The sequence below is a fragment of the Cucurbita pepo genome, chromosome LG08 (assembly GCF_002806865.2).
Source record: "Cucurbita pepo subsp. pepo cultivar mu-cu-16 chromosome LG08, ASM280686v2, whole genome shotgun sequence".
NCBI classification, from domain to species: domain Eukaryota; kingdom Viridiplantae; phylum Streptophyta; class Magnoliopsida; order Cucurbitales; family Cucurbitaceae; genus Cucurbita; species Cucurbita pepo.
Window position 1 is genome coordinate 4,719,127 of NC_036645.1, and position 71,409 is coordinate 4,790,535.

Here is a 71,409-nt window from a genome sequence, read left to right on the forward strand (position 1 = left end):
ACAAAGAGAATTTAAAACATAATATGCAATATCACACTTGAGTAAAAGAGGGGTACACATGAATAAACGGAGGTCACATCTAAATGAGAGCAATTCAGAAAATAATTTAAAACATAATATGCAATATATGTGACACCCGAGTAAAAGAGGGTTACATGAATAAATTGAGGTCACGTCCAAATGAGAGCAATCCGAAGAATAGGATGACTAAGAAAGACTTAGAAAATTGAAGGTCACTACCTACAAACAATGTGCACCTTCCTTTTCCAGTAGCTCAATAACTCTATGGTAAGGGTTCCTTACTTGGAGAAATTCTATGTTGGGTTTTCTTAGGATGCATGTGAGTAAGGACAAAACATGTTGAAAGGATTTGTGTTGGTCTGTGGGGATAGTCTTTACTCTTAGAAGCGATGAGTAAGTAACGTGACCATGTCGAGACCATCAGGTACCAAATTTAGATTTCAAATCCCGATCCAAATCAAAGGCATGAAGCGTTATAATGTCTTTATATTATATCAAATAGAGTTGATACATAAGTAGGGAACAAACATAAAAACATAAAATCAAAATGGAGAAATTAGGCCCTTAGATTAGATTCTATTTTTGAGCTCGCCCAAAAACCTTGGTCCTTGATTTTAAGTTCTTAACCTTGGATTTGACATAAAGGTATTAGCTCTCACGTTCTAGGTTCTTAGTTGTGAGAACTTCGATTTTGATTCATTGATTCATGTTCTAGTCCTTATTCTTGGTCCTTAGTTTTTGTCCTTACTACTGGTTCTTTTTCCTTGCTTTGTTTCCTAAGAAATAATCATGAACTTGACTATTTGTGTCTAATACTTCATATGTTCCAAGTGACACAGTCTGAACCTACGTTTAAGGCTTCATGTGTTGTAAGCGATGTAGTTTGAACCTACATTTAGGACTTCATGTGTTTCATGAGATGCAGTCTAAAACCTACACCCAATACTTTTTTACATTTCAAGTAGTGTCGTTTTGCAACTTGCGTCCAAGATTTCATACGTTCCAAGCAAAGTAGTCTAACAATTTATGTCCAAAGCTTTATAAGTTCCAAGCGGAATAGTCTGAATATTTATATCCAAGGCTTCTTATGTTCTAAGTGACGTAGTCAGAAACTTGCATCCAAGGCTTCTTACGTGGATTTTGATTTTTACCTAAGGGTCTTAGCTTTGAGGTTCTGAATTCTTAATTTTGATAACTTGGATCTTGATCCATGTTCTAGTTCTTATCATTGGTTTGTAGTTCTTATTCATATTTTTTGCTTTGTTCCCTAAGATGTTCCCTCTAGCATTTAAGGCACAAGACATGAACCTGAAACCCTAGGTCCAAGGCTTCATGCATTCTAAGTGACATAGTTAGAACCTACATCCAAAACTTCATGCATTCTAAGTGACGTAGTCTGAACCTACATCTAGGGCTTCATGCATTCTATGCGATGTTGTAAGGAACTACTGAAGGCTTCTTACGTTCCAAGCGGTGTAATCTGAAACTTGCGTCCAAAGCTTCATATATTCCAAGCAACCTAGTCTAAAAATATATGCCCAAAGCGTAATACGTTACAAGTGGCATAGTTTGAAACATACGTCCAAGACTTCATATGCTCTAAGAGGTGTAGTCTTAAACCTGCCTCTATGGCTTCTTGTGTGGATCTTGATTTTGACCTAAGGGTTTTAGCTCTAAGGTTCTAGGTTTTTAGTGATGAGAAATTGGATCTTGATCCATGTTCTAGTCCTTATCCTTTGTTCTTAGTTTTTGGAATTTATGTCCAGGGGTTCATGCATTTTCAAGAGACATAGTTTGAACCTACATCCAGGGTCTCATGCATTTTCTGTGATGTCGTGTGAAACTTATGCCTAAGGCTTTTTACATTCCAAGCGATGTAGTCTAAAATTTGCATCCAAGTTTTCATATGTTTCAAGCAAATCAGTCTGAAAACCTATGCCCATGGCCTCATATGTTGAAGCGCCCTAGTCTGGATACCTACGCCCAAGACTTCTTACATGGATCTTAATTTTGAATTAAGGATCTTAGCTACGAGGTTCTAGGTTCTTAGTTATGAGAACTTGAATCTTGATCCATATTCTAGTCCTTATCTTTAATTCTTAGTTTTTGTCCTTAGTTCTTATTCTTGTTTCTCGTTCTGATCCCTAAGACGCTCCCCCTAGGATATATGGTACAAGATATGAACTTGATAACCTATGTCCAAGGCTTCATGCGTTCTAAGTGACAGTCTAAACCAACGTCTAAGGCTTCAAAAATTTTAATACTGACCATATTATGCATGAGAAGATATAAAGTTTGGTCGTCATTGGATAAGATTACGAAGCAAAATCAAGCAACAATGTAAAAAGACCATAATACTTATATGATGATTTACCTTCTATTCACGACCCAAATGACCCCCAATTGACATAATCTTTATATGAGACTTAAATTCATGAATCTTAAAGGACTAGTACAACTTCATGACCCGTGGAACATGTTTGAGGCCCAAACCATAATTTAGGTGGAAAATGACCCTAATATCCCTAATGCCCAAGATCATGAATTTGAAGATTTTAGTAATTCCACTAATCATGTTACTTCATGACTATGAATACCGAGGATTATGATTATGCTTATGTTTACTTTAGGTTCATGCATGAATCATAAATAGGGTGTACCACAGGTTTCATGTATACCTAGGGTTATTCATGTTACCATGCACCAAGACATACCCAGGACCATGTACCAAGTTAAGTTACTGCCTTACACACCACATGCCCTAAAGCTATGACCTATAAGTTTGCTATGTGCTACTCTACTACACCCTAATTGGCCAATGACTTTCTACCACTCCCATGCTTTACAAGGACCATGTCTTCTTCTCTAGATGAGATGTCGGGCATCATATTAGGGAATGCTCCAGTCACGTTTCTTATAGAATGTCAAGTCCATGTTCTGCACCAATCATAACTTTATCAATCTTTCATGAAGAGTAATCTTGGATCACGTTAAATATAGCTACTGGATTGACCAAGTATCATGAATCCTAGCCAAGATTATATGTCAGATCCCTAGTTGTTTAGAAAGTATAGAACCTTAGCTCATGCCATTATGGTTAAGAAGCTATAAATAGGCTACTTACTCGGCTTTTATACTCACTCCATAAAAACTATGTTTTTGAAGTAACTAAAAAACTTGTGAGGATAGGAACAAATTTTGGAGCAAGAGACATATATAAACCAACCTCACCCTCCAACACTCTTTTTGTTTTAAATATTTTGAGTCCATTCATTGTTTTGTGTTGAAACTATGTACATGTATTTTATGCTTTAATATGTTTGCTTCATGTCACACAAAATTTCACCACATTTTCAAGTCATACTTCGAAAATCCTTGAAAATCAGGTTGGGAGAGATTGACATCAGAGAAAAAGTTTATCTATGGCTAAGCTTCAGAGAAGTTCCACTACGTGTAGGTAAGTAAGCATATAAAACTCTAAGTTTACGTAAGTCGAAGGTTTTAAGTTAATAGCTATATGATTCTACCGAAGGTTTTAAATTAATAGCTATATGATTCTAGAACAACGACTTAGGACAAGATTTAAGACAACCTTAAGATTTCCGAAGAATAAGTGAGTAATCCAAAGAATTCTTTTAGGATTTATAACATGTCACCCAAGAAAATAGTAGCTACTCAACAAGGAAGCCAAAGGTTTTCTTTTGAAAACTACACGAAGGGGTGCCGAAAGTAGATATGGCCTAGCCATAAGTCCAAAATACTAAAACATAGACGCAACCATGTATGCAACTTTGGAGACATAAGCAAGTTAAGTAGTAGAAGCCATCACTGCAACCCATGGCACACAGGCACCCATGGACTCTCAAGGGACAACAGAAAAGTCCCAATAACTCAAGACTTCCAAAAGTTTGATCCACCTGTTGGAACAAACTTAAATGCTGAAGGTTAAGTTTTTCTTTTAAATAAAGTTAAGTAATTTGTTAGGTTAGGAAAACTAATTTGTAGAAGTGAGAAAGAAAAAGGCCTATAGTTGTTTTAGGGAACGGGTTATGAGAGTTTCTTTCACCCTATTATTAGTAATAGAGAAGGTATAAATAACTCCTTGCTTTAATGTAAAGTCAGAGTAAAAGGGCAGAGAGCAAGAGAAAATAAAAACAAAAAGTAGAGTGTAATAGAAAAAGGTTTTTTTGTATTCTTTGTCTCGTTGTCTCTCCCTTCTCGACATCTCCTTCATAAGAACACGAGTAGTACTTTCAAAACGGTATCGGAGTGTTCGATTGTTAGTGTATGTGAGAGTTACTTCACAAATTAGTAAGTTTTATTTTAACAAATTGGTATCAGAGCCGATGGTGAATGTGATGGGTCAAATGTCACTACCGCGATTAACGAAGACGAACTACAAGAATTGGAGCATCCAAATGAAAGCTCTTCTCAATTCTCAAGACGCATGGGAGGTGGTCGAAGAAGGTTTCGAAAAACCAAAGGATACCACTGGTTATACGGCGGCACGAAACAAGGCGTTAAAAGAATTCGATCAAAGGAAAAGGCGGCATTATACATGCTGTTCCGGGCCATTGACGAGTCGGGCTTTGAGAAGATTGCTAGGGCAACTACTTCAAAAGAAGTGTGGGACACTTTAGAAAAGGTGTTCAAAGGAACCGACCGAGTCAAGCAAGTTCATCTCCAAACTCTTCGTGGCGAGTTGGAGAGCATGAAGATGAAGGAGTCAGAAAATGTGTCTGACTACATTACACATACAAACTGTGGTAAACCAACTAAATCGATACGGAGAAATGTTACCCGAGACACACGTTGTGGAGAAGATCTTGAGGTCGTTGGCCCACAATTTCGAGAATATTGTATGTGCGATAGAAGAGTCAAAGGACCTAGCGACGTTCACAATCGATGAGCTCGCCGATTCTCTCGAGGTACACGAGCAACGTAAGAAGAAGAAGGAGGAGACACTCGATCATGTTGGTGTTAATATAACACATGCGGAAGCAATTTGGATCTTAGGCACTTTTAGAACATCAATTATTGTAAATGACTAGCATGTTCATAAGTATTAAAACTTAATGAGTTTAAATACTAACCTTTTGTAGTTCAAACTCCTTTTGCCTCACGAACCGATTTCGAACCACCACTAGTGTCTTCTCCACTATTCTCCGGCCTTAGAACGGGATTGTGGAATCCGGTGAGTGACTAAACTTGGGAGGGATTTTGTATACGTGAAAGAGAGTGCTTGTGAGAGGTTTTTCATCAAGATGAAGAATCCCTTCCAAGTATCATGATCACTCTATTTAAAGAGTCAAGTTTGCATGTTCATGCAAACTTGAGATCACCAAATCTTGACACTTAAAATTCCACTCAAATGTTTGAGATTATGTGGCAAGCATGCATGTTTGAGTTAACCAAATTTTGACACTCAAAATTCCACTCAAACTTGTGGGGTTTATTTGGCAAACATGCAAGTTTGGTTAAACCAAATTTTGACACCTCAAAATTCCACTAACATGATTTTTCCATTAGATGAAAGTCAACATTTTGACTTTCTTCATTTTAATTAGATGAAAGTCAACATTTTGACTTTCTTCATTTTAATTCAACAATTAATTTGAATAATGAATTTCAAATTAAAGTAACATTAAATAATTAATTAAACTATTTAATTAATATTTAATATTAATTCAAATGCCAATCCCAGTCAATTCCGACACATAATTGATTAAGATATTTAAATCTTATTTAAATATCTCAGATTCTCTCTTTTCGTTTAATTCGTAAATAAAATAAAATTGCGGTTAAATATATCGTATATATGTAACGCATATTCCCTAATTTGAATTCGAACACTTCGAACTCACTCGTCACACTGTTCTATGGTTTAGTCCGATATGAGCTAGCAGAGGGACCTAATGGACCTATAGATCATGGGCTCCAACGATTCAAGATTAACCGATTAAACTCATTAACCTGGTTAACCAACATTCGTTAACTACTAGGACACTCCACTATAGCCTAGTAGTTGCACTCCCCTCACTATAGATATATTTCTGTCCATCTGATATAACCATGATTAGTAAGTCGATCCTTCACAGGTTGTTCGTAACTAGAGCTGGGTCAATTTACCGTTTTACCCCTGAAGTTACTTCTTGTTCCTTATGTCTCACTGATCCTCTAATAAACAATTGGTTTGTGGTCCAACCAGTAAACCGAATCCCTCTCAGGCCAATGAGAGGGTGGGGCCCCTTGTTCAAGACCTGGAGTCAGTGCTTAAGGGAACTACCTTTCTTCTATCCCTAAAAGTGGGTAGGAGTGAATTCCGTCTTGCACCCCACGTCCCCAGCCATTCACCCAGTCTTACCCCTGAAATGGGAGGCCTGTTGAGTCGGCGAACTAGAGCCACTCTCACCCATGCAAATCTAAGGATAATTCCGAATAAACAGGAGTTCATGGTTAGCTCAGGATTAAAACCGAGTTACCTAGGTTATCGAATGAAAAGAAAATCAGTCTCAACAGTAAACGACTTTATAAAGTGAGAGTGGTTTTCTTCATGGTCCGATCTTATGCAATACTCATTGCATAGGACGCCCCCACTCACATGTCTCCACATGCACAATTTAGTGATCGCATTGTTTATATCATATACAAAAGTGGGCCGCATCCATAGTGTCCCCAGAATAAGGTACTCAGCCTTATCCTTATACTATAGATCATTTTGACTATATACTTGAACTTGATCCACTCTTATGTCTCTACATATAGTTCAAGTAGTCATACTATAGCCAGAGTGTTCTTAGTTTATTGGATTTAGATTAATGATCGTAAAGTTCACTTTATTCAATAACAATTTTTTCTGAATAAACAACAATAATAACTTTATTGAAAATAGAATATATCTTTGTTTACAAACTATGAGTTTTAGGACATAAAAACCCAACAGATCAAGCACTTCAAACCAAGGCATCAATAAAAGATGAGAAGGTACTCTACTCTCAAAATATTCAAGGTAGAGATCATGGAAGACGCGGGAATGGTCGAGGTGGTCAAGACAGCAATAATGAAGGACATTATAAGGAGAAGAGACAGTTGAGCCAAGCAAATTGGCATGGATGAGGACACAGTCAAGGAAGAGGCGATAGGAAGAGGCGGCCGATTGATCGCTTGTGGATGTATATAATAAAATGATGTAAAATTCACAAGAATAAGTGCAAGTATACACTATCACAAGTAGCAAGTAATAAGTAAATTATCGATCTCACAGGGAACCTATCTTTTTGGTTAATTTTATGGCGGGAAATTAAGTGAGTTTTTCCTAACATTCCAATAACCTATTTTTTGGTTAATTTTATGACTGGAAATTAGGTGAGTTTTTGGGTAACATTCAGATGGGTGGGGTGATTTTAACTACTTAAACAAAACTAAAACAGAGTGCCACTACTGTCGAAAAATAGAAAATGATGAGAAAATCAACTCTAATGTGGAAGGTTCGGCTAAGAGAGATTAAATAGATAAGTTGTTGAGTTTTGTGGTAGATTTTAGTTCATTTTAATAGATGTTCAAGCCCACTTCCAAGGGTCATGAATGGTGATTATTTCCATATTCATTGTAATTTCTATTGTTATAAGGCTCTAGGAGAAAAATTATGAGAAAAATTATTTCTAACCCTTCTATTACCCTTAAGTCTCCTAGAATTAGAGTATTAAAGAAGATTTCATTACTCCCTCTCTTCTCCCGAATAAGAGAACAATTATGTATGTAAAGTAGTTAATTAAACACACATGTAAATCATTAACAACAACTCTTTAATAAACTAAAATTATACCGTCAACATACTTAAACTATATAAAAACTCTCTCGTCTTCCCTATAAAGTTTAGCTCTCCATACTTAAACTATATAAAAACTCTCTCGTCTCCTCTATAAAGTTTAGCTCTCCATACAAACTGAATTAAACAGAAGAACTGACATATTAATCATATAAAATTGATAGAATAAGAAAAGAGAGTAAGGAAATTGAGAGTTATTAAGCTTTGTTGTCGTTCTTCAATGGAAGTTCCCTTCACTTGAGCTCTCACATCTACCTCGTTGTCCTAATCTATCCTTTTTGGTCTTCTCTTCCTTTTGCTGTCAACAGCTGCTGGAGTAGGGTTTTTCTTCTTCTTCTCTGGTTTCATAGCAGGGGTTTTTCTTCTTCTTCTCTGGTTTCATAACAGTTCACAGCAGCAGAGACACTGCTATCTAATCCGATTTTTCTCTCCCAAAGTGTGTCCCTCTCCTCTTGGTCTTCTTTTTCCTTTTATATTGAGCATGGGTTCCCTTTTAGGGCCGAAAAGGAATAAGTAGTCCACATAGGATGTTCTTCATTGGGTAGTCAATGACCCACTTGACGGGTGATGTGGATTTAAAATTTCCATGTCATCCCCCATTTGTTTCCAAATTTGCTACTCACTCATGGTTCAGTATAAATGTCTGAAATTTTACCACATAACTCAATTAAATGTACAATTAAAATCGATTTATGCCAAATCATATTTTTTTCATGTTGGACCGCAATAAACGATTTCATGCTCACTAAGTAGAACAAATGGGGTAATAAATGAAAAATGGTGAATAAGAGTGCAATTTAACTACAAAAAGACTTGATATGACTCTACTTTTAGAAAGTTATCACCGATCAACANTACCTCGTTGTCCTAATCTATCCTTTTTGGTCTTCTCTTCCTTTTGCTGTCAACAGCTGCTGGAGTAGGGTTTTTCTTCTTCTTCTCTGGTTTCATAGCAGGGGTTTTTCTTCTTCTTCTCTGGTTTCATAACAGTTCACAGCAGCAGAGACACTGCTATCTAATCCGATTTTTCTCTCCCAAAGTGTGTCNAGTTGTTGAGTTTTGTGGTAGATTTTAGTTCATTTTAATAGATGTTCAAGCCCACTTCCAAGGGTCATGAATGGTGATTATTTCCATATTCATTGTAATTTCTATTGTTATAAGGCTCTAGGAGAAAAATTATGAGAAAAATTATTTCTAACCCTTCTATTACCCTTAAGTCTCCTAGAATTAGAGTATTAAAGAAGATTTCATTACTCCCTCTCTTCTCCCGAATAAGAGAACAATTATGTATGTAAAGTAGTTAATTAAACACACATGTAAATCATTAACAACAACTCTTTAATAAACTAAAATTATACCGTCAACATACTTAAACTATATAAAAACTCTCTCGTCTTCCCTATAAAGTTTAGCTCTCCATACTTAAACTATATAAAAACTCTCTCGTCTCCTCTATAAAGTTTAGCTCTCCATACAAACTGAATTAAACAGAAGAACTGACATATTAATCATATAAAATTGATAGAATAAGAAAAGAGAGTAAGGAAATTGAGAGTTATTAAGCTTTGTTGTCGTTCTTCAATGGAAGTTCCCTTCACTTGAGCTCTCACATCTACCTCGTTGTCCTAATCTATCCTTTTTGGTCTTCTCTTCCTTTTGCTGTCAACAGCTGCTGGAGTAGGGTTTTTCTTCTTCTTCTCTGGTTTCATAGCAGGGGTTTTTCTTCTTCTTCTCTGGTTTCATAACAGTTCACAGCAGCAGAGACACTGCTATCTAATCCGATTTTTCTCTCCCAAAGTGTGTCCCTCTCCTCTTGGTCTTCTTTTTCCTTTTATATTGAGCATGGGTTCCCTTTTAGGGCCGAAAAGGAATAAGTAGTCCACATAGGATGTTCTTCATTGGGTAGTCAATGACCCACTTGACGGGNTCAAGCCCACTTCCAAGGGTCATGAATGGTGATTATTTCCATATTCATTGTAATTTCTATTGTTATAAGGCTCTAGGAGAAAAATTATGAGAAAAATTATTTCTAACCCTTCTATTACCCTTAAGTCTCCTAGAATTAGAGTATTAAAGAAGATTTCATTACTCCCTCTCTTCTCCCGAATAAGAGAACAATTATGTATGTAAAGTAGTTAATTAAACACACATGTAAATCATTAACAACAACTCTTTAATAAACTAAAATTATACCGTCAACATACTTAAACTATATAAAAACTCTCTCGTCTTCCCTATAAAGTTTAGCTCTCCATACTTAAACTATATAAAAACTCTCTCGTCTCCTCTATAAAGTTTAGCTCTCCATACAAACTGAATTAAACAGAAGAACTGACATATTAATCATATAAAATTGATAGAATAAGAAAAGAGAGTAAGGAAATTGAGAGTTATTAAGCTTTGTTGTCGTTCTTCAATGGAAGTTCCCTTCACTTGAGCTCTCACATCTACCTCGTTGTCCTAATCTATCCTTTTTGGTCTTCTCTTCCTTTTGCTGTCAACAGCTGCTGGAGTAGGGTTTTTCTTCTTCTTCTCTGGTTTCATAGCAGGGGTTTTTCTTCTTCTTCTCTGGTTTCATAACAGTTCACAGCAGCAGAGACACTGCTATCTAATCCGATTTTTCTCTCCCAAAGTGTGTCCCTCTCCTCTTGGTCTTCTTTTTCCTTTTATATTGAGCATGGGTTCCCTTTTAGGGCCGAAAAGGAATAAGTAGTCCACATAGGATGTTCTTCATTGGGTAGTCAATGACCCACTTGACGGGTGATGTGGATTTAAAATTTCCATGTCATCCCCCATTTGTTTCCAAATTTGCTACTCACTCATGGTTCNATACATGTAAATCATTAACAACAACTCTTTAATAAACTAAAATTATACCGTCAACATACTTAAACTATATAAAAACTCNTCAACAACGACACTTTGTTGTACCTTGACTCAGGGGCAAGCAACCATATGTGCGGTCACGAGTACCTATTCAAAGAGATGCAAAAGATTGAAGATGATCATGTGTCATTTGGAGATGCGTCAAAGGTGGAGGTCAAAGGTTGAGGTACGATACATTTCTTGCAAAAAGATGGTGTAATANTCTCTCGTCTTCCCTATAAAGTTTAGCTCTCCATACTTAAACTATATAAAAACTCTCTCGTCTCCTNTTGAGGTACGATACATTTCTTGCAAAAAGATGGTGTAATAGGGTCAATCCAAGATGTTTATTATGTACCAGACCTCAAGACCAACATATTGAGTATAGGGCAACTCACAGAGAAAGATTACTTGATATTCGTTAAGGATCGCANACTCTCTCGTCTCCTCTATAAAGTTTAGCTCTCCATACAAACTGAATTAAACAGAAGAACTGACATANACAAACTGAACTTAAGAAGCATACGAGAAAAGTGTTTGTGAGTTGACGTAGAAGACAAGGCATCATTGTGGCATCTCCGCATTGATCACCTACATCATGGCGGCCTAAAGANATATTAATCATATAAAATTGATAGAATAAGAAAAGAGAGTAAGGAAATTGAGAGTTATTAAGCTTTGTTGTCGTTCTTCAATGGAAGTTCCCTTCACTTGAGCTCTCACATCTNAAAGAAGGCTGAATTTTGGGCTAAACAACCTCTCGAGTTGATCTGTACAGATATATGTGGACCAATTACCCCCGAGTCTTTCAGTGGAAAGAGGTATTTCATTTTCTTGATCGATGATTACTCACGAAAAACTTGGCTTACTTTCTGAAAGAAAAATCCGAGGCATTCGAGGTGTTCAAAAGGTTCAAAGTGTTGGTGGAGAAGGCAACCGGTAGACACATCAAAGCTATACGATCCAATAGAGGTGGCAAGTATACTTCGTCAGCTTTCATGGAGTATTGCAAGGAGCAAGACATAAGGCAATTTCTAACCACACCGTACACCCCTCAACAAAATGGTGTGGTCAAGAGAAAGAACCGGACCATTCTCGACATGGTTCGATCAATGCTCAAGAGCAAAAGGATGCCAAAGGAATTTCGGGCAGAAGCCGTGCAATGCACCATCTACGTACAAAATCGATGTCCACATACGAAGTTAGATTATCAAACACCACAAGAGGCTTGGAGCGAACAAAAGCCTACAATCTCTCATCTCAAAGTGTTCGGTAGTGTGACTTATGCTCACGTACCGGATCAACGAAGAACGAAGCTCGAAGACAAAAGCAAAAGGTATATTTTTATTGGATATGATGAGAAGACAAAAGGATACAAGCTACTTGACCCGATAAGCAAGATGGTGATAGTGAGTCGTGATGTGTGAGTAAATGAAGCAAGCGAATGGGACTGGAACAATTCAACAGAAGTTAATATCGAAGTTGAATAATCATCAGTCGTTGCACCAACAAGTGCACCAACAGACTCAGAAATTTTCGATGATGAAGATGAAACACGACAACCCAAAATGCGAAGTTTGCGAGACTTGTATGATTCAACAAATGAGGTACATTTTGTATGTCTTCTGGTAGATGCTGAAAATATCAATTTTGAAGAGGTGGTGCGAGACAAGAAGTGGCAAACTGCCATAAATGAGGAGATTAAAGCGATTCATCACAATAATACATGGGAGGTGACAAAATTATCGGAAGGAAGTCAGCCCATAGGTGTGAGTGGGTATTCAAGAAAAAGATGAATGCTCAAGGCAAGATAGAGCGGTACAAAGCGCGACTTGTTGCAAGGGATACAAGCAAAAGGTGGGAATCGACTATGACGAAGTGTTTCCTCCCGTCGCTAGAATGGAGACAATCCGATTACTCATTTCCCGAGCACGTCAATTCAAATGGCCGATTTTTCAAATTGATGTCAAGTCGGCATTCTTGAATGGTGTACTTGAAGAAGAAGTCTACCTCGAACAACCACCCGGATACATGAAAATTGGAGAAGAGAAGAAGGTACTAAAATTGAAGAAGGTGCTTTACGGGTTGAAGCAAGCACCACGAGCATGGAATACTTGTATCGATATATACTTCAAGGAGAACGGGTACAAGCAATGTCCCCACGAGCAAGCACTTTACACAAATAAGAGTGGAGGTAATGTGATACTTGTCGCTCTTTATGTCGATGACCTCATCTTTTCAGGCAACAATGATGAAATGATAGAAGAGTTCAAAAGCACAATGACACGAGAATTTGAGATGACAGACTTGGTCTTGTTGAAGCTTTTCCTTGGTTTTAAGGTTAAACAAGGAGAGACGGATATCTTTATATCACAGGAGAAATATGCAAAGGAGATTTTGAAGAAGTACAAGATGAAAAATTGCAACCCGGTATCAACACCAATGGAACCAGGTACAAAACTCTCAAAGTACGATGAAGGAGAATGAGTAGATGTAAATAGGTACCAAAGCCTGGTAGGAAGCCTTCGCTATCTTACATGCACAAGGCCAAATCTTTTCTTAAGTGTCGGCATTATAGGCCAGTTCATGGAGCAGCCGATTTATTCGCATTGGAAGGCGTTGAAGTGAGTCCTACGATATATCCAAGGAACGATGTCACTTGGGTTATTCTATTCGAAAACAGAAGATTACAAATTAATTGGTTACTCTAACAGTGATTGGTGCGGAGACATAGACGATCGGAAAAGTGCATTGGGTTATGTATTCTTCATGGACAGCACAACATTTACTTGGCTTTCAAAGAAACAACCGATCGTGACACTCTCAACGTGTGAAGTCGAGTATGTGGCAGTATCTTGGTGTGTGTGTCATGCGATATGGCTTAGAAATTTGTTGAGCAAAATGGAGCTAAAGCAATGAGGTGCAACCGTGATTCAAGTTGACAACAAATCAGCAATTGAGTTGGCAAAGAACCCAGTGAACCATGAAAGAAGCAACACATTGACATTCGATTTCACTTTATCCGAGATCATGTGAAGGAAGAAAGCGTGGAATTGCTGCATGTGGCAAGTCAGGATCAAGTTGCAGACATCTTTACAAAATCGCTACCGAAAGTGCTTTTCGACAAATACAAGAAGATGATTGGCATGACAGATGGTAGGAGCATTTAAGTTTATGGGGGAGTTTTGTTGGAATAAACTTAAATGCGGAATGTTAGTTTTTGTTTTAAATAAAGTTAATGTCAACTTTATAAATTGGTTATGTTAGAAAAATTAATTTGGAAAAGCCAATTGAAAGAAAAAGATAGAGAGTTCTCTTCGAGAATGATGGTAGAGTAAGAATGTTTGATTAATCCACCACAGCTAAATGGTAAATGGTGTGAAAGTTATCTTATTTATAATTAAATAAATTACAAGGATATGGAGAGAGTAATAAATGAAAATAACAATAAATGGAAAGATACCTATGGTAAGAAGGCAAATAGCTAGATATTTGTCTTATAATAAAATATCAAATATGATATATATGGTAAACTATAATTTATTACTAAATATCCTTAATACCCCACCGCAAGCTGAGCGTCGGATTTGAACGAACGTGAAGGCTTGGATCTGAAAAATTCAAAAAGAGGTTGAGAAACACTTTTCGTGAAGATGTCAACAACCTGGTTCAGAGGAGGTGTAGAGAAACACTTTCTTGACCATCGAAAACTGCAGAGGGATCGCTGCTTAGCGGCGATGCTGCCTTGGCTTCGGCGAGAATGTGTCTAACCCATGAAGAGGGATTGTCGCTCAGCGACGATGCTGCCTTGGCTCCAGTGATAATATTTCTAACCCAAGAAGTAGAAGGGGGAAACCTAGAGCAAGGGACAAAGACAATGTTGAAGCCGGTAGAGTCACCACGTTGGGCAAAGGAGCCAATTTTGGCGAGAAGGGCGGCAGCAACTTGGTTGGCGAAGAGGCCAAGGCGCCCAGATTCTAAAGGTAAATCTCGGTAGAAGGTCAATAGGTTTAGGTTAAGGTTTTTGTGAAGGATGAAGGGAAAATTGGAAAGAAAATGAAAGAGACTATGTTGGTTGAGGGAAAATTAATTGTGTTGGACAAGGTGAGGTTGTATGTACAGAGTATGGCGAAGGGTGATTTGGAGGTCAAAAGGGTGGAGCCGAAGAGTAATCAATCGCCTCCACTTGCGGCAGCCATGGCGATTGCCCCTGCAGTGTTAAAGCTAGCGTGGTGGTGGAGAAAAATAGTGGAAGATTCAAAAGCCATTGAAAAGAAAGAATCAGGGTTGTTAAACCGAAAAGGCTCTGATACCATGAGAATGTTTGATTAATCCACCACACCTAAATGGTAAATGGTGTGAAAGTTATCTTATTTATAATCAAATAAATTACACGGATATGTAAAGAGTAATAAATGAAAATAACAATAAATGGGAAGATCACTATGGTAAGAAGGCAAATAGCTAGATATTTGCCTTATAATAAAATATCAAATATGATATATATGGTAAACTATAATTTATTACTAAATATCCTTAACATACCGGTTATGAGAGTTTCTCTCCCCCTATTATTACTAATAGAAAAAGTATAAATACCTAATCCCTTTCGTGTAAAGTCAGAGCAAAAGCGTAGAGAGCAAGAGAAAAGAAAAAAGAGGAGTACAGTGTAATAGAAAAAGATTTTTTTCAGTATTTTTTGTCACCTTGTCTCTCCCTTCTCGACATTTCCTTCGCAAGTACACGAGCAGTACTTTCACAAAGCGGTATCAGAACGTTCGATTGTTAGTGTGTGTGAGAGTTACTTCACAAATTAGTGAGTTCACCACCCACGTTCGACAGAGGCAAGGTAGATCCCGTGACAGCGGAGACATGATTGGTACCAATAAAGACAACCTTCCCATATATGAACTACCCTAAAGAATATCAAGTTCGGTGTGCAACATACATGTTGAGTGTGGGGAACATTCCTTGGACCCAGTTTAGGTTGAGAAGTACTAGCCCGCTGTGGCAATTATGCTAAGATTAGACAAAGAAGATTTAAACGAACTTCTAAGAGTACATGGTTCATGTCCAACTGGGGGATAAAGCCTTATACGAGGCAACACAAGTCGCGACAGCAGGTTGTTGCACCTGGGCCACAATCGTCGGACATAGTTAATGGTATTAGTTCTCTAAGGTTAGAAGATGATGTGACGTGAGGGAAGAATGCTCAAGAACCATCGTGCCATTATAGACCCTAGTTTGACACTTGGATTGGGTAAGGAGTTGAAGAAAAGCTACAAGTGGCACGACACAAAGATCACACTTGTGAGTAGTTACAACAAGCTCAAGATGAGTTGACTAGGACTATGTAAGATTGGGTTTTGAGAGTGCTTAGCACATGAAGAAAGTTGTGTGTAAGGCATTTGTTACGAGTTAGCTAGGAAAAATGAGGAAGAATTAGATCTCCACAAGTTAGTGTTGTTTACAATCGAGGAGTTGACAACCTACCGTGACGTAGTTGTTGAGATGACGTGGTAGGAGGCCATGCAAAAGGAACTTGAAGCCATTAAGAAGAACAAGAAGTGGTCACTAACTGACTTACCGCTCGGACACAAGCTCATCAGTTTGAAGTGGGTGTTTGAGTTGAAGAGGAATAGTGATAAAAATGTCATCAAGCACAACACTCATGGAAAAGGGATATGTGCAGCAATAAGGAGTTCTTTGCACCTTTTGCTAGACTCGACAATGTATGGTTGATTATCGCCCTCACAACTCAACACGAGTGGGAGGTCCATCATTTGGATGTCAAATCATCGTCCCCAATTGGTGACCTCTAAGAAAAAGTGTACATTGCCCAAAGTGTACAAGTTATTAAAGAGTTTAAGTTTCGTGAAGTGCTTGCAAGAACAATCAATGTATACAAGAAACAATGGAGCTGAAACACTTATAGTTGGTGTGTACATTGATGACATGATCATCATTAGTACAAGTGTAGAAGGCATTAAAGAGTTCAAGCAACAAATGATAAAAGAATTTGAAATAACTGATCTCGAGTTACTCAAGTACTACCTCGATATTGAAGTGAACCAAAGGAAAGATTGCATCATGCTAAAGTCATCGGCCTATTGCTAAGATGTTGCACCTTGCTCTCTGGTACTATGTAGGGATAGCTAGGTTGCAACCTCTAACCGTAAACTCGCATCACTGGTGAGAATCTGCTTAGCATATAGGAATATGACGCCACCCACTTAGGACATGTACATTAGAGGGTACTACTAAGGGAGCTTTGGTTGGTTTAGTGGAGAGTCTATCTTGCACCATCTAAGAGCCTAGAATAACATGAGAATGAGGAGCTTGTTAGGAACGTATGGAACTTCTGGCTAGCACTTAGTAGTAGACATGTATGGAGTTATGGAGGGAGACTTAGAGGTTACTTGTAACAAGTAGCAACTCCTCCATACATGTTAGACTCACCCTATAGCCCGAGACAAAGAGGACATTTCAACTTATGTGGAGGAAGTGTGATGGTTATATGGACCATGGAGAGTAGGAATTGGGAGGCTAGGTGTACCTAGAAAACCGGAATAAATCTCTACGGGTGACTTACCTTCTTGGAATAGGAAAAAGTAGGGTATATTTGCTTAGAGAGCCTTCCTCGACTAGAAAGAACTCAAGCCATGGAATTGGCTAACTCAGCATATACCTTAAGAAACACGGAAAAGAAGTTTTAATAAAGCTACTTATTGAATATTTTTATACTCATTCCTACTCTTTTTTATTTTACAGATCGATAGTAGGTATTCATTAACGGGAGAATGTAGAGCCATACAGTTGTAGGAAGGACTCCTAGATCGAATGGTACTTTTAAATTTTATTTTAATGTCGCTTTCTTACAACTTGTATCATTTTGTTAACTGTTTTTTATAATAACTAGAGTCGACTTGTATTGTTTATCTCTTTTATTGTAAGGTTTTATTATTTATATTCAAAATTAACTGTGTGTATTTACAAAATTGAAAAATTTTATCCCTTTTTTACCTCCACGTTAATAGGTGATTCAAAACCTAAAAAGTGGTCCTTACAATATATTGAGATATTTTATTATATTTAAAAATAACTTAAATAAGATACAAATTTATTACCTAATTAAATATATATTATTCTAGATTTAACAAAAATTAGTCCAAATTCTTTACAAACATGACTCTCGAAAATAATACTTTCTTCTCTAGGGAGAATTGAGAATTCCCTATACTCATTCTTCTCTCAAATCTTAGGAGGATTTTATTTTAAGACTCTCACAAACTTTGATCCTGTGTTCGACTTTAGAAAAAGATTTTGTAGAAGAAGTTTCAAACCATATGAAGTAAAGCTTGATAGCTAGGAAGAAGTATCAGATCTTGTTGAGGAAGTTTTATGTCGTTGGAACACATCCTAGAGACTTGTCGACCACGATTAAGTCTTAATCCATCAATCTAAAACTTTATAACACTATATGTCTAAATATTATCGAATATATTAGTTATCAATTGAAAGTTTAGAGTTCTATTAGACATCAATTTACCTAGGATAGAGACAGAAAAAGTAGGAGAGAGTTGGAGAAAAGATGTGAAAGAAAGGGTTGAATACTGAGTATCTACTAGGAAACCCAACAACCATTAGCTACAAAACAAAGCTCTCTCACTCACATGCCACAAACTTTTAACATCACTGCTTTCTTCAAAAGACACACTCATAATCCAATGGTACACATAAGAAACCAACTCACTTTCCCTTTCCTTCTCTTCCCTATATATGCCACTCAATGCCTCTCTTTCCCTACCCAACTGCCAAATATGTCGATCAACACCGATGATCTCGAAAAAGATTGTATTGAGATTCACGATTCCTGGGATCGAAGAAGCAATAACCTCGTTCGAGTTCTCGCCACTCGAAACCTGATGGAAAGACAACAAATGAGGAAGATTTACAAGGCAATCTATGGTGAAGAGTTGGTGGAAAGACTTGGGACAATCAATGTTCAAAAGGAGAGGAAAGAGTTAGTAGCTCAAGCTTTGTCGTTGTGGATGCTTGATCCTCATGAACGCGACGCGGTTCTCGCTCGGGAAGCTCTCGAACAAGGAGACATTAATTACAAGGCTCTTATTGAAATATTTGTGGGGAGAAAATCAAGTCAAATCTTTCTCATTAAACAATCTTATCGAGCAAGATATCAAACCAAATTGGAACAAGATATCATCAATATAGACCCTCCTCACTCATACCAAAAGGTAAAGTAAGCTCCGGCCCACCGCTATCAAAGAGGACAATATCGGCTAGCGGTGAGCCTAGGCCGTTACAAGTTCAAACTTTTTTTTTTTTTTTTTCTCGTATGCATACAAAATTGACATAAATTTGCAATAGATTCTCGTAGCATTGGCTGCCTCACACAAAGCCCATAATGCAGATGTTAGCCAACATATAGCAAAGTGTGATGCTAGAAGGCTGTATGAAACAGTAAAGGACAGTTTAGTAGCCATAGAAGAAGAAGCTGTTCTTGAAATGCTCACTAAAAGAAGCATTCCACAGCTAAAGCTTACTTTTTCATGCTACCAACACATATTTGGACATAACTTCACCAAGGTATTAAAAAATTTTACGTATCAACTATTTTCACATAATCATATCGTTTGAGCTATACTCTTACAGGCTCTCAAGTTACGAAATTGCGGAGAATTCGAGAACGTCCTACATACCGTCGTCAAGTGTATATCTAATCCTCCAAAGTATTACGCCAAGGTATACACACAATAATCATTTTATTTTGAAAAGATTTGTATTTGAACATGGTTGAATGAATCAGGTGGTTTACAAATGCATAAAGGGTGAAGAAACTGATAATGGAGCATTGAGGAGAGTATTGGTGAGCAGAGCTGAGGTTGATTTGGATGAAATTCAAAGGGCTTTTAAAGGGAAATATGGGATTCAATTAAGAGGAGCAATACGTGAGAGTATTTTTTGTGAAGATTATAGAGATTTTCTTGTTGCGTTGGCTATTAAAACAACATACTGATTATACCATACAACCAAATGGTGTTATTTTGATTCAATGGCTTTGGAATGTTCGATATCAAAAATTAATAAACGATCGATCGCATTCAAATAGATTAAAACGTAAATTACAACCAAGAAAATGTTACTTAAATTTAAAATTTTACAAACACCTCACATTTTCAAAACTATAATGTATTTACAACCCAAAAAAAAAAGAACTTTTATACAGTAAGAAAAAATGAAGAGACTCGTTGTGGTGATTTGAATCTGTTGGGTATAAGATGTAAGCTGCGCTCTGTTAATGAAGACTAGAACACCTTCACTTCCCAGTTTTATTTCATAAAAATGAATATAAAACAATTGTAATCGCATTCGTGAACGTCGGTAATTATCGATACGGGTCAATCCAACAACTATCCTCCTTCGCAGCGTTCGTCCATCGTTCTTTAAAAATCTGCATTTCTAACGAAGATTGAATCCTCACCTACACATGATACAATGGAAACCTCCAATGAACCAAATTTAATCATCAAGCCAAAAAAAAAATAAACTACTTGGATGGATTGTCCATGACTTACTCTAACTCTATTATCAACTTTGTGTTCCTGCAAAAAATGGGAAGGTTTGAGGGGAGTTTGACATAAGTTCAAGTGATTCTGAAGAACATAAAAGTTGAGGAAATATTTTCAGCACACAAACCGATTCGTTGAAGTTTGACAATTCTTTTTTCTGCGAACGAGCTGGAGCATCGGCATTCAGCTGCGTAAATGTGAGGGTCGTTTAGTGTCGTTTCGGATAATCTAATGTCATCTTAGTGAACATTGATAATGAAAGTTTGAAGAGATTGCATCAGAACAAGCATGGCATACCACATTGCGGTTGGAGGCACCGAGCGTAGGCAGACCTAAATGAACTATGTATTCTGCATCGACGACACCGACTTTCTGTGTTCTGTCACCCTAGAAGAGAATCGATATTCACAAACGCTACAAGAAAACGGTAGCTTCCAAGCGTAGTAAAAGTAATGATAAAGTGTGGAAATTACTTGTGCACAATAGCCAAGTTGTCTGTCCAAGCCCCATGCATGGATCAAATCATTCTGTAAAGCAAAGGGAAAAACAAAAATAGGGTAAGCTTTTGAATATTAGTAGTGACGTTCAAGCAGGACGTTTTGAACTCGTTCACGAAAAAAATGATATCGGATTCCTATTGATTTACCTGAATCATATACCACGTGCATCTCCATGCTGCTCTTGAGAACACAGGAGCCATCATTTCTACCCATCTACATGAAATTTTGAAATATTTAATCTGAGGTAACACCAGTAGAAAAATTTGAAAAACCTATTTTGTTGCAGTAAATTTTTACCCCGTGCATGGAGGACCCGTGCTATTAGCATCACACCGTGCAGAGCCTTTGGAGTTGTAAAACCTTCTGTTTTAAAAACAATTAAGAAAATTGGTCGACGTTACCGGATCAAGAGCTGTGAACTTTCGAACTTTCGAGCTGGTGTAGAACTGACCTGTGAACTTTCGAGCCAGTTTTACGTGCAGTAAGAGCCTGGTGCACCTTGGACTTAACCGGATCAAGAGCTGGTTGTGATATCTCAAGCCCCTCCTCCTTAAGGATTGATATGTATCTGAAATAGTTTTAGACGAAGAAAAGACATCGACACATAAATATGGACATCAAATTCAAATATCGAACATTGGAAAGAGATTACCGTGAACTTAACAATAACGAAAAGTAAACCACACCTACCGTTTTGGGTCAAAATTTTCAACACCGAGGTCCTCGTCCCAAAGAAATATGTAATTATACTCCGCAACTATATCTGGATGCAAGAATCGCTTTGCAAACCACCTACGCCATGACACCGTTTAATACCAATTATATCTCCAATTTAACGTGTAAAATAGAAAGCTAATGTATATGAATAAACACTACCATTTAGTTTGATTCAGAGACGAGACGTGTACTGCACGAGAACTCCATGAAAAATCCCTCCATTCATCCACAACACCATCATAATGAAAAAGCATCACATCAAAATCATCTCGAGGGAACTGCAAACGAAAAATCGCGTATCAGCAAACAATCGAATCACTAAAAAGAATGTAGTGAAGGATAAGGGTGATCAAATCATAACCTTTTCAACAATTTTTGACACTATGTGTCTTTGATTGATTCCAACAGCCATAGATAACAAGTTCTTCGAAACCTTCGGCGTTTTCTAGCACAAATATTATTGACACTCGTTAAGGGCGATGCATAATAGACCATCAGATTTCTCCTCAAACGATAACCAAGTTGGATTATTTATCACTAGAAAATAATGGAAACTGAGATTTTCAATTTCGATTCTTCTGATGATAATAAATCAGATATCGAATAAGAAAAGCTCATTTCGATCTTCACATTACTTACATTGTTTAAAGTCGACCCCCATAGAGGCTGAAATTCAAAGTTAGATGTTTTACTAACGATTCCTTCTGGCAGAAACTCACTCCCGGGCGGCCTGCATTGATTCTACATAAGATGACACAATAGAAAGGAGATTAAGAAAACGTATCGAACAAACACGAACAAAACTCAATGAGAAACCGTAAAACAACACATGGTTAGACTAGACGAACCTTGCACCTGCTGGATATTACATTTCGAGCGGAATAAAATACCTCCCATCTAAAGATTTCCTGCAAGTTGGTCAAATATCCATCAATGGCTCATTTCAGTCTTTAAATTTTCTTTATAAGTAACAATTTCATCGATCAACTAGCGAGAGAAAGGCTAGAAGTTCATGCTATCAAGTGGAAGGAGTTGAACAAGACATAAAGATCATAAGCTTCCTTGTAAGGGTTTTGAGGTTTGAATGAAACTGGCCTTAATTCGAACATTTAATTAACCAGCAAGAAATCAAGGGCCAACACAAACCCATTAACCTCCAAGATATTCTCATTTTTAGATGAACACAACTATCCACAATGGTATGATATTATCCACTTTGAACATAAGCTCTCATGGCTGTGCTTTGGGTTTCCCCACAAGGCCTCACACTAATGGAGAGAGTATTCTTTGATTATAAACTCATGATCATTCCCTAAATTAGCCGATGCGGGACTTTCATCATCAAACAGTCATAACCATAGAACAAGGAAGCTATAAGAACTTTGATAAGATATGCTTCAATTTCTACCTTTGTAATGAATTCACTTGCAATGAAATAGACTCCTGCACCAAGGATAACGGCAACGAAGAAAGTACAGAGGCGCAATCTATTCTTCGACTCTGGTAGTATAATATTCTGAAACTTAATGAACTGATATCAGAATCAAACAGACCAAACCAACAAGGACCCATTTGAAAGATCAAAACAGTAACAAAGCTATTCTCAAAAATGAATATAACAGTCAATTTCACTCTGTTTGAGGCAAATAATCGCAACCCAGAAAATACAATTTCAAAGTTCAAAAGAAGCGCCTCACGATCATAAAACCTCCACAGAACACACACAAGAAAAAAAAAAACATCAAATGAGAGCAACATAAACACACATAATCCAAATGGGTTACACTAAAACTAGCACAGAAAGAGGTCAGAGAGATTACAGAAGCTAGGGCCTTCATCATTTTGCTCGAAAATCGTGGGGCATGCGGTCAAAAAAGAACAAACAAATGGCGATTCTAATTTTGTTTAAGTTCTAAATCTGTTTGGGTTTGGGAAGGTGAATTTCATGAAGGAATATGAGGAAGTTTAAGAAAGGGGAAAGATGTTGAACAGAAACAGAGCAACAATTCCATTAAAAAATTGAAGAAAATCAATGTCTATTCACTTTAATCAGAGATAAAGAGAGGTTTGATTTGACAAAAGGGACTGTAATGAGGGTCCCTGATGGATGCAAAAAGGAAGAACAGAGACCCAGTTGAGAAGGTGCAACAAGATGAGTAGCAATGGAGTTTGGAAGGCTGAAATTAACACACACAATCAGAAATAGAACAACNTTTTTTTTTTTTTTTTTTTTTTTTTTTTTTTTTTTTTTTTTTTTTGTATTTTCTGGGATTATTATTATTATTATAATATTAATAATTAGTATTATTATAAGTTATTTTTTTTAATTGTAAGAACATGAATGTTCTGTCGTCGTGGGAGGCGTGCGTTATTATTGCCCCTTATTTATTTCTTTTTAAATTGGTTTAATTAGATATGGCAGTTACATTATCGAAGCTAAAATCTCCAAAATTATTCTTCCGCATTTTTTGGGAGTAATTTTTAAATTATTATAATTATTTTTATAAGATATTCTAAAATATTTGTTTGATTAATCAAAATATTTAATTTCACCGTTTCAAATGTCATTTTTAAATCATAAAATTAAATTTTAAATGCAAGAGAGTGATTTAATCATTGCAAAATTATTTTACGATATACTTTTAATTAATTCAACTTAAAACATTTGGATTCATTCGATTTTGGTTTATAAATTTTTAATATTCTAATTTTAGTTTTTGAACTTAATTTCATGAATTTTAATGTTTTTATTTGTGTTGGTGAACTTTTAATGGTCCAACTCTTTTGAATAAATTCATTAATTTAACCCTTACTTTTATTTTTGTTTTAAATTGAAGTGTTACGAAAAATTAATAAATTAAATTTTAATTGTTTTTACAATAAATACAGTAGTTTTAAAATATCTGACTATATATTAATAGATTTAAACTTTAGAGCTAAATTTTAATTATTTTTATAGTAAATGCAGTTTTAAGATATAATATCTTATTTAAATTATATATAAATAATATAAAATATCTGATTAAATATATTTTTATTCAATGTATAGGTATAAATTAATTTTTTTTAATATTTAATTTTATCAAATACAATAAATACATTTTTCATTTTTAATATATATAATATTTAAATATTAATTTAAATTATTTAAATTAATATACATTTTTCTCCATTTATATTAACCTTTCTAATATATTAAATGTTAATTTGAACACTCTAAATTAAATATATTTTTTTCAATTTATTTAATATATTTTATATATTAAATATTAATTTGAACTTTTCAAATTAAATATATTTTGTTTTAAATTAAAAAATTGTGTTATCTCCATTATTTTTTTTTTTTTCTTATTGAATTGAATAGTTACGTCCATAGTTTTATTTTAAAAGTATTTAATATGAATTTTTGCATATGTCTTCAAAGCATGCATTTAGTGACGTTATTAATTTAGGATAAGAAAATTAAGGATGTTACAAGAATAACTTAGGTGGCAATCCATGAGTAGATATGAAATCAATCCCTAGTTCTTCCTTGCAACACCATTAAGTTTCATGATAAAATCGAGGGAAGAAACATCGTGAATGGAGCTATGGAGAAGTATTTTCAAGTGGCAGCGATGTTGGTCGCGGGCATCTTCTTCCTTCTAGAGGAAGAAGACAATGACATGGTCGTTGAACCGGCCGTGTTAACCCAAAACTCGACCCTCCCTTAATTTTTCTCAATTTTAACCCTCCTCTAAACCAGTTCTCATGAAAAACTTTATGGTTCTAGAAACTAGACACTCTAAAGAATCGGTTAAAGAAAATTAAGTAATTTGGATACGAAAGGTCCTGAACGTCAACACGACGAGGTAAGTAGCCATTTTGGACTTTTCTAAAGAAATACTTGTAAGAATCGCTTGAATTTCAATATATACCCTATGTCAAGTATGAATTAAGGGAATAGAAAGAAGACACAAAGAACCATGAGTTAAGGCCTTGAATCGATCGAATTGCTCGGGATTTAAATAACGTTAAAATGACCCACTAAATGAACTCTGCTACCCATTAAATTTTAATGCGAAGCATATGTTGGGTTTTATGTCCTAAAACTCATAGTTTGTAAACAAACAAAATATATATATATATATATATATATATAGATATATTCTATTTTCAATAAAGTTATTATTGTTGTTTATTCAGTAAAGATTGTTATTGAATAAAGTGAACTTTACGATTATTAATCTAAATCCAATAAACTAAGAACACTCGGACTATAGTATGATTACTTGAACTATATGTAGAGACATAAGAGTGGATCATAGTCAAAATGATCTATAGTATGGGGATAAGACTGAGTACCTTATCCTAGGGACGCTATAGATGCGGCTCACTTTTGTATATGACATAAATAATGTGATCACTAAATTGTATATGTGGAGACATGTGAGTGGGGGTGTCCTATGCAATGAGTATTGCATAAGATCGGACCATGAAGAAAATCATTCTCACTTTATAATGTCATTTACTGTAGAGATTGATTTTCTTTTCATTCGATGACCTAGGTAACTCGATTTTTAATCCTGAGCTAACCATGAACTCCTGTTTATTCGGAATTATCTTTAGATTTGCATGGGTGAGAGTGGCTCGAGTTCGCCGACTCAATAGGCCTCCCATTTCAGGGATAAGACTGGGTGAATGGCTGGGGACGTGAGGTGCAAGATGGAATTCACTCCTACCCACTTTTAGGGATAGAAGAGAGGTAGTTCCCTTAAGCACGAACTCCAGGCCTTGATTAGGTTTACTGGTTGGACCACAAACCAATTGTTCATTAGAGGATTAGTGAGACATAAGGAACAAGAAGTAACTTCAGGGGTAAAACGGTAAATTGACCCAGCTCTAGTTACGAACAACCTGTGAAGAATCGACTTACTAATCATGATTATATCAAATGGACAGAAATATATCTATAGTGAGGGGAGTGCAACTACTAGACTATAGTGGAGTGTCCTAGTAGTTAACGAATGTTGGTTAGCAAGGTTAATAAGTTTAACCGGTTAATCTTGGATCGTTGGAGCCCATGATCTATAGGTCCATTAGGTCCCTCTGCTAGCTCATATCGAACCATTGAACAGTGTGACAAGTGAGTTTGAAATGTTCGAATTCGAATTAGGGAATATGCGCTACATATATACGATATATTTAACCGCATATTTGTTTTATTTACAAATTAAACAAAAAGAGAGAATATGATATATTTAAATAAGATTTAAATATTTTATTCAAATATGTATCTTGATTGGGATTGACATTTGAATTAATATTAAATATTAATTAAATTGTTTAATTAACCATTTAATATTACTTTAATTTGAAATTAATTCTTGAATTAAAAGGAAGAAAGTCAAAATGTTGACTTCATTTCATGGAAAAATTCATGTTAGTGGAATTTTGAGGTGTCAAAATTTGGTTTAACCAAATTTGCATGCTTGCCAAATAAACCCCACAAATTTTAGTGGAATTTTGAGTGTCAAAATTTGGTGAACTCAAACTTGCATGCTTGCCACATAATTCCAAACGCTTGAGTGGAATTTTGAGTATCAAAATTTGGTGATCTCAAATTTGCAAGAACATGCAAACATGACTCTATAAATAGAGTGATCATGGTACATGGAAAGTTTTTCTTTTGAAAAAAAAACCTTAGAAAACCCTCTGACAAACTCTCTCTTCATATATACTAAATCCCTCTAAAGTTTAGTCACTCACGGGATTCCACAATCCCATTCTAAGGTCGGAGAATAGTGGAGAAGACACTAGTAGTGGTTCGAAACCGGTACGTGAGGAAAAAGAAACTTGAGCGACAAAAGGTTAGTATTCAAACTCATTGAGTTTTAATGATTTTGAACATGCTAGCTAATTTACTATAATTGATGTACTTAGAGTGTCTAAGATCCAAATTGCTTTTGCATGTGTTATATTAACACCATCAGCATATTATGACATGTTAAGATTGTATATGAAATTTGGTGGGCATGGGACAAAGTTGAGTAGCTAAACTAAATAATGATGTAAAATAACCATAATGTCCCTAAGGTAACTTACCTTCGGTTCATGATCTAAATGATCTCAAAATGCTATGAAACCTTGTAGTACATCCTATTTTATGATGATTTATGACATGATAAAGTTTGAAAGCTATTCGAACATGTTTAGAGCTAAACATGAATTAGGTGGTAACATGATCAAAATGCCCCTAGGACCTTTTAAGGTATTTATAGGTCTAAACACCCTCCAAATAATTTATTACTTCTTACCAGGTCTATTCCTAAGGACGGTTCAAGATTCTAAGTTGATTAGATCAAGTTTTAAACCTAAACCAAGTTAGGGCCTAAGAAGCGTTTAAGGGGATTACCTCAAGTAATTCTTTCCAGAATTCAAGACAATTCTAGAATTATCTAAAGAACTCATTATGACTTCATGTCATTCTAAATGACTCATGTATGTTACTAAGTTATGTAGAGCTTAAGTATGCATAATACGACTTATGCTTCCAGAAATTATGAACCTTAGAAATTATATAGTGTTGAAGATTGAGAACCTAGGAAAATACTACACAAGCTCTACAACTACCAATGTAAGAAAAATGCTAGGTACCGCTCAAGAATTATGGACCAATGTCCTTAAACTCAGAAACTCAAGAAACTTCTAAGACCTCCCATGGTAAAACATGTTTATGACTCAGACTAGCTGCTTGGAACATATGAAGTCTTGAGCGTAGGTATTCAGACTATGCCACTTGGAACGTATGAAGCCTTGGGCGTAGGTATTCAGATTGTATCACAGGGCAAGCCATGGATGCAGGTTTTCAGACTACGCTGCTTGAAACGTACAAAGCCTTGAGCGTAGGTATTCAAACTATGTCACTTGAAACATATGAAGCCTTGGGCATAGGTATTCATGTTGTATCACATAGCAAGCCCAGGATGCAGGTGTTTAGACTACGCTACTTGAAACGTACAAAGCCTTGAGCGTAGATATTCAGACTATGTCGCTTGGAACATATGAAGCCTTGGGCATAGGTATTCAGGTTGTATCACAGGGCAAACCCTAGATGCAGGATCATAATACATCGCTTGGAATGTAAGAGCCTTGGATGTAGGTTTTCAAATTATGCCGCTTGGAATGCATGAAGTCTTGGGCATAGATTTTCAGACTGTATCGTAAGGCATGCCCTAGATGCGAGTTCAAACTACATTGCTTGGAACTCATGAAGCCTTGGACACAAGTTGTCAGGTTCATGAGTAGTACCGTAAATTCTAGGGGAGTGTCTTGGAGAATGAACAAAGAACAAGAACAAGAACAAAAACAAAGAAAGTAATCAAGAACAAGACAACGATCAAAGACTAGGACAATGATCAAGATCCAAGTTCTGAAGACAAGAAACCAAAACAATAGTAATAAGGCCCTTAGATTAGAACCAAGGTTGAGACCTCAAAATCCAAGGACAAAGATTCTCAAGATAGATCATATTAAGAACTCACAAGTCAAGAACAGAACCGAAGGATCTAAGTACTTACAATAAGAACTAGAACAAGAAAAGAAAGAGTGTGGTACCCTAGCATATCAAGACACGATTAAGAGCCTAAAAGTAGGCTACTTAGTGAGCCTTTGTACTCACTCCATGTTTTCCACATTTTTCAGGTAAATAAGGAGTTGGTCGAGTCGGGAGCGAACTCTAGAGAAAATGTCATAGACAAGCCTCACCCATCGTCCTCCATCCCCTTTTATTTTAAATATTTTGTACCCGTTCCTTATTTTTTATTTTAACTATTCTGTGTTTTAACTACTTATGTACGTACACTATTTTGATATAATATAAATATAATGTATATTATGCTTTAAATTCTATTTGTTTTATTTCACGAAAGATTTGCTCGTCTTTTTACACCACCGAGTCATCCAAAGTCAAAGTGTCAATCCATACCTTACATTTGGATCGATGTTATGTGTATTGTTATATTTATATGTTGAGTTTGTGAGCCTTAGCTAAGCCACGATAAAGGTCCATATTTGACTGTTTTAGGTTGACTAATACCACATAGGGATAATTGGAGCGCTTGTGAACTTATCTCGATAAGTTAGAATCTACTTGGTATATAGGATTACGATGCCACTCACTTTGGACCCGTGGCTAGAGAGTACTACTAGGGGAGTTTCGATTGTCCTTAGTGGGGAGCCTGCCTTGTACTATTCTAATCTAGAATGACTTATGAATAAGAAGCATGTTGGGCGCCACTAAGGGAGATCCCTACTAGTACCTAGTAACAGACACGTGTGGAATTATAGAGAGACGTGAGAGGTTACCTGTAGAGAGCGACTCCTCCTCCATACTTGCTACATCCACCCTAGAGCCCGAGATAGATGAATGACCCTGACTTATGTACGGGAAGCACGATGACTAGATAAACCTTATGAGCTAAAACATTGAATAGGAAACTTAGATAAGAGCCTACAAGTAGATTGTTTATTGAGTATTTCCTGTTTTTTATTTTTAAATGGATCATTGATGGCTAGTCGCACACAAGAGTGTGCAGGTTTGTGCGGTTAGAAAGGAGACCCGTCCTAGACCTTTTATTTTATTTGTTTATGAACTCAGGCAATCGGTTTACAGGATTTTCTATTTTTTTTTAATGAATTTAGATGATTTTTTTTAATCGCATATAAATGGGCACACGACACAAACCCCAATTGCACATTTTCATTTTTTCACTGTGGACGTACATTTGATAGCAAACTTGGATCAGTCTAAAATTTTAGAAAGTTGACCACGTTAAATTTTAAAATAGATGATTATATCACCCTAAAAAATTTCGGTAACGTAACAATTAATTATATTAACTACCAAATATCGGTAATTTAATAATGTATTATCAATGAAAATATTAATAAAAATTTGATGAAATTTCTAGAAAAATATTTTTAAAAATACTTAAAACTAAAATGAAATATGTTAAACTGGGATCTAAAAAAAGGGGGCATACATGATTCCGTTATGCACGGGGGTAAGAGAAATGGTAGAAAATAAATAGGGGTGCAGAAAAAACCGAAAATTTGAACCAAACCAAACCAAACCAAACCGTCGATCTAATTGTTTGGTTTGAGTTTTTGTTAGTATTCGGAAACCTCATATTGATATTAAAGAAATCTGGATTTTTTCGATTCGATTCAATTTTTGATTAAGACCGAACCGAACCGAACCGAATCAACCGAACCAAGAGTAAATACAAAACCCTACCATCACTCCCCTTCCCAGTCCCCATTCCAATCGGCTCCTTTAGCGTCATCTCCACCAGCCAGCTCTGCCTCTCGTCTTGGCGTCGACGCAATCTCGGCGGCCGCCAGAACCTCTCCGTCTCCCTCCTGATCCGCTCGGCACTAGCCGCCACACGTCTGCCAATGACCGCTGTACGCCGCCTCCTTTGATTAGATCGCTGCAAACGCCCGCCGCACAACGCAACCGGTTGCCGCACACTTCCGTCAATTGGAAACGCGTAGGCCTTCTTCCTGTATTTTGTGCTTGAAAATTTGTGCCAATTTAGGAATTGTGATCTGGGCACTTGACAGTTTTAGTTCATTTGCTCAATTCTGGCTGTAACTTGAATATGATGAGATAACGCTGATGTATGGAAAAACCCATGTTGTGAAAATTGAGTATCACCTTCGTTCTGCAGTATATTAGGACTCTAGGAGGGCGTTTCACTGACTTAGACGTGCTCTTCTTGGGATTGAATTGCAAATTTCTGTACTTGTAAGCCGTATATTTTCATTTGCAATGGTTTTATTGCTTCCTGAATATGAAGGGAGACGAATTTCTTCAAATTTCGAAGATTGTGAAGAAGAGTGATGAATATTTTGAGCTTTTCATTTTGCGCATAATTTTCTCCCCATTCTCATTCTCGTTTGCTGATTTGTACGTGCTCGAGCCAGGGTATTAAATTGAACTTGAGGAGTTAGATGAGATATGATGTCTGAGGAGACTGGACAGTTGTTGGTGGTATATGATGATCCCTCTGACCAACAATCCTTGTCTTTAGATGAAACCGGCAGCACAGAGGAGTCTCCTGATGAAACCAGGCTGTCCTTGGATTCAAGTAACGATGCAATTCCATATATAGGGCAAAGGTTTCCTACTCATGACTCTGCTTATGAGTTTTATAGTGAATTTGCAAAGAGGTGTGGCTTCTCAATTCGAAGACATCGAACAGAGGGAAAAGATGGGATTGGGAAAGGCCTTACTAGGCGCTATTTCGTTTGCCATCGTGCTGGAAATACACCTATTAAAACGCCGAACGAAAATAAGCCTCAAAGAAATAGAAAATCCTCTCGGTGTGGATGTCAAGCATATATGAGGATAAGCAAAACAATGGAACTAGGACCACCAGAGTGGCGTATCACTGGTTTTGCAAACCACCATAATCATGAATTATTAGAACCAAACCAAGTTCGTTTCCTTCCAGCATATCGAACAATTTCTGAGATAGACAAGGCTCGAATTGTGATGTATGCCAAATCAGGAATTTCTGTGCAGCAAATGATGAGGCTTATGGAGCTAGAAAAAGGCGTGGAGCCAGGATATTTGCCTTTCACTGAGAAGGATGTAAGAAATCTACTTCAATCATTTAGAAAATTAGATCATGAAGAAGAGAGCATTGACTTATTGAGGATGTGCAGAAACATTAAGGAGAAAGATCCAAACTTCAAATTTGAGTATGTGATTGATTCAAACAACAGGTTAGAGAACATTGCTTGGTCGTATGCCTCGTCCATTCAAGCATATGAGATATTTGGTGATGCAGTTGTCTTTGATACCACACATCGATTGACTGCATTTGACTTGCCACTTGGTATATGGGTTGGAATTAATAACTATGGCATGCCTTGCTTCTTAAGTTGTGTACTTCTTCGGGAGGAGAATTTGAGATCATTTGCATGGGCTTTAAAGGTACTAGAGTTTAAAAATTATCTCTTCTTCAATCAGTGTGTTATATTGACTATGTAACATTTTTGGGTAACTATAATATTACCAATTTTTATCTTCCAACTCTCGAAAAATCAGAATTCTCAATAGTAACACAATTAGTAGAACATCTATTTAAATAGGTCACCACTCTGATTTTATTTGTTTGTTTGTTTCTACTGTGCTATGCAAGGTTTTTATAGGGTTCATGAATGGAAAGGCTCCACAGACAATATTAACTGACCAAAATGTGTGTCTCAAAGATGCAATAGCAGTCGAATTGCCAACTACTAAGCATGCACTCTGTATTTGGATGATTGTGGCGAAGTTTCCATCATGGTTTAATGCTGTTCTTGGAGACCGTTATAACGAGTGGAAAAGTGAATTCTGTCGACTATATAATCTGGAATCTATTGAGGATTTTGAATTAGGGTGGAGGGATATGGAGAATTCCTTCGGTTTGCACACTAACAGGCATATAGCCAACTTGTACTGCTTGCGATCACTTTGGGCATTACCATTCTTGAGAAGCCATTTCTTCGCTGGAATGACAACAATTGGCCAATCAAAAACAATTAATGCTTTTATTCAGCGATTTTTGAGTGCACAGACTCGACTAGTACAGTTTATTGAACAGGTACGCTGATCTGTCTTACTATTTTTGTTGGATTAAATCTAACTTATTTCGGTAATATTTACCCAAGCTGTTTGTTTGGTCCTCATCAAGCTTCTTGCACCTCCTTTTTGTGATTGAAGTATAGGGCCAATTTGTAGCCTATGATCGAGTGAATTTTGCGCAATCTAGGCAATTAATGGTTGATTTAGAGCTATTATAAAAAGATATTGAGTTTAACCTGGGGTATGCTAGATCCACCAAGTTTCAAAACACTAATTTGAGCAATGTCATTTTTGGCACCAACATACTTTAGACGCATGTTATGTAGTTTTTGGAGTGTGATCAAACACTTGTAAGAATCATCGTGAGACGCTTAGTTATAATGAAGGAAACAAAAAATCTTAGTCCTATAAGCGAACCTACAGGTAGACATTATACAACAATTACACAAAACAACTGTGAATCAAAGTTCTATTGATATATATATATATATATATATATATATATTATTGACAAGTGGGGTAGGACCCTACCCTTTGGCCTTTTGGATCGTGCAAATAGCCTATCTCACTTATCTTTGAGGAAGTTTTTGCATTGCAAGACCATCTCTAAGAGGCAAGAGTTTTACATTATTAAATTTTCCGTTAGACTCTCCCTATAGACTCCCAAAACATCCCAAGTCTTTACCACTAAAGCCATCACTTAGAGACATTTAACTTTATCTCTTTTCCAAAATATAATGAATCATAATAGATGAATTTCACTTGATTAAGTGATGACCCTCTGTTGGTAAATTACCAACTAAAGTTGTGTAAAGAGAAATGATGAATGAGATTGGATTGAATTTTTTTGTTTGAGAGATCTGTTATTGAGTTTACGGAACGTTTTAACTTTTATTTCCTTCGTAAGTTAACTCTCATAAAAATACTTAGAAGATCCATGTTTTCAAGGTGTGACCAAGCACTCGTAACCTTCCTTTCTGCTCAGTGGGTCATGTGTCATTTTGCGAATTTAGATTGGTGCTAGCCTTACCTACTTTCTGAATAAATGTTCATGGCAACCATGTCAAGCACTTTAATATAGAATTGAGCACTTGTCTTTCTCATCCATAGCAACCAAAGGACTCGTAAACCTATATATTTGAACTTCACCTCCCTTATCATTTGCTTGAGATGCGCTTTGGCACTTGTTCCTTCTGATATTCTTCCATCGAATCTCGCATGCTCTCTCTCCCTCCTTCCTTTCCCCAGTGTCTTTCACTTTCCTTGGATTTTCTCTTTGTAGACTCTCCCTTGCTCCCTCTTTCTTCTTCCTTGTTTTTCCCTCTAGTTATTAAATATCTTTGCATTTGATTTTTCTTCTTCCTACATACTTTTTTTTGTTGCTTATTTATTGATATCGTGTTTATCGTTTCCTAATTGTTAAAACAATGTTACTTTATGCTAAACATCGCATCGTTGTTTTTGATCTTCTGCTTGGAGTCTGAAAGAGACAATAAAAGAAATACAAAGGGTCACATAAAAAAAGAGCCAAAGTGATCTCAAGGGCATAACCAAAAGAGGTAGTAAACACTTCAATTAGTGGTATAAGTGGGTTGGTTCCTGACCCTGGCCTATCCAACTCCAAATCCTTCCAAACTAAACTGGTGTTTCTTCTTAGGTTTTATACTTTCAAAAACTGAACTGACCTTAAAAGCTGGGTTTTTTTAAGCTTGCTTGCCATCTCCAATTATGACTAAACAAGAAGGAACAATGTCCATAAAATATGGTTCTGATCCTTGATTGCCTCTTCACATGGCTCACAACACTGATGCTATAGACAACTAAAAACCTTACCTATGGATGCAATTATGGTATTGATTTCTCCTGTGTACCCAGCCAAATGGAGAGTTTTCAATGTTTGAAGCTTTAGAGAATAGATCCTAGAAGATATTGAAATAAAGATGATCATTGAACGAACCATGAGAAATTATGACTTTGACTAATCCAAATTTTGCTTAGCCTCAAGAGAGGCCACCCTTAGGATCAGCGATGTAGATGAAAGATTAATAGACTTCTAGTTAAATCAGGGGTCGTTAATTCATTATTTGATTGCTTAGCGTTATGCATTTCATGTATATTTCATATCAGCTTGATTTGGATGGTTTCTCATTTGGCTTTCACGGTTGGTGTGGGTATTAGATTCATCCAATCAATGGATATCATTCAAACATACATAAGTAACTTTATTTCATGTAAGAATGTTTTAATTGTTAGGAGATCATTATGAGGATAGTTTGGATGAAATTGGTTAAGTGTGCTTGTTCAGGTAGCTGTTGGGGTGGATTTTAGAGATCAAGCTGGAGAACAACAAACAATGCAACAAAATCTCCAAAATATCAGTCTCAAAACAGGCGCCCCAATGGAATCGCACGCTGCCACCATCCTCACTCCCTTTGCCTTCTCGAAGCTTCAAGAACAACTCGTGTTGGCAGCCCATTATGCAACGTTTCAAATGGATGATGGCTTTCTTGTGAGACATCATACGAAAGTTGAGGGAGGTCGGAAGGTGTATTGGGTTCCTCGTGAAGGCATCATAAGTTGCAGTTGCCATCAATTTGAGTTCTCTGGAATTCTTTGCCGCCATGCCCTCCGAGTTCTCTCGACTGTGAATTGTTTCCAGATACCCGATAGCTATCTTCCCGTACGATGGAGAAGGATAAGCATGCATTCAGCAAAGCTCCTTCAAAATACTACAAATGACCATGCTGAAAAGATTCAGTTGTTGCAGAGCTTGGTGTCGACTCTTGTAACCGAATCTGCAAAGTCCCAGGAGAGGCTTGATATCGCAACCGAGCAAGTGTCTCTGCTCTTATCTCGCGTGCGGGAACATCCAACATCATTACCAGGTTCGAGGGATGTTTCTTCCCTACACAGGAACTTGTGACCCATGTTGTAAACTAAACCAGGAAAAAGAGTTCAAGGAAACATTGTACATGAAGTGAGACCGATCTGCGATCGGGTTCGGGAGAGGAGACGAATAGGTGAAAGACAGGTCATTTTAAAGGCCGATGAGCTTAGTTTCATGTGCCATTACTGTATGGTATTCAGAATTAGCAAAAGAAAAGAGGTGTTGTGCCATCTATTTGCTTAAGAAGGATTATTTTACCTTCTCCACAATTCTGTGATGTAAAGAATTTAGTGTAAGCTTTCCTCTCTTGTACTCATTTGTACACATTTGTACACATTTCCTTCTGTTCTAATTCTCTACTTACAAATTTGCCTACATATTCTTTAGTAATGAAGACACAAAAATTCTAGAGTTCCTCATGACTTCATCTTAACGACCTTACTCTAATCTAAAAATCATTTCATAAGAGAGTGAGTATTAAAATGTTCAATAAGGCACGGATTATATATGCAAACTTTTATACCGAATAAAATCAAATGAAATTGAGAGTGTAGTGTCTCTTACCCAGGATTTAGATCCGAATATATTCTCTTGCGACATGGTCCATGATGCTTATCGTTTCTAAGAGTGAATACTATCCCATTGACTAACATTTGTTCTTTCAAAACATGTTTAAATGTAGTTTCTTCTAGACTCTATTCTTAGGTTACTTTTTCTCTAGACCCATTGGTTTCTTCACCCAAATGGATAATTTTAAAAATGTTGATGGTCTTTCATTAGTATACAGGCGGTTTCGTGGTCGTTTGACCTTCATCAATAGGGTTCCATTTTTGTCGAAAATCTTGAGAAACGAGTTGACTAACTTCATTCTGCTACTTTCTTCCGTCATTTGATCAAGACTAATAATATTGCTCTTTCAAACTCGGGATGCAATATACCTTAGTCAATAGAAGCTGATCATCATTCTTACATTGATACAACATGGATACTTTGCTTTGGATCGGTAAAATTGATCCATCGCAAAGTTTCACGTTTCCAATAAACTTCTTATCAAGCTTCTTGAACTTTTCTCGATCTCCTGTGGTTGTTCATTCAGTTGTCTAGGTACCATATGTTGGTCTCCATTTAGTCTTTGTCACCTGTGAGGGGATTCACCATAATCTTCTCTTTATCTTCTCTTTATTGAGCATCAACAAGTTGTACATTTTCTTGGCCAACATCAATGCAAACTCTTTATCCTTTGTGAATGTGATGTTTGCCTCCTCATCACGTTCCTTGTTGTGGCACTCTACCACATAATGCCTGTACTTTTCATGAGCGTAACACTTGATCATGCTTTTATTCTTATCAGGGATGACTATGAGTCAACCACATCTTTTTTTTTTTTCCCTTGCGAGCCACTTCTCATGTGTGAGCAAGATGTGGTTTTTTTTTTTTTCCTCCTCCTTCTTTGTGGCCACAGAGTCTCTTCTCATAGATCTTAAGGCAACTAACGACCTCCTCAACGAACATGTTCTTAAGGGCACTGCACTGCTTAATGGAGGTAACAATATGCATGAATCTCGGTGGAGACAACTTGAAGAAATTTTTAACGACAAAGATTTCCTCCACCTTGTACCCTAACGAACGGATGTTGCTGAAGATCATCGTCAACTTCATGCCCAAGTTATGTATTGATTCACTATCCTTCATGCGGATAGCCACAAATTCACTATTCAATATCTGCACCTTTGCTTCCTTGACACATTTCACACCTACATGCATTGTTTGCAGCGTCTCCCACGCTGCCTTTGCCAAGTTCTTCTTTGCCAACATGAGATGGATGTCCTTCGAGATTGCTTGATAGATGACGACAAGAGCCATCTTGCCTTACACTCAACATCATCACCTTGCTCTATAGCATCCCACACGCCTTGTATTTGTAAATTAACATGCATCTTTATCGACCATGTTGTGTAGTTACTCTTCTTGAGTAATAGGTACTGAAGCATTACACTCCTCTCCTTTCTGCTCTTTATCACCATCATATCTCCTTCGACGACTTTGTATGGTGACGACATTTGTTTCGACATCCTAGCTCTAATACCAAAGATTGGATATGGGTCATGATAAAAATGCATCAAAACAAATAAGTGAAGCAGAAATAACAACTTGTTGGAACAAAAGAACCTTAAGCACTATTGGTTGGTTGGCACATCGAACCTCCACCTTGAATATTCTAACATTCTTATCAATATTTTAAAGATAAGCATGGGTTCTACGTGACAATCAAAATTAAAATCGGTATCCAAATGAGGAGGGTCGCAAAAAGCTACGATTATTAAAAGGAAAAACTTATACACTATATAATTATTAAAAGGGATTGAAGAGTTGGCACATTTGAAAGGGAGATGGAGGGGCCTCTAAATCCATAGATCTAAAGTGATTGTTGGCATCATATTATTGGATACAATTTAGGAATAATTGGGATTGACGTGGACAGCCATGTGGGCTGCTCTTACACCAGGCCTCAGATGTTTTTCTGTTGCTACTGCTAATAATAATAATAATAAATAATAATATTTGTTACTGTGTATGTGCAATGATTCCCAAAGGCATTCTCAATCCTACTCCAATAAACCCTCCGTGGTCTGTCTTCTAACGCCACGTGGAAAGCTGACTCACGTGCCAACTCTTCCCCTCCCTTCTCACACGTGTCAACTCTTTTATAAGTATAATACATGTATGTCAAAACGCAGAATACCGCTTGCCTTCCTCCGAATTTCAGGTCATCTTTCTTTCTCTCAACCATGTTTTTTCCTTTTTCCAATCTCTGCCTCCTATTATGGATTTTTACTTTCAATTTCCATGATTCCTGCAAAAACTTACACGCTTCTTTCTGGAATTTATTCAACAAACATTCTTGATTCCTCAAATCCCGTCTCTGCTATCATGTATCGAGCTGCTTTATGTTTAATTTCACTTCGGTTGCCGTCAGTGAGCTCGGTGAAATAATAATGTCCCTTTCTCTCAAGTTTCTACGATCATATAGAGGAACAATGTCCAATAAGTTCCTCGTATGCTAAGGGTTACTAGTTAGTTAAAGTATTGTACTGAACCGGTTTAGGATTTATGTTCAAATTTGAATTATAATCGAAGTGATCCAGGGGGTACTTTTACGCATGTAGTTATCGCTTAATTGAAAGCGAGGAGAGAAACTAATGCAGTTTCACTTGTGTTGCAGGAACATTGTCTACTCGGCGTCTTTGATATCTGATCTTCATATATTGTCATGCCTCACCTTGTGCGTGAGAATCTCTTCATTGGAAATATTGGCGATGCCGTGGAAGTTCTGCGACATGGTAGCTCAGAAATCACGCATATATTATCAGTTCTTAGTTCTGCGTCAGCATCGTTTTTTTCTGAATGGCGCAGTGGATTGTCAATTCCCAGCAAAGAAATTAAGAAGGTATATGTAGGTGGGGGTGGCTGTGAATCAGCTTCTGAGAATGACTATGTTGATGGGTCGAAGAGTTCCTTATCACCTGAGAAGCTCTTGTACTCATTGGAACATGCTGGAAAGGATTTGAAGGTTGTGAGGATGGCAGTGCCGCTGAGAGATATGGAAAATGAAGATCTGTTGGATTATTTGAATGTGTGCTATGATTTCATTGAGCAGGGTAGAAAAGAGGGATCTGTTCTGGTGCATTGCTTTGCTGGAGTATCAAGAAGGTATGACAAACTTTCCTGTTAGGCTGTTGCTATTTTCATTCTGTAACCACTCATCTTTTGCTTTGATATGTGTTTATTCCTCTAAAAGATGTGTTTATTCCTCTCCAGCCACAAATTGAAAAGAATGGTTAATGACATTGAGCTAGAGAGAACTAGCTTTTCCATACAAAGGAGAACTGCATAAAACTTGATACAAACTTCCTCATACTTGAAGTTAATAAAATTAGGAATGATTCATATACTTCATACCCATGCTGTATTATAGTTTATCCACTGCAGCCTTATGTGAAATTTTCCCCAGTTTTCTCATTATCAAGTATTTATATCATCCTTTGCATTTATTCGTTGCAGTGCTGCTGTCATCACATCATACCTTATGAGAAAGGAACGGCTATCTCTAGAAGGTGTGATAAGCATACATTATTTGCTTGAACTATTATGAACCAGTGTATGTAGTTGCTTATGGTTCCGACCTATTGCTAGTTTTTCTTTCTTATACGTTGATGCAGATGCACTTGATTCCTTGCGACAAAGCAATGAGTTTGTCAGCCCCAATGATGGATTTATGGAGCAGGTGATCTTGGAAATATTGTTAATTCATAAGATACTGAAAGGTCTTGTGCAGAATGTCAATGCACTAGATATACCATTCTAATTTTCTAATTATTAATCTGTATTCATTGCAGTTAAAACTGTTCGAGGACATGGGTTTCAAGGTTGATTATGCCAGTCCCATATACAAGCGTTTTCGCCTGAAAATATTGGGTACGTGGTGTTTCTTTCACTGCCCCCTCCTGTATTGTCTCAATCTAGTTCATTTGTTTGAATGAGTACTGCTGTTGTTCAATTCATTCATTTCCTGGATTTGTTTTTCAATATTATCTTTTTGGTCTATAGTTCCCTCCCACAAGCTTTTATTCAAGAGTATTTATGTGGTCACCTACTTAGGATAAAATCCTAGTGTTTCTTGACAGCTGTATGATGTAGGATCCTGCGGTCTCTCCTATGATTAGTCAAGGGGTGTGTAAGCTGGCCGAATATTCACAATGTTTTAAAAAAGGAAAATAATATTAGTTATTTTGTTTAGTTGTATCTTAGATTCTGGGTTTTAGTTTTGTGTCAAGGGACGGTTGATGAAGGCCTGTGAATTTAAGCAGGAGATTGAGCATTGCCATTTCTTCCCAGATTATAGTATTACCAGAACAGTTGTCGAGTCGAGGAACATCTGTTTTGGCTAGGTTTGAGAGCCATGCATCACAGATTTTTGCTTGCTCAAGATAAGGCATATTTTTTAACCTGAACTTCATTTACAGGTCAAAAGATTTAAAATAAAAAGGAAATAATCGCTTACATGTCAATTATTATGTGTCAGTTGGAGTGTATATAAAATAAAATTTACCATAATCATCCAGTTTTTGAGTTGATTGATGATTTAACATAGTATCAAAGTTTGGGCCAACCTAGTACTTAGTCCTTGACCTGGTCAAGCTTGGGCTATTGATCTAATCTAGCATGAGAATTGTATTATTAATGATCTCAATCTTTTCTATAGTTTCTCCCAATTTTACGTTGGTAATAACTTTTCCAGTCGAACATAAATAAGTTGCACGTATAACACATGTTTTTGTTGGACTTTTGGTTTGGGATTCTGGCTCTGGTTCATACTTTTACACCTCTAGTGATTGACATTTTTCTTCCTCTTTATAACGATTTAGCTGTGAGTTTCCATTTTGCTTATTCTTTTAAATTATTGCCTCTCCATGCCTTCAGGCGAGTCCTATAACCGCGGGGAGAAAATCAACATTTCTAAACTTGGAGCAGATCCAGGCTTGACCTGTGAAGTTGCTTCAGCCGTACAGTCATCCCAACAAGTAGATAATTCCCTTGCACGTGCATACCGCTGCAAGAAATGTCGAAGGCTGGTTGCCTTGCAGGAAAATGTGGTGGATCACATTCCTGGCGAAGGTGAGTCGTCGTTTGACTGGCGTAAGAGAAAAAGTGGAAACACTTTTAATAAGTCAGAGGAACCTGAGTGCTCATCTATTTTTATTGAGCCCCTCCGGTGGATGACAGGAGGTAAATCCTTTTCTTTTATGACCTCTGCCGTATCTTCTACATATCTGATAATTCATTGCTTGTATGAACTTCAACTAGTTTTTTGTTGAAATCATCACCCAATGGAAGTTTTGGGTCGAGTCGGTTTCTCCTGTTGAAAAAAAAAAAAGGGTTTTCATGGAGAAACAGTTTCCATATATAGACAGAGCTAGTAGATACCTTTTGGTAATGCATTATTTAAATATGGTTTTTCTTTGGATCTACAATTATGAAAAACCCTACGTTGAATTTTTGTTCTATTACCCAGTTGAAGAAGGTGCATTGGAAGGCAAGTTATCGTGTGCTCATTGTGAAGGTCGCCTTGGATACTTTAATTGGTCGGGCATCCAATGCAGTTGCGGAAGCTGGATCACCCCAGCATTTCAGCTTCACAAAAGCCGAGTGGACATCTCAACTGTCTGAAGCTTTCTTGGAACAGAGGTTTCCTAATTCCAAACTTGAGGATGCCTATTGTCTCTCTTTTCTCATATGCAAAACGCAGATATTAGATATACTACAATGCCTGCTGCCACTAGGGAAAGGAACTGCATACAGGTTTGAAAATTCTGCTTCCTACATATTCCCACCACTCGCTATGAGATGAGGATCAACGGTGGAGACGTATTGTTCTCTTTCTCATTTCAAAATCACGTTTAGATGGAGATTCATACATGTTTTCTCGGAATTTGGCTTCCCGCGTTGATATTGTGTGATGCATAAGGTTTGAACACATCCACAGAAAGTGGTGATGCTCCTGTTGTCCATTTCTCAAGTAACCCCCTTTATTTTATTTTGTTTATTATTGTTATTATTATTATTATTTTCTGTTTGTCATTTTAAACGTTGAGCGGCCATCTTGGTTTTGTGGCCTTAATGTGTTGGTAAATGTTTAATTGTCGTGAAGTATTACAATTTGCAGGCTTTGTAAGCATAGCTTTCAGCAATGAAGCTGAATAATAATGTGGTTTTTAATGCATCGCTCAGGGTTAGATTGTGAAAGCATTATGGAGGGAGTTCATATTATCATTCGAATGTTTTATCTACAAATCTATCCTAAATTTGAATAAGTTAGTAAATCAGTGCCTTCTCAAAACCAAAAACGAAACCAACCAATAAATCATACAAAATATAACTTACCAAGAAAAAAACAGAATTGTTCATCTTGCTTGATAGTGCCCCAATAAAACTTGTGTAAGAATATGCAACTTTTATATAGATAATCACAGAACAAGAGAATTCTGCACATCTGCTTCCTTAAACATCTCTGCCAACTTAATTTAATACTTAGCTTAATACCNTTTTTTTTTTTTTTTTTTTTTTTTTTTTTGTAATCAGACATCACGTAGCAAGAAAATTTCACACCTACGATAGATAGAGGAATAGAAAGGGAACTCGTAAGAGTTAATGAAAATTGCATGGTGAGTTCCTGCAACCTATCAAAACTCAGATGTCAGCAAAGGCAAGTTTGTCCGACCATCATCCCTTGATACTGAATTTGATTGTTCTCGGAATTGTGGAGATCAAAGGTTTCATAATACCCAGATTTTTTTTCATGAAATTAGTGCGATTGTGATTCAAGAAGGATGTTGGTTGCCATGTTAACATCATTTCTGGCCCGCATAAGTGCCTGCCTGGCTGAATTTCTGTCAAAGCCCATCGAAACAAGGGTAGCAATGGAGTCCTCCGGTGGTTCTGAGGCAGTTGGCACAGGAGTGAAGTTCCTCTATAATAGCACAACACAAAATAAACCAGTTAAGTGGCTGAAGTGCAAAACTTGCGTTTTTCATGCCGCCACCCATGTACTCGTTAACTACATCCAAATAGATTATTTTAAGGACTATAACGTTAGCAAGTACCCACAATCTCACAATTACGATGGCACAGTCTCATGCCTAAAAGTTGGTCAGCAGACGAGAAATCTATTAAATAGTCAAAATCTCTTCCTCAAATGGTGTAGCTTATCAAATATGTGTTGAAACTAATAGCTGATAGAAGCATTCGCCAAATGTACTAACCTCAACCTGGCGGCTCATGAATGATGGCATATTTCCTCTAACATCTCTGTTTGGGGCTCCTGGAGGATTCCCCACAGATGGCAAACAAAATCGCGAAAAAAATGAACTGATGAACTCCGGAAACTGTGAAGCACGAAAATAATAAAATAATGCATTTTTTTAGAAAACTATAAAATACCTAATGAGAGAAAAATGAGAGAAACTTCATCAAACTGAATCAAAATGAACAAAAACAAATAAAAGAATGAAATCATCATAAAAAGGTCAAAATTTCTAACATCAGAATATTATAGAAGATCTTGGAAAAGAAAAAGTATAGGTAAGTTTGATCGATATATGAAGGCTTAAAGTGGACGGGACTTGTAGAAGTAATCAGACAAGTTGAGTGCGAAAGACAGATCCTATCATTCATTTTTTTCCTCGGATAAGAAACAACTCTTATTAGATTATTTGGCGACAGATGAGGCCAAGCCAAATCATTGGTTGCATTGGTTGCATGACCAACCAGAATATTGAAGATAAGACACTATGAACAACAGTTGGGTCCTAGAGAATGTCAGAAGCATCTAAGGTGTACCAATTCCATTCAAAATGTCAAGAATAGGAGCATTTATTGTTGGGAGAACCAGGAGGCTGACGGTGATTAGCTAATCAAAAAGCCAAATGAAGATTTTAACTCAAATTCTGCATAAAGAATCCTGTATATGCATGCAGTGAAATGGTGCCGCAGAGAGAAAAGGTATCAAAATATTCATAATTCATCCCTTCTAAAATGGTAAAGGTTGACGGGCCATAAACCACCTATCCTGAGTTTAATTTCCACAGTTTAACCAAATACTGAAACGCCCCAACTACAATTTAATATACCAGAATCATAATTTCAGATAGAAAACTAAGGAAGCAATGTGTTTATGCAAATTTTGAATATAACCTTGGCTTTGCGGATGCCAAATACATTCAAACGATATAAGGAACCAGCAAGAATGCCGCATATCCCTGGTAAGATGGATCTTCTCCACGAGGACAGAAGGAGCTGCAAGATCAACAACAAACTAGATTATACAGGTAGAGAAACGAAAGAGGTATCAAAACCAATATAAGTAAAGCAAACTCCTAACCTGAAGACCAGCAAGATATATGAAAGACTTGTCAGAGAAACGAACTCCAAATACACGAAACCGAGTTGAAACAGGAATATCAAAGAAGAAGGGTACAAAGGAAGCAAATAAAAGACCATAAGGTCCAGAAGTAACTAGATTGGCAGCAGTGGCTGCAGGATCTGCCCCAAAAAAAAAAAAGAAAAAAGAAAAGTGTTAGCCAAGTCAAGATCATTAGATCTTACTGCTAATGCTAAGATATATATTCTCTCTAAGATTCTAATGCTAAAATCTGTGAAAGAAAAAGAAAAAAATAAATTGATAAAATTTCTTCTGAATGTAAGGTGCAACAAAAATGAACTCCAATGTTAACAAGATGGGATAAAATTAACTTCTATTGCAAAATTGCTGACATAACTTATGTCCAATGAGAAAATGATGAGAGTTAAAACCAGATACCAACTAAATGAAGATCTTATCCGCCTTCCCCCCCATCTCATTTTCTCTCTCTGTTCCCTAACTGTGGCCCCATGCTTAAAACTTTTATAATGTATTCCACTGTCTAAAACTCATCCCGATGAACTCCATTCCAGCATCAAATCCAACCTCAATCCTTCGTTTTTATGTTTTTTATAAAGGAAATTATTATTATTATTATATATTTCACGTCTTCATCCACATCTTAGCTGTAACCCCAACTCCATATTTTATAAATCTTATTACATATGTTTAGTACATATCTACTTTCATCTAGATCAAAACCAAACTGCAACCAATTTTTTAAAATTATAATTACATAAACTTTATTATCTATTCTACATCTAGTACCGATCTTGAATTTTCTTCAACTATAATTACATAATTTCATTATCTATGCTACTACATCTAGTCCCGATCTTGAAATTTCTTAGTTATTGTGTATTTCATCTCTCCATCCCGAACCAAGCACAAGTTCAATCATAACCTTGACCTCAATTTTTAAAAAATTTATTATATATATATTCAATACATAATAATAATTTCCAAACAAAGCAGCCACCAGATTGAACTATAACATTTTGGACAAACCAACAACGAAGGCACTATAGACAAGCTGAAACAAGCCATCGAAACTTTGTTCGGGAGCAACCCATGATAGAATCTTCAATCTTTGTAAGACTGTAAAGGCTAAAAAAGCAATAAAGTTCCTAATCTAGATGAAATCAGTTTTCCAAGGAATGAGGTGCTAACGTCAGCTTTAACATCTGTTTTCAAATTCAAGAAATATGCTACAATAACTTATTCAACCACCTCCTATTAACCTTTATAAATTTACCAATAAAACCGTTCATGCAAAGGCCAAAAGGCTTTTCCAACTAATCAGCCTACCACAGAAGGTTAATGGTCAATAGTCCTTGTTTCTGACGATCCCTTTGCGGTGTTCTCCTCCCTTTAACACTCAAATAGAAAAATCGTGAGCTTCTCATGACTACCACCCACATTCGATACCGACTCACGACTGAAGCACCCTCCTCCGACGCTGACTCCCTCCATCATCACTAACGTCCGACTCCTCTGACATCGTCATTGCTTATCGCCAAAGACTGTTGTCGACCTAATTGCTGCAATTTTTTCTTTTTGACCTAGTTCTTCACTACTACATTTTGTCCGATTTTTCATGAGTATGTATTCTTCCAAATCAATCGAACCAATCTCTAATGGTCCAGGAGGATATGATTCATCATCATTTGCCCATATTATGGGTCACACATTGAATGGCTACATTATATCCAATGGTCATAGTCAGTCTTGATGTTCATATGTGGCAAGGGTAAGAATGAGTACTTCTCGAAAGAGATTGTGCAGCCTAAAGCAACTAATCCCGAATTCATGAAGTGGAAAGTAGAAAATAACATGGTCATGTCGTTGTTAATTAATTACACAACCAATGAGATAAGTGAAAATTTTCTTCTGTATGGAACAACGCATCAAATTTGGGACAATCTCAAGGAAACATACTCTAGTAAGAACACTTCAGAATTGTTTAGCATAGAAACAATCCTTCATGATTTTTGCTGAGGTTATCAATTTGTTACTGATTACTTTAATACACTCTCCCATCATTGGAAAAAAGTGGATTTATTTGAAGTCTATTCATGGAAGTATGCCAATGATACGACTCAATAAACGGAAATTCTTGAGCAAAAAGAGACACTCAAATTCCTTCTTGGCCTTATCAACGATCTTGATGAAGTTCGAGGTCGAAACATGGGAACCAAGTCATTGCCAAACTCTTCGCAAAGCCTTCTCTGAAGTAAGGCGAGAAGAAAGTAGGAAATGTGCAATATTGGGCAAATCAGAATCAGTCTCTACTTTCTTGATAGCATTTGTACTTGCTAGTGTAGTTTTAACTCAATGGTACAAAGTGACAAAAAGCAAAAACAATTGAGGCCTCGGTGTGAGAATTGCAAAACGGGGGGTAATATAAAAGACACATGCTAAAAGATCCATGGGAAGCCTGCTAATTGGAAACCTAAGCATCACAATGATCATGATGGTAGGGCCTATGTGGTTAAAGTAGCTCCGGATAATTCTGACAATTCGAAGTCAACACCATTTAGCAAATAACAAATAGATGCAAAACAAAAGATCATTGGCCAGGGAGCAATACTGGCTGCACAGGAAGTTATACCTCCTGCTTTGTTAACTAGTAAAGGAAGGAATTGAATTGTAGACACTGGAGCATCACATCATATGACAAGGAATGCATCACTATTTCAAAACTATCAAGTCGGCACCTCCAATTCCTTGTGAAAATTGCAAATGGGTCAAACTCCAAAGTGGTTGGGACAAGTTCCATTAGAGTTACTCAAAATTTATATCTTAACTCTGTATAACATATCCTAGACTTGGGTTGTAATTTACTTTCAATAAGTAAATTGACACGTGATCTTAAATGTGCGATTAAGTTTAATCCAAACTAACGTATTTTTGCAGAATTCGAACTGGAGAAGACAATTGGCAGTGCTGAACTTTTTCAGACTTTATCCTCTCAACTATGATCAAGGCTCACTAGCAATTGGAGACAATTCTTAGTTTTTATCTTCCTTTGTTTCCAGTAATAAGTTTTCTTCTTGTATCAATAAAGATAGTGAAATGATGTTATTACACTATCAGTTAGGTCATCCAAATTTTTCGTATTTCTCCAAATTGTTTCAAAATCTTCTTCATAATAAAAATCTTACATTGTTCAATTGTGATATTTTTCAGATTATCAAGCATACTTGAAACCCCTATCCATACATTGCTTATTAACCGTCAAGTCCTTTTTCATTTATTGATAGCAATGTATGGGACCCTTCAAAAAAAAAATCTTTGTGGCTCGACAGCATATTTCCTTTGTTGATGATCTATGTTACATGGATCTTTGCTAAGAAAAAAAATCTTAAGCTCACCAACATTTCAAACATTTTCCTAATATGATCAAAAGCTCAACATCAAACCAAATTTTGTGTCCTCAAAATAGACAATGCAAAAGAATTCTTTAGTTCATGTCTTGAGGATTACCTATCACTCACGGAATTCTTCATCTTGGCATTTGTGTTGATACTCATCAACAAAATGGAGTGGCTTAATGCAAGAATCGTCATCTCATTTCCACATAATTGATCAATCCCACATAGTTGCTCCTCATTAAGTCTTCCTTCAATCATTTTCTCATCTTTGTGTTCAATCTCTTGATTTGGTCCCTAGAGTTTTCGAGTGTAGTGTCTTTGTCCACATCCATTCTCAAGCAACAATTAGCAGATATTATTACCAAGCTTTTACCATGACCTAACCTTGAAGATTTGAATAGCAGGTTGGGATTGTATAATACATTCAATCCACGTTGAGGGGGAGTGTTGTAAATTATGGTCAAGGTTAAGGGTAACCTTGTTTCTCGTATTTTAGGATTTTATCTCATCTTTATTTTCTATTCTTTTTTTTAGGTATGTTTTAAGATTTGGTTTATGGTAAAATATTCATTCTTTTATAAGTTGCTGTACCTTGTATTTATTATGATATTTTGTATAGTTGAGATATGAATGAAAATACCAAAAATTATAGAGGGATTAAGTGTGACTACTCAACCCTTGAAATAAAAAATAAAAAAAAACAAAACAAAACCTAGCCCTTCTCTCCCTCCGATTGCAAAAACTCCTATAATAATCAAAGATCTACCTCACCATCTCCATCTAGCTCTCAAATTTAAGTGGCTGCTTGATTCAAGACTCGTAGAATTAGGATATCTTAAGAGGAATGGTCAGAAGATGTCTAGGAAGGAACTGTTCTAAAACCATGAAGGCTCTCCTGTTTCCTTCAAACCAAATACTTCAAAGAACAACACAAAAGCAAGCTTGCAATAACAGTCTTTATCCCAAAATGGAGGATCAAATGTCGCACCACCATCATACAGACGTTCAGGTAGGAACCAAAAATATGCCAAAACTGACTCCACAACAGAGAAGCAAACAAACAAAGCCATAACAAACGGTTAAAAATCTTCTCAAGGCCCCTTGCACATAAAGCACCAATTGGGGCCAAGGACAAAGTAATGGGTTCTCTGGATAAAATCCAAGGTGTTAATTCTTCCTAAAGCCATCAATCAGGAAAAGAAAAAAGGAATTTCATTCGGATTATCAACTTTCAAAGGTTTCTGAAGAGATAAGTAGAGAGAGAAGAAACTAGATGGGTATAGAAAGGCTTACAAGCGAAAATGCCAGAAAGATCAGGAAGGACTTCCAATCCAAGTAAACAAATTTTACAGTAGAAAAAGAAGGGAAAGAAGGAGAGTTCACCTCTAAAAATTTAAAAAGGAAAGGGATGTTAAACAACATCAAACCAATAATCAAACATGAGCTTGAATTGTGCTAGCTGCCCAAGCATATTAAACCAAAATGCATACCTTTAAGTAATGTTATTGCAAGGACCTCAAAAAGTAGGGAGATTATTATAGAGAACAAGGTAAAGACCTGCAAAACGACAGAATATTAACATAAATCTCTTTACGAAGAAATACACATCAACTAAGGGGGAAAAAGAGTTTTGTGCACAAAAAATAAAACATAATATGTTTGACAATTGGAGTGAAGAATGTTATAATTAACAAATTATCACCGTCAATATTAGCATGCAAGCATGACTCACACTTCCTGACCCAAACGTATCTGTTTTGTAGAATAGAAACTAAAGGCAATGATCGTACTAAATTCAGTCTGCTAACCTTATTCCATGAAGCAAATAGAAATGAAAAACAATAAAGTATTTCAAATATAGGTGCCCACTTTGTCATGTCAATGACCACAAAAATGTTGTCAGTACTAGTAATGGATATGATAGGAAGATTAGTATGTTATCAGAAGGGGCATAGTATTAATTCAATACCATTTTTAGTATTCCAAATGAATACGGCATCACATGTATGACCACAAAACTTATACTACATCTACTTTTATACACTTTCTGATTTTTTATGCTTCTATTCATTGAAGATAAACAAATACATGGTACAAGAGTTAATACATCAGGCACTGCATTGTATTAATGTGACCCATCAATTTAAAGATCGTGATTGGTTGCTTCATTATGACATGTTTTAATAAAATCCTGCAGTATGAATTGAATAAAACTTACCGAATATTTGTTGGAGCCTATCTGTCTCTCAAATACTCTGAAGTAATAAAGCAAAAACAGTCCGAACAACAATTCAGGAGTAGATGAAAAGGCAAAGACTGACATCACTAACTTCCAAAAGCGAAGCTTCACAATCACATCCTGCCATAAAGATGACAATTAACTAGTCAAAAGTGTCCTTTCTACCACACAAATTAAGGTAATCTCTATCATGGAAAAAGAACAAAATAAGTCGCCTTTAAGTCCGATATAAAAGGATTATATATGCAACAAAGATGGAATAGCAGCAGTTAAAATGATAAAAATAATATTTCTACCAGTGGATCCCTTTAGCGCAGCTTATTCAAATTCATGTCCCGTCCAAACTTTTAAACAAAAACTTCCTACCACTGCGACTTCATTATATTAGAATCTTATAAAGAATTTCATAAAATACTGGTTCCTGTACAAAGAACCTCCCATTTCCAATTTTACAAGCAAGTAAACTAGTTCCAACTTCTTTCCCTTTCAAATTAAACCCGTAACCACCAAGTAATAAAAGAGCATTCATCTAAAACTTCTATTGTAGAAATCCTTCACAGACCCACAGCAATATAGGGACAAAGGCAAGCTCCTTGTTTCAGTATCCATTTCTAAAGGTTTGGATTCAAATTTTGGGTCGGAAAGAATCGACAGGATTTATAAAGATGCTACAAAAAAAATTACATTTGAGTCGAAATATACAGCAGAGGGCTTGAAGTGGAGTGCCTCTAATAGATAGTTCGTAATATACTAATCTTTTGAACAACTTATATTGATGGAGATAGAAGCTTCCTCCCTCTTTTCTCTGGCCTTTTTGGCTGTAATTCTTCTTTTGTGGTTACATATATCTAGACTCTTTCAAGGTAGGTCCTTTTATTCATAGGAGGAATTGGCCAAAAAGGAACAATGATACTGATTCTTAAGAGACTTTTGATTGTTTTTTAAATCTGGTTCTCTTTTCTTGGCTCTTTATTGGTGTACCTCCCTTTACACCAGCCTCAATGTTCCCATGGGCAACAGGATGTTTCGTGCCTGGCTCTCCTCCCATCTTTCATAATATTTTCATATCGTGCATGAAAATATCCCTTTCCTTCATCATATCTTGTTTCTTATCAACACAAAAAAATTATGAAAAAATATTGGTTTATAGAAAAATAAATAAATTTCAATTTCCTCTTCACTTTTCTAAATCAATATTGCATGTTAATAAGAAAACCTTGCACCATGGATTTGATTCACTGCCTGAGATGCCTTAGAACCAAAATTAGTCATCTAATGGATTTTTCTTTCTAATTCTCCATCTGAGAGTTATCAAATTTTATCAGCTTGGTTGTTCCTATTTAATGGAACACGATTGGAATGACAAAACATTGTTGAGACAAACTTGGATCTTTTTGAATGAAATGAAATTGAAATCATGATGCAAGGGAAAGGTCTTTCTCATTCCTTAGCCCCAAAAATATGATATTAGAAGAAAAAAAAGGATAAAAGTGTAAAACACAAACATAGTCATGTATGGACTTTCTCCTTGTAGTTATAAACTTGCAAGTATTAGAACAATCAATTAGTTTTTTTTTACTCCATGCTCTAGTCCTTAACTTCTTCTCAAAACTTCAAAAGATTACAATCCCACAAAAGAATGGTTCTTTTCCAGACACTTTAAAAAGAATTATTACTTTTTTAGCCACACCATTTTGTATTGTCCTTCCCCAATTGTTGTCATTTGAGCAGGGGGCTACAGATAATTATAGTTGCTATGCCCTTTTGCTACCATGTTGTGGTCTCGATTATGGCAGATTGCTAGCATGTCTATGTTTTTTATTTCACGTTTTCATGGAATGATAGAGGAAGCTATCCTGAGTCCTTTGTTTAGGGATGAATTTGTTTACTCTGGCAAGCTAGTTTTTTTCAGTCTTGTAAAATATTAGATTGAAAAGAACAGAAGAATCTCATCAGAAATTGACAAATCATGGGAGAAGATTTGAGATCGGGCACATTTTAATGCATCTACTTGGGTTTATAATTCTAATCTTTTATGTTTTCTTGATTGATAACAATTAAATTCCTTTTTATTGAATTTCTTGGCTTGTTTTGTAGTTCTCATGATGACCAAGCCGAGGTTTTTGTTTGGCTTTCTTTTGTTCTTTCATCCATCAAAATTAGTTTTTCATTTAGAGAAAGGAGGTTTTTGTTTGGGCCTCCTTTCTCTAAAGTACCTGACCACTGAGTAATTGTAGGGCATTACTCTTCATAGTATAAAAAGCCCATCATATATTGAAGAAGCTTAGAACATATAGCAATAGTGAGACCNCCCCCCCCCCCCCCCCGAAAATAATAATTATTATATATTAATATAGCTTAGAAAGGTATACCCATAAATGAATAGGTATATATATATATATAGATAGATACATGTGGATATGGATATTTGCCATTGTTCCTTTAATCAGATGCTCCGCCAAGATTGTTTCTGCCACTAAAATTTTAAATAGCATAGATCTTGTTGAAAATTCCCTTGAAGCATATAGCACTAACGCTCTATTGTCTTGAGCTATTCTTAATTGTTCTACATTTAACCTCTCTATCAGCCTTGAAAATTCGGCTACTTCCTATTCTTCTAAGCTCCGAGTACAATCTCCAGTTTCTTGTCTCCAAATCCTGAAAATCCTAATCCAACCTCCAATTTTTATAGCAACAGAGAATAACATTGGAAAAGGGTCATTCAAGAGTTGCCCATCCAACCAAATATTGTCACACCATCTTAATTCCAAAAATTTCACAAAATTAGTTCATAGCTTTAAGATGAAAGACCATGGGTGTTACCAACTAATGTTCTTTTACTTCAATATAACATGCCTCTTTCATCCGAATTTGATGACAATAACATTGTGCCAAATTTCCTAAGCTCATGCAAAAATCTTCACAATTATTTTTCCGATGTCAGTACGATCCTCTTTCTAGGGTGTTAAATCCTTAACCCACCCTTTTTTGAAGGGACATGATGTAATATCTCATTAGATGACTTAATTAGGAACTGACTGCACCAAAGTCTACCTTCTTTTCACAAATTAGAACTAATCCTTATTTAGTCTACCAAAAATTTATATCTACCAGGCTCCAAAAATGTTACTGAACTTGGATTATCTCCTGATAGGAACACCTAAACATTTCATGGGCAAGTCACATAACGTACAACCAGCCACGAGACAACTTCTGCTACACCTTCCTCATCCAGCAATAAAAAAAAATTACTTAAAGATAGATACAATTCAAAAGCAGAATTGCAGAGGCCCATAAGGTCGATTAAACTGAGTGATTACATACATGAGGAAAAGAGGATCCCCAGTTTCAATTATGCATCAATTAACTCGGCCGGTTCGATCTATAATCTGGGTATATGCTCAATACATCGCGGAATCGAAGGTCAAACACTCAACCAAGCAAAGGGCTCGTCTTAACCGAAGAAGCAAATCTACCCTAGTCTCGAACATAAAACCAACCCACAGTTGGCGAAAAAGCATCTGGGTAGTGAAAGAGAGAGAAGAGTACCTGATAGGACAAGCCAAGCTTAATAGAGCGGGCTTGGATCCCGAAGAAAACGGTGAAAAGGGCGGAGGCAATGATGAAGGTCCGGGTGACAGGGGCATTGTCTGCGAAAGAGAGAAGAACACAAGCAAATGAATCAAGGTGGAACAGAAATTGAAAAGGGAGAAAGTGGGTGGTTAAGCATCAGAAGAGAAGAGAAGAGAGGAGAGAAATTGAAGAGGACGCACTGAAACCAGAGGGGCCGCCGTTCATGGTCTCAGAGAGGAAGCAATGACCCTCTCAGACGGTCAGAGGCTTTCTCCGTTTGATTTTGATTTTGATTTTGATTTGTTGTCTGTTGGGAGCTTAGGACTGGAACTTCATTTCTCGTCCTCCTTTCGCTTCGAAATTGGAAATTACTATTTATATTTTCTATTTATTTTTCTTTTAAATATATGATTTTCCAATAATTCACTCTTACCTTTTATTTCTTACCTACAAAATCTCCATTTTATTAATTATAATAATTCTCAATCTTAAATCAACTTTTTCACAATTTATTTTTTCAAATTTTTAATCTAAATATTAAAACTAGGCATAATCAGGTCAATACATTTTTCATGAAATGTTGCCACTTTTTTAAAATAAATAAATAAATTTTATTTTTTATTCAGTAAATCTTAAAAACATGATATCTATCGTGTGTGTCACATGCTGAAAGAACTCGGTGATGACTATACTCATTATTGTCTTCTTTGGACTTTGCTTCCCTTCATGGCTTGACTTTTAAATCGCGTCTGCTAGGAGAAGGTTTCCACACCCTTATAAATGGTGGTTTGTTCTCCTCCCCAACCAATGTGGGACATCACATTTCCTTCCATGTATCCATACTATGAGAAGGGTGTACTTACCGATACCACTTTAATGAATTAGTATTATCCCTACTTTTTCAATATATAAAATATTAACGTAGAGCAAGCGTGAATATGATGTTTAATATTTGTTTATTTGTTAAAAATAATAATAATAAATAAATAAACTATATTGAAGATATGAGAAATGTGTAGATAAAATAATAATAAGATTACCTTTCATCCATGGTAATTAGTTTCAATACCTTCCAAGTTTTCCTCTCTTAGTTTGGTATTTCTCTATTTTTCAAACTTCAATGATTAAGGTGTTAAAAAAAAATCAATAATCTAAAAAATTATATTAATCTAATTTAACTCTCTTAGTTGAATTATTATGAACTTATTTAGGTCGGGATTTGTTTATAGATGTTATTATTTATTTTTTAACCCAAGTAGGTTTAAAAATAATTATTCAAATAGAGTCGTAAATCTTAATCAAATGTTCGAAGATAAATCAATATCATTATTTAACTAGGGTTGATTAAGTTGAAAAAATTGATGACCCATGTAACAGCCCAAACCCACCACTAGCATATATTGTTTTCTTTGGGTTTTGCCTTTCAGTATTTCCCTAAGTTTTTTTTTTTTTTTTTTTTTTTGTGTAAATACGAGGTTGACTCGATGACTCTAAAAGACGGGTTAATTTTTTGTGAAAAAAAACAAACCAAATTTAAAACATTACATTCATTAAAACAAAATAGTGTTCATACGCAAGTAATTAAAACACGACACAACCGTTAAAACACAAAATAAGGAAAATACACAAAATATTTTAAAACATAAGGGTTGAGGACGACGGGTGAGGTTTGTCTATGGCACCTGCTCCAAAGTCCGCTCCCGACCTCGACCAACTTCTTATTACCTGAAAACAAAAATGAATGAGTACAAGAATAAGTAAGCAGCCTACTTGTAGGCTCTTAATCATGTCCTTGATATGCTAGATTAACACACTCTTTCTTGTCTTATTTTGGTTCTTGTGGTAAGTATTTAGGCCCTTTAGTTCTTGTTATTGACTTGGGGTTCTTATCATGATCTATCTTGAGGACCTTGGTCCTTGTATTCTGGAACCTTTGTTTTGATCTAAGGGCCTTAGTACTATAGTTCTTGGTTCTTGATTCTTGATTCTTTGTTCTTGGTTTTTGTCCTTAGATCTTGGATCTTGATCCATGTTCTAGTCTTTGATGTTTGTCTTGTTCTTGGTACTGTTTAGATTCTTGTTATGTTCTTGGTTCTTTCCCAAAGACACTCCCCCTAGGATTTACGACATTAGCCATGCACCTGACAACCCTGTGTCCAAGGCTTCATACATTCCAAGCGACATAGTTTTAACATATGTCCAAGGCTCCATGCGTTCCAATCGACGTAGTCTGAACTCGCATCTTAGGGCTTGCCCTTTGATACAGTCTAAAAACCTATGCCCAAGGCTTCATATGTTCCAAGCAATGTAGTCTAATCATGCATTTAGGGCTTGCCCTATGATACAGTATGACTACCTACACTCAAGGTTTCATGCGTTCCAAGCAGCGTAGTCTAAGTCATGAGCACGCTGTACCGTGGGAGGTCTTAGGTAGTTCTTGATTCTTGGCTAAGGTAACTTACTCTCTTCTTGTTCCATCGTGGCCCTAGACTACTCCTCATGATAGACCATAAAGGTCACGTGATCGGTGCATACATAAACATAATATCTTGAAATCTTTGGGTACCCATAACATGGTGCAGGGCATCTCATCTAGGTGAGGGAAACTTGAGGCCAAACATGACATCCCATAAAGGAAACATGGTGCAGGGTGACACAATCGCACTTTCGAAGGCAGCGGACTAGCGATTGTGCGGCACTCACTTTCCACCGACAAGTGAGTTAAGCCAATTTGTTCTTGCGTCGCCTACGGCCAAGCGACGTACGGTCGAGCCTCTAGCCTCGGTTTTAAAAGAAGGTTTTAGAAAACGAGGAGAGAGCGAGATTTTTGAAAGAGAGATTTTAGAAAGAGACGTTATATAAGCAAGCAAGAGAAAGATAACAACGGCTTAGCATATATAACCTTGGGTAGGGAGAAGTTGACGACTAGTCATATCCCCCTATAGTACATTCTGGGCCATTTTAGTTCTGGCAGGCCTAGACATGATTTTCTTGAGGTGTCATACGCTCTAGAATTACAAAGGGAAAAACACTAGAATGAAAAGACATGACAAGGGTTTGGCTTGTCATGGGCATGCGGCCATGGGCAACAGGCCCTGGACAGGCATGACCGTGACATCCTCCCCCACCTAATTGGTTGACGTCCCCGTCAACCGACTACTTTCATACCTTGCGATGTGGGTGGCGGCGGAGTTCAGATCTTCGGCGCGTTCCCAGCTTGTTTCCTCTGTAGGGAGATTCTTCCATTTGACAAGGAATTCACGAATCGTCCGTACAGGTCTTCCTATCTTCCTAACCCTGTCGGCTAGGATCTCTTCCACTTCCTTTGTCTCTTTTTGTTTCAGATCGATGCTCGGTCTTGTGGTTGTATTTCGATGGTCGTCGTCTGGATCAGGGTGATAGGGCTTCAAGTTGCTCACATGAATGACGGGGTGAATTTTCATCCATGCGGGGAGTGCAACTCGGTAGGAGGTAGCCCCAATCTTTTTAAGGACTTCAACCGGGCCTTCGTATTTACGAACTAATCTCTGGTCCTTTCGGCTACGAAATCTGATCTGTTCTGGTCTCAGCTTGATAAGGACTTGATCTCCTGCACGGAAATGAAGGGGGCGACGCTTCTTGTCCGCCCATTTCTTCATATGCTTGGAAGCCTTCTCTAAATATGCTCGGGCTATATCTGTCGTCTGCTTCCATTCTCTTGTAAAGTTGTGAGCTTGAGGGTTTTTTCCTGCATAAGGATGATCAATAATATGGGGTAAGGCCGGTTGTCGTCCACTTACAATTTCAAAGGGACTCTTCCCTGTAGACGAGCTTGTTTGACAATTGAAGCAAAATTGGGCGACATCTAACAATTGTATCCAGTTCTTTTGGCGAGCGTCGACGAAGTGACGTAAGTATTCTTCGAGCAAGCAGTTGAACCGTTCTGTCTGTCCATCGGTTTGAGGGTGATAACTCGAGGAGATGTTCAAGGTTGTTCCCAAGAAAGCGAATAACTCAGTCCAGAATGTCCCAATAAATCTGCCATCCCTGTCACTGATGATGCTCGACGGAATGCCCCATAACTTTACAACGTGTTTGAAAAACAGTTGGGCTGTGAGTTCCGCCGAACATAATTTGGGAGTGGGGATGAACGTCGCATATTTTGAGAACCGGTCCACAATAACCAAGATGGCGTCATATTCCCCGACTTTTGGGAGGTGTGTTATGAAGTCCAGAGATACACTTTCCCAGGGTCTTGTTGGCACAGGTAGAGGTTCCAAGAGTCCAGAGACTTTGGCTTTCTCGACCTTATCCTGTTGGCAGATGAGGCACGTCTTGGTGTATTGCATGATGTCGTCTCGCATGTTTGGCCAGAAGTACCCCTTCTTTATTAGGGCGTATGTTCTTTGCCATCCCGGGTGTCCGGCCCATAAGGTGTCGTGACATTCTTGAATGAGCTTCTTCCTCAGTTCTCCCGTTCTTGGGACGTACAATCTGTTTCCTTTGGTTATCAGGAGGTCCCCCTCAACCCAAAACTGCCGTGTCTTTCCAGCCTTAGCTAGTTCGACAACGGCTTTGGCCGATGGGTCTTTGTGTAAATGTTCCTTGATGATGTCGCGCATCGATCCATCGATCTTACTTGAATGAATATGGGCTAACATGCACAGGGCCGCATGTTCGCCCTTCCGACTCAGCGCGTCGGCTGCTTGATTACTCTTTCCCGCTTTGTGTTCGAACTTGAAGTCGAATTCAGCCAACGACTCCTGCCACCGGGCTTGTTTTGCTGTTAATTTTGGTTGATCAAAGAAGTGGCAAGTGGCGCTGTTATCCGTCTTCACTACGAACTGCGATCCTAAGAGATACTGTCTCCAGACTCGAAGGCAATGGACTACAGCCAGCATTTCTTTCTCGGAGACAGTGTATCTTCGTTCGGCATCGTTGAGCTTTCGACTTTCGTAAGCGATGGGGTGGCCTTCTTGAATAAGGACCCCACCGAGAGCAAAGTCGGAAGCATCGGTTTCCACTTCAAATGGCTTTGTGACGTCAACCAACCCGAGGACAGGACCCCTCGTCATGGTTGTTTTCAGATTTTCAAAGGCCATTTGACAATCATTCGACCACGACCAAGGGTGGTCTTTCTTCAACAGCTCTGTCAATGGGGCGGCTCGTCGTGAAAACCCTTCGACGAACCGCCTATAGTAGTTGGCTAGTCCTAAGAAGGACCTCAACTCAGATACGGAAGTAGGAACCTTCCATTCTTGGATAGCTTTTATCTTGTCGCTATCCATACTGATTTGTCCACATCTGACGACATGTCCAAGGAAGTGGATGCATGTTTGTGCGAATGCACATTTCTCCTTCTTCACATACAGCTGGTTCTGCCGGAGCTTGTCAAACACTAACTTCAAGTGCACTTTGTGTTCCTCGAGGGTTGTGCTGTAAACAACAATGTCGTCGAGGTATACTATGACGAATTGATCCAGGTATTCGTAGAAAACCTGGTTCATCAACGTGCAGAACGTAGCTGGGGCGTTTGTCAAGCCAAAGGGCATTACTAGGAATTCGAAGGCCCCATATCTTGTTACGCACGTCGTCTTGGGTTCGTCCCCTTCGGCAATACGTACTTGATAATATCCTGATCGTAAGTCCAACTTCGTGAAGTACTTGGCCCCGTGAAGTTGGTCGAACAAGTCAGATATTATCGGCAGAGGATATTTGTTGCGTACTGTCACCTTGTTTAAGGCTCTATAGTCTATGCACAGACGCAACGTCCCATCCTTCTTCTTCTGGAATAGTACGGGGGCTCCATAAGGGGCCTTTGCCGGGCGAATGAATCCCGCCTTCAGCAACTCGTCTAGTTGTTTCCTCAATTCGGCTAGCTCGGGTGGAGCCATCCGATATGCATTCTTTGCGGGCGGCTTAACCCCGGGGAGGAGTTCGATTTCGTGGTCAATGCCTCGACGAGGTGGTAGTGTTTGTGGTAGACTCTCTGGCATTATGTCGGTATAGCTGTCTAATACATCCTTGATCTCCTCTGGGACAGTCTCTTCGGTGGTTGCCTCTTCTATCAGTGGTATGGCCATGAAGGTAGGTTCCTCTCGTGCGAGTCCCCTTTTCAGCTGCATGGCCGAGATCATCCGAAGATTACCTGGTTGCTTGATGCTTGCAGGTATTACTGTGGGGTTACGGTCGGTGATCACTAAGCATTTTGCTAATGGCATTGGGATGACTTTGTGTTCTAGGAGGAACTCCATCCCAAGTACCACATCGAAGTCGTCCATGCGAACCACGACAAGGTCTAGCTCTCCAGTCCAATCCCCTATTTTGAAGGGGACTCCTTTGGAAACTCCCACAATAGGCAAGGCCTCGGAGTTGACAGCTTTCATTTTCCCCGGGTCTTTTCCTATGGTGAGTCCCAATCTTCTGGCTTCTTGATCAGCAATGAAGTTGTGGGTTGCTCCAGAGTCTATCAGAGTGCTCTTGCTCAGTCGAGAGTTTATGGTGGCATCTACGAACATAAGCCCTTTCTCTATTATCTCCTTCGGTTCGACTTTCCGTTGGAGGGCTGACAAGAATTTGAGTGCGCCCATTCGGGGGTTGTCGTGATCTTCTTTCTTGTCTAGCAAAGTCTCGACCCTTGCCTCATTGCTCTCTTGGATGGACACTTGGAGTGCAGTGAGAGAGGCCCGATGAGGACAGTAGGATACCTTGTGGGGGCCTTTACATAGCATGCATTGCAAAGGCGTCGTCGGGTGGTTCTTTTGATGGTAAGGCCCTCGAGATGTCCCCGCTTGATTGTTCTGAGGAGGTCTATCCGTCCATCCATTCGATCTGTTGGGGCTTCCATTTCGATGGCCTGGTGGTCGGTATGGTTTGCCCCCATTGTTTGGGGCTGGTGTCGCTCTTCTTTGGGATCCTGCTTCGTTCCCACAGTCCACGAGTCTCTCGGCGCAGGCCATTGCGGCAGCTAGGGTTTGGACCCTGTTCTCATGTATCTTTGTTTTGGCCCACGGTTGTAGACCATTTATAAAGAAGAACACCTTGTCCTTCTCTGCTGTACCCCTGATATCCAGCATCAGGGTTGAGAATTGTCTGACGTAGTCCCGTATGTTTCCAGTGTGTTTCAGGGCTACTATTTTCTCCATTGCTATGTGTCCTGCATTTTCGGGGAGGAATTGTTCCCTCAACTCTCTCTTGAGGTCCTCCCATGAGTCGATGGTGCACAATCCATCCTCGATGTCTTGCACCTTCGTACGCCACCACAGTTTGGCGTCGTCTACGAGATACATCGCAGCTACAGTCACCTTCTTGTCGTCGGTACAAGCCGTTGTGGCTTTGAAGTACTGTTCGACGTCGAAGATGAAGTTCTCCAACTCTTTGGCGTCCCGATTCCCTTTGAAGGCTCTAGGGTCTGGGAACCTTAGTTTGTTGGATCCTGCACTAGTTTGTCCAGCCGTGACACCTTCCACGGCTTTCATGGTAACTTCAATTCGAGTGCTCATGGCGGCCATCCTTTCTTGGAGGTCGTCGACTGTTGATCTGAATTCATCAGCCAATCCATTGAACAAACTCATCATTGTGTTTTGTAGTACGTCGAACTCTTCGCCACGTCCCTCTTTGTGTGCGACAGAGCTATCCGGACTATCAGACGGTTTTGGGCTGCTCGTAGGAGCAACTCTTTCTTCGAGCGAGGTCACTCGAAACAACAGTTCTGCGATTGGCAACCCATCTAGGCGGTTGCCCATTGCGTCGACTTGGACGACTTTCTCACTCAGTTCGGTCACCCGTGTTTCCAGGAAACGGAGGGTGTCAGGGACTTCTTTGAGGAACAGCATTTCCTCCTCTATTAGCGTAAGCCGATCGGCTTGTGCTTTGGGTGTCGACTTTGTCGTCGACATGATCTCGGTCTGTATGACGTTACGGAGCTAACAAAGCTCTGATACCACGTGACACAATCGCACTTTCGAAGGCAGCGGACTAGCGATTGTGCGGCACTCACTTTCCAGCGACAAGTGAGTTAAGCCAATTTGTTCTTGCGTCGCCTACGGCCAAGCGACGTACGGTCGAGCCTCTAGCCTCGGTTTTAAAAGAAGGTTTTAGAAAACGAGGAGAGAGAGAGATTTTTGAAAGAGAGATTTTAGAAAGAGACGTTATATAAGCAAGCAAGAGAAAGATAACAACGGCTTAGCATATATAACCTTGGGTAGGGAGAAGTTGACGACTAGTCATATCCCCCTATAGTACATTCTGGGCCATTTTAGTTCTGGCAGGCCTAGACATGATTTTCTTGAGGTGTCATACGCTCTAGAATTACAAAGGGAAAAACACTAGAATGAAAAGACATGACAAGGGTTTGGCTTGTCATGGGCATGCGGCCATGGGCAACAGGCCCTGGACAGGCATGACCGTGACACAGGGCATCCGACCTAGAAGAGAAATTCTTGGGCCTTAGAAAGCACCGCTTGGTGGGAGGTCGTGGGTCACTTTGGACATGATTAGAATATTACGTAGCATTCTTGAGTTTTTGTGTTTGAGGACCTTGATCCTTTATCCTTGAGTGGTACTTAGCATTCTTCTTACTTGGGTAGTTGTAGAGTTTGTGTGGTATTGTTTTTGGTTCTCAATCTTGTAAGTTCCTAAGGTTCGTAATTCCTTGAGGCATAAGTTGGACCAACTATTTTGTTTAAGTAAATCTATTTCAATTTTTATTATTTTTTTAATTTCATGATCTATCCTTATATTTTCTCTAGATTAACCAATCATCAAGAAGTGACGGTATTTAGTTGTCTTTAGTTCTATGGCAATAATGTTGAACTATGTTAAAATATTACAATTTTTCCTTGTTATTGTTGATGAATTTGTTTTTTTATTTGTTTTTTTATTTTTATTTTTAATGATTATAGCTTTATGATGTTGCCTTTCATGTTTTAAGACACATTTAACATGTATGGAAAAAAAAAAAAAAAAAAAAAAAAAACGGGAGGTCAAAAATAAACAATTTTTCATAGCTGTATGATGGTGTATTATATGTGAATCATGTCTTCCTTCTCGAGTTCTAAACCACCTCCAATAGGGAAGAATAGCATACACATATACAAAAGTCATTCTTTAGATGAATGGTTGTTCAATGCATTAATTTATGTTGAATTTGACATCATTTTAATTTTTCCAAACATATGATTGTGTGTTTTTTTTATGTTCCTTCAAACACTAAGATTTCAACCTGCACACGTAAAATTTAATAGATGTCAAGCCTATTTCTTTAACTACGATAGACACTTATAAGACAATCATATGACATTTGTATATTTATATATTAAGGTCGATATAGCTGAGTTATTTCTTTGAGATGAGATATTACTTTTTTTTTTTTTTATTCACATTTGTTGTATCAAGAAAAAATAAATAAATTTCTAAACCTTGAAAATGTCAAATAGATCTTTTTTTTTAAAAAAAAATAAAATTAATGCATCTAGTTAATTAAATAACACCAAGAAAAAGGCATAGCCAAAATCAAATACTAAATAAATAAAAATAATTGAAAAAACAGATTATGTTAAAAAAAAAAATGGCTGAGATTTAGTAAAAAAAAGTGATTAGTTTGTTAAAGTATATATTAATTTGTTTTCTTTTATTTTCATTTCATTTATATGAAATCACATCCAATATTTCCTAAATTATTGCAATTACGTAGGTTTGAGTTAAAATTAAATGTCAATAATTTTATATGAATTTTAATAAATCAATAAATAATTAAATTAATTTATTAAAAATTGACCAAAAATATCTATTATTCCAAGTCAAGAATATCTGTTAACATTAAACTCTCAATCGAATTAAAAGAAGAAAGAAAAAAAATTAAAATAATTCCATCCAATTTTTTACTAGAACAATATCTTTCTCTAATAATAGAGAATGGGATCTTTAATAAAAATAGAAATCTATTATAGGGTAATTCTGTTTTAGAACTTTTAGTATACATGGAAGTTCGTGACAATAATTTATGATTATGTTTCAAATCATTATTTTTATATAAAATAATTACTTTAGCTATGCAATAACGACTTTAAGTTAATAGAAATTTAGGGTGGTTACATTATAGTTCAAATAAATGTATTTATTGTGATTAATTAAAAAAGCTTCAGACGTTAAAAAATGATATTCCTTTGTTAGGCGTGATTCATCATTCATATGAGTTTTAAGGAAAAAGATTTTTATTTTGATACTGAATTTTGTGAGATTCTAAACTTTTAACATAAACTTTTGTGTTCCATTAATTATCATTTTTATTTAAAGTTCTAATATCTAAGAAGAGAGAAAAAATGGAGAAATGATGGAAGGATAAAAGGCAAGCGAGACCCTAATATAAAATTGAATCTTGAATATTTAAAGTTTCGATATTTGAATCTTTGATCATGACTAAAAGACAAAGACGAAAGTAAATAAATATAATAATTAAAACAAAAGCAAAAGTATAAAATTAATGAAAATATAGTAAAATTTAGCTTGATTTAAGTTCATACAATAGCCTAGTACAAAATTCAAAAATATGTATCATTATTGAATACCTAATAAAATAGGTGTTGCCAAAGTTAATTTTAAATAGGGAACGGAAGGGGGAGTACAACATGATTACAAATGACAATCCAAAGTAAACAACCAGACCTAAGACCTAACGCCACAGGTAGACACTCCTATGTGACAATGCAACTCTTGAGTTTCACAGTCATTGTGAGATCCTATATCGATTGGGGAGGAGAACGAAACATTATTTATAAGTGTAAAAGATATTTAGTAATAAATTATAGTTTACCATATATATTATATTTGATATTTTATTATAAGGCAAATATCTAATATTTGTCTTATTACCATAGGTATCTTTCCATTTATTGTTATTTTCATTTATTACTATTTCCATATCCTTGTAATTTATTTGATTATAAATAAGATAACTTTCACACCATTTAGGTGGGGTGGATTAATCAAACATTCACAATAAGGGTTAAAATCTCTCCCTAGCAGACACATTTTTAAAATCTTGAGGGAAACCTGAAAGGGAAAGTCCAAAGATGACAATATCGGCTAGCAGTGAGCTTGACTTGTTACAAATGGTATCAGAGCTAGACACTGGCAATGTGTCAGCGAGGAGGCTGAGCCCAAAAGAGGTAGACACGAGGTGGTGTACCAGCACAAACGTTGGGCCCCAAACGAGGTGGATTTGGGGTCCCCACATAGATTGGAGAAGGAAGCGAGGGCCAGCGAGGACGTTGGGCCTTAAAGAGGGGTGGATTGCGAGATCCCACATTGATTAGAGAGTAGGACGAAACATTAGGGTAGAAATCTCTCACAAGAAGACATATTTTAAAAACTTTGAGGGAAGCTTGAAAGGGAAAGCGGAAAGCCCAACAAGGACAATATCTGCTAGCGGTGGGCTTGAGTTGTTACAGTCATGCTTATCAAATTCATTAAAATTTCATGTACTTATTCTTGAATACCAACTATGGTAGAGTATTCATGTGGGATTTTTTCAGATTTTGCACGTGTGATACATGTTCCCTTATCCAAGACGTGCTGTCTATGGTCGCTTGTCAAATGTCTCAGTCATGCTTGTCTATGAAAAATAGTCTTTACTATTTCATGTTGGGTTAATATGGAAGTTTTGACCCTTTACCAAAATTATGTCTATACCCACTAGGGCTAAAATTCCCCAAAATGTAATAGAAAATGATAACTAGTTCTCCATTCTTCCTATCCTTATGCTATTTAAGTTGTGATTTTTTTTTTATTGCTTATAGCCAAATAACGTTACTTTTCTTCCATTCTCTCAAATTATTTTCAAATATGTTTCCTTGCTCACATTTTCTAAAATATTTCTCGCAAACGTGACTCCAGAACTCGAGCATACGTCTACGTTGTTTGCAAAGTCCAAATTTTGTTGGGTTAGGACAAGTGTCTCGAAATCATTGTCCCATTGTTGCAAGAGTGCGATTGTGACAAGTGGTATTAGAATCGAGTTGGCTCCTTGAAAACTAGTACAAAATCATGTCCGCTGCAAAACAATTGGGTAAGTCCCAGGCTGAACGATTAGCTGAAATCGAAGAACAACTACTCTACATGAATGAAGTTCATGATGGAATGAGGCTTTGGGAGTCTCGCATGAATGAGATTGCTGCTAAAGCCGACAAGATCGATGAGATGGTAGGCTGCCTTGAGGCAATGCTTGTCAGCGAATTAATGACTAAACTTGATCGAAGGAATTTGAGTCTACCAATAGTAGTTTAGTAGTTGGGTTGGAGCTCTATTTCCACTCCCGTCGAGGCCCTAGAAGACAAGGCCACAACTGTTGATGGCTTCAAGCGTAGAGATAGCTCGACGTGCTCTGTTACTTGAATGGAAGAATACGTCGAGGGCTTAGAAAATGCCCAATAAGTGATCTTTTATATGGTCTCAGATTTATCTCAAGATTTGAGAGCAACCCTTGGAATGGTCAAGGCTGAAGTGGTGGATTTAAGCGCCATATTACACCTCACCATGAGAGTGGTGGGGAACAAAACCTCAATTGAGAGTGTAGTACAATTTAAAGTCCTGAAGCCCAAACCCTTCTCTGGGTCTGGGGTTCGAGATGCCATGACTCAAGATAATTTTGTCTTCACCCTCAAACAATACTTTCACACCATAAATATCGTGACAGAAAAAATAAAGATCACGTTGGCAACAATGCATCTAGCCAACAATGTAAAGATGTGGTAGAGGTCCAAGTACATGGACATTCAAGAGAGTCGATGTACCGTGGACACTTGAGATAGCTTGAAACAAGAACTCCACTCTCCGTTCTTCTAAAAAAAAAAAAAAATGTTGAGATAATCGCAAAAAGAAAGGTAAGAGAGCTGAGACATAGTGACAAGACTACGTTAAAAATAATTGGTTGGAATATAATTTAATGTTTGCAAATTAAATATTTGTTTTATATGATAAAAAATAAATACACGAAAATATTTTCCATTCTTTTGAATTTTGAATGCAAACAAATTTGAATATTATTTTTTATTTATAATTATTCAAATTATCTTACCTATATATATTTTTTTAATGATCTTTGTGAATTCTTCATTTTTAAATACATATTTTTTTTGGTCATTTTTTTTTATAATGAACGATTCAATCACAATATTGAGAAGGTACTTTTAAAGGTCGTTGAATTGTTATTTTGATCTTTCCTGATTATTTATTTATTTTTTATAAATTAAAATTGGAAGATCATTTAAATTATAAGTATTTTAATTCAAACTCTTATTAATAACTCATCATTATTTTAATATTTATATTTAAAGAAGAGATATTGACCTAAATAAAATTAGAGAATTTATAAAATAAATGAGTTGTTTTTATTTATTATCTTCCTATGCACTTAGTGGTAAGGAAGCTTGGGAAGATAAGTATATATATATCGGTAACTATGTGATTATTTTATTGTGGCCTATGCCATTTTCTTAGTGGGAAGAGGGAGAGCAGTTTAATGCTTGTTGAAATCCTTGAGAACATCTTCAAAGGATAAGAGAACGACCCGTGTCCAAGGATGCCTATAGAACCCCACCATCGCAATATATGACCAAGGCATATCATCATAATCAATTATAACTTCTATCACAATAATATAAATTCTGTTAATTGGACCTAAGTTGGCCGAAACTAACAAACGGTTTACCACACGCTTGTAAATGAAATGATGTCCACTACCATTCCTGTTACTCTCTTCCACGGCAAACCTTCCAGCTTTTTGCACTTCTTCTTCATTGACATCCTTAATTGGAATTAGATTTGAAGGCATCCCTTCTTCCCAACTCATTTTGGACACCTTTGATAGATAGTTTCAACAAACTTACTTTGCTTACGAATACTTTGGAGTTTGATATTTATAGTTGTTGTTGAACACTATTCAAATTGATATAGTCGAATCGTACCATTAAGACTAGTTGAGCATTCCTCTATTAAGAGACAGCTTTGAATAAAATCGAGATTAGTGTGTTACCAGTAGTTCAAACATTTTGTAGGTATCTTTTTAAGTTTTAGTAATAAATATGACACATGATAACTGATAGTTTAATGTATGTTTTTCTCTCCAAATTTATTCAAAGTCAAAGGTCTTATATGAAATGTTGGATTATAAATGTCTAACATATCTATTGTACTAACAAGTGTTCAATACATGTCTAACACGTGTCAAAGAAAAACATGATAATAAGTTATTTTAATTCTTTCTTTACACACCTTCAAAATAGTTTAAAAATTAGCATGTCAAATATTACGATTGACTAACTACAACTTTAATTTTGTCATAAACTTTAGTACATGGTTTTAAAGATGGAACATGAGAATAAGTTATTCTCATGCTTTTTTTACATTGGTCAAAGAGTATTAAATACGTTTTCATAATTAAGGGTTTTCTTTCACCTCCTTCCTTTCTCCCTTTTCCCGTTTAATTTTTTTTTTTTTTTTTTTAAGAAAAAAGTTAATTGTGAAAATGAAGAGATTAAAAAGGAGAAAGAAAGGAAGAAGAAGAAAAGGAGTGTTTTGTCGTATTTATATCTTAGGTTTTTTAAAAAATGGCATGACATCTTGCCCGTGTGGTGTCATAATTGTGTCTCATATCCTTATATCATTTTCTTGGTGGAATGACCCTAAATTTTTCTATACTCAGAGTCGCTACTAACGTCTCATGCTCATCTCTTATGCGGAAATATAACTCTTAAATGAAAATTTCATCTATAGAATAAATGTAAAAAACATTTAAAACATCCTCGTTCTGGAAAACATAGTCATGATCTTACGTGTTTAAATATGAAATACTAAAATTTAGAGAAAATAAAAAAACAAATACAAAATAATTTAAATCAATGAAATGGAAAACAACTTATTCTAACCTAAAACTTCATCCATGTGCGTCTTGCTTTTACCTAAAAAATGCTATGTCACACAGTCTGAGTATTTCGAAGAATACTCGGTAAGTGACCANGTCAAATATTACGATTGACTAACTACAACTTTAATTTTGTCATAAACTTTAGTACATGGTTTTAAAGATGGAACATGAGAATAAGTTATTCTCATGCTTTTTTTACATTGGTCAAAGAGTATTAAATACGTTTTCATAATTAAGGGTTTTCTTTCACCTCCTTCCTTTCTCCCTTTTCCCGTTTATTTTTTTTTTTTTTTTTTTTAAGAAAAAAGTTAATTGTGAAAATGAAGAGATTAAAAAGGAGAAAGAAAGGAAGAAGAAGAAAAGGAGTGTTTTGTCGTATTTATATCTTAGGTTTTTTAAAAAATGGCATGACATCTTGCCCGTGTGGTGTCATAATTGTGTCTCATATCCTTATATCATTTTCTTGGTGGAATGACCCTAAATTTTTCTATACTCAGAGTCGCTACTAACGTCTCATGCTCATCTCTTATGCGGAAATATAACTCTTAAATGAAAATTTCATCTATAGAATAAATGTAAAAAACATTTAAAACATCCTCGTTCTGGAAAACATAGTCATGATCTTACGTGTTTAAATATGAAATACTAAAATTTAGAGAAAATAAAAAAACAAATACAAAATAATTTAAATCAATGAAATGGAAAACAACTTATTCTAACCTAAAACTTCATCCATGTGCGTCTTGCTTTTACCTAAAAAATGCTATGTCACACAGTCTGAGTATTTCGAAGAATACTCGGTAAGTGACCACACTATAGGAGGCCATGCAAATGCAAACACATGCAATCATGCTCTTGGGACTTATTTCTATCTAATCTAGGTGTGGCCTCCAGTCTCGGAATAATATAGATGTGTAGTACTTCCTTACACACGATCTACACGTGCAAGTGTGAGTCCCCAGGGGGCTCGCACACCCACTGGACCCTCTCTGGTCAAGCTACTTTGTAGCGACTCTGGAGGTCAGTGGAACCCCTAGTGTCATGCTCTCCATGAACACCCTCATCATCATATTGTGCACGTCCACACTCATCATCTCTAAGGGAAGTATCAACCTTTATGAGGTCCCTCTAGTTCCCATCTTAACATCTCTTCTGACACAACCCTCTAGTGTCATCTCTTTGTTACATTAAGTAACACATGCTTTTAGGACATTTATATTAATATCATTTCTATGGTTTTAGGGTTGCGTCCTAAGTTGATTTATTGACATGATGCAATATGACACTCATCACTATATAACATGCTTAATATGAAAAACATCAACATATTAAGATAAACGTCATGCAATCATCATACTTATTATAACGCCATTAAATGTAACAAACATATGAAGTACGTCATACATCGTAATATAACTCATGTACGTTCAAGCCTATCTTATATAAGGTCACTTACATGATAAGCTTATGCTGGTTTCACCAATTTATCCTTAATGAAAGTTCGATTTTTGTCATTTGTATATAAGTCAACCTATATGAACCCTTGACATCAATTTCAAGTTCAATTCTCTAAATTTTACAATGGTCTATGTGTTAAACTTCATGCTCGAACATTAGAGATTTTGTATGGGTAGAATCTTGAAATATTATATTATATTATATATATTTATATATATATAATTTTGTTTTTATTAACGATCTTATTTTGTATGGAGTAGTTTGGAGAAAATTGTTATTATTATTATTATTTTATTTTTATTATTATTATTTACTGTTGTTACATGCTCTTAAATATTGAATTTTCGTAAATGTTTATTTCATCTAAATAGAAGTTAAAGTCATGTTAAAATGGAGAATAATAATGGAAACTAATATTGTTACTGGATGAATTAATAATCTTAATTATTATAGGGTCTGTTTGGTCATATTCTTTAATTTTTTAAATTTTTTTCGAAATCGTAGTATTTTTATAACTATTTTAGTTTCTCGTTACTCATTTATAAAAACCGTTCACAAATTTGAGCAGAAATTTTGGAAATTAAGAACAATTTTTGTTTCAGAAATTTTCAAATAATGAATAAATGTATTTTTTTAAAATCATTTTGGAAGAAAAAATGCATAAATAAATTTNGCTACTCAACATGTCATGACTAAGGAAAAATTGAAAAGAAAAAATGGTAACTATCTCCCACCTCTCCTATCAATATTTCCTTATTTCATCCAACAACATAAGAGTATCCCAAGCGTATTTTACATTCCCCTTTTATTTTATTAAATATTTTAGTTTATTGAATGATATTGATTTCTAAAAATTAGTTA

The 71,409-nt window shown here is 36.6% G+C and overlaps 5 protein-coding genes across 9 annotated transcripts; 3 read left to right on the forward strand and 2 right to left on the reverse strand.

The window, feature by feature from the left end:
* The first annotated feature begins 18,418 nt into the window (after positions 1–18,418).
* Positions 18,419–19,788, forward strand: LOC111800237 (annexin D8-like). The gene is made up of 4 exons (XM_023683839.1): positions 18,419–18,969; positions 19,103–19,321; positions 19,388–19,477; positions 19,542–19,788. Exons 1-4 carry the CDS (start codon positions 18,442–18,444, stop codon positions 19,749–19,751), a joined length of 1,047 nt encoding a protein of 348 aa, XP_023539607.1. The 5' UTR covers positions 18,419–18,441; the 3' UTR covers positions 19,752–19,788.
* A 31-nt stretch (positions 19,789–19,819) lies between these two features.
* On the reverse strand, positions 19,820–23,702 carry LOC111800233. The gene is made up of 15 exons (XM_023683834.1): positions 23,342–23,702; positions 22,930–23,037; positions 22,370–22,429; positions 22,161–22,262; positions 21,883–21,966; positions 21,681–21,799; positions 21,495–21,596; positions 21,256–21,372; positions 21,102–21,167; positions 20,951–21,017; positions 20,778–20,831; positions 20,602–20,691; positions 20,432–20,491; positions 20,311–20,337; positions 19,820–20,216 (listed from the first exon to the last, which is right to left on the reverse strand). The coding sequence occupies exons 1-15, from the start codon at positions 23,360–23,362 to the stop codon at positions 20,121–20,123; spliced, it is 1,173 nt and encodes a 390-aa protein (XP_023539602.1). The 5' UTR covers positions 23,363–23,702; the 3' UTR covers positions 19,820–20,120.
* A 7,126-nt stretch (positions 23,703–30,828) lies between these two features.
* LOC111800227 (protein FAR1-RELATED SEQUENCE 11-like) lies at positions 30,829–36,400 on the forward strand. Of its 4 annotated transcripts, XM_023683827.1 has the most exons (5): positions 30,829–31,054; positions 31,235–31,311; positions 31,491–32,505; positions 32,714–33,157; positions 35,444–36,400. In XM_023683827.1, exons 3-5 carry the CDS (start codon positions 31,525–31,527, stop codon positions 36,059–36,061), a joined length of 2,043 nt encoding a protein of 680 aa, XP_023539595.1. In that variant the 5' UTR covers positions 30,829–31,054; positions 31,235–31,311; positions 31,491–31,524; the 3' UTR covers positions 36,062–36,400. The 4 variants fall into 4 exon arrangements, with proteins under 4 accessions (XP_023539595.1, XP_023539594.1, XP_023539593.1 ...); XM_023683826.1 differs by having other exon boundaries at positions 30,829–31,311; XM_023683825.1 differs by having other exon boundaries at positions 31,235–32,505.
* A 2,356-nt stretch (positions 36,401–38,756) lies between these two features.
* On the forward strand, positions 38,757–42,829 carry LOC111800236 (dual specificity protein phosphatase 12-like). 2 transcript variants are annotated; one of them, XM_023683838.1, is made up of 7 exons: positions 38,757–38,792; positions 39,249–39,736; positions 40,088–40,140; positions 40,246–40,310; positions 40,423–40,501; positions 41,507–41,812; positions 42,099–42,829. In XM_023683838.1, exons 2-7 carry the CDS (start codon positions 39,297–39,299, stop codon positions 42,251–42,253), a joined length of 1,098 nt encoding a protein of 365 aa, XP_023539606.1. In that variant the 5' UTR covers positions 38,757–38,792; positions 39,249–39,296; the 3' UTR covers positions 42,254–42,829. The 2 variants fall into 2 exon arrangements, with proteins under 2 accessions (XP_023539606.1, XP_023539605.1); XM_023683837.1 differs by lacking the exon at positions 38,757–38,792 and having other exon boundaries at positions 39,204–39,736.
* A 299-nt stretch (positions 42,830–43,128) lies between these two features.
* Positions 43,129–54,536, reverse strand: LOC111800240 (rhomboid-like protein 20). Its single transcript, XM_023683841.1, has 8 exons — positions 54,389–54,536; positions 54,165–54,265; positions 50,595–50,735; positions 49,867–49,933; positions 44,964–45,124; positions 44,777–44,878; positions 43,846–43,968; positions 43,129–43,553 (listed from the first exon to the last, which is right to left on the reverse strand). Exons 1-8 carry the CDS (start codon positions 54,411–54,413, stop codon positions 43,389–43,391), a joined length of 885 nt encoding a protein of 294 aa, XP_023539609.1. The 5' UTR covers positions 54,414–54,536; the 3' UTR covers positions 43,129–43,388.
* Between the last annotated feature and the right edge of the window lie 16,873 nt (positions 54,537–71,409).

Coding starts and splice junctions, on each gene's coding strand:
- LOC111800237 (XM_023683839.1), top strand. CDS start 18,442: ATGGTACACATAAGAAACCAACTCACTTTCCCTTTCCTTCTCTTCCCT. Junction 18,970..19,102: donor CTCCTCACTCATACCAAAAG/GTAAAGTAAGCT, acceptor AATTTGCAATAG/ATTCTCGTAGCATTGGCTGC. Junction 19,322..19,387: donor TTGGACATAACTTCACCAAG/GTATTAAAAAAT, acceptor ATACTCTTACAG/GCTCTCAAGTTACGAAATTG.
- LOC111800233 (XM_023683834.1), bottom strand. CDS start 23,362: ATGATGAAGGCCCTAGCTTCT. Junction 21,967..22,160: donor GGGGGTCGACTTTAAACAAT/GTAAGTAATGTG, acceptor TATTTGTGCTAG/AAAACGCCGAAGGTTTCGAA. Junction 20,692..20,777: donor AACTTGGCTATTGTGCACAA/GTAATTTCCACA, acceptor ATTCTCTTCTAG/GGTGACAGAACACAGAAAGT.
- LOC111800227 (XM_023683826.1), top strand. CDS start 31,525: ATGATGTCTGAGGAGACTGGACAGTTGTTGGTGGTATATGATGATCCC. Junction 32,506..32,713: donor CATTTGCATGGGCTTTAAAG/GTACTAGAGTTT, acceptor GTGCTATGCAAG/GTTTTTATAGGGTTCATGAA. Junction 33,158..35,443: donor TAGTACAGTTTATTGAACAG/GTACGCTGATCT, acceptor GTGCTTGTTCAG/GTAGCTGTTGGGGTGGATTT.
- LOC111800236 (XM_023683838.1), top strand. CDS start 39,297: ATGCCTCACCTTGTGCGTGAGAATCTCTTCATTGGAAATATTGGCGAT. Junction 39,737..40,087: donor TTTGCTGGAGTATCAAGAAG/GTATGACAAACT, acceptor TATTCGTTGCAG/TGCTGCTGTCATCACATCAT. Junction 40,502..41,506: donor TTTTCGCCTGAAAATATTGG/GTACGTGGTGTT, acceptor CCATGCCTTCAG/GCGAGTCCTATAACCGCGGG.
- LOC111800240 (XM_023683841.1), bottom strand. CDS start 54,413: ATGAACGGCGGCCCCTCTGGTTTCA. Junction 44,879..44,963: donor TATATCTTGCTGGTCTTCAG/GTTAGGAGTTTG, acceptor TTGATCTTGCAG/CTCCTTCTGTCCTCGTGGAG. Junction 43,554..43,845: donor TCATGAGCCGCCAGGTTGAG/GTTAGTACATTT, acceptor GTGCTATTATAG/AGGAACTTCACTCCTGTGCC.